Genomic DNA, 72,089 nt, shown 5'->3' with positions numbered 1-72,089 from the left:
CTTGTACTGCTGCTGCAAAAAAAAAATCTAATCTATTCCCTATTGATACCGCTGTTAGCTGCATTTACAATAGGGACAGGTGCAAGATATCATCAGCTGGAGATGAGTATTGTTCATTGTCATCGAATACATCTCTTCCACAGTGCATTACTTGATATTTTCCATGCACTCGTTGACCGATTCATAATTTTTAACGGTGATCTGTATTTAGAAAACGATGAAAGCTGACAGGGTTGCTTGAGTTCCTTCACAGTTTGGTGGTGCAACGTACCAAAATAACCTCTTTGGAGCCAGTTAAATTCTATTTTCTATTGTGCTATATTACCTCTCTTATCTGAGATTTGTGTACGGGTGACCTAAAGCAGTTGGGATAGTGTCTTACAGGCATTATTGTATTATACTCAGTGCTGAAAAAACAAATTCCCTATTGATAACGCTGGACTGATAGTACTATCAACTGGAAATGAGTGTTCATTCTGGTCGCATACATCCGTACAACAATCCATAACTTGATAGATTTTTTCCATGTACTCGTTGACAGATTCATAATTTTTAACGGTGATCTGTATTTAGAAAACGATGAAAACAGACAGGGTTGCTTGAGTTCCTTCACAGTTTGGTGGTGCAACGTACCAAAAAAAACTCTTTGGAGCCAGTTAGAAAATGAAGAAAACAGACAGGGTTGCTTGCGTTCCTTTGCAGGTTGGTGGTGCAACATACCAAAAAGACCTCTTTGGAGCCAGTTAAATTCTATTATCTATTGTACTATATTACCTCTCTTATCTGAGATTAGTGTACGGGTGACCTATAGCAGTTGGGATAGCGTTTTACAGGGATTATTGTATTATACTCCGTGCTGAAAAAAAAATTTCTATTCCCTATTGATAACGCTGTTAGTTGCTTTTAAAATAGGGACAGGTGCTAGATTGTATTATCAGCTGGAAATGAGTGTTCATTCTGGATGTGTCTGATCATGTCTCACACACCACATGGCCAGATAAGATGTAAAATGTTAAAATTACACTTACTGGGGAATGTATTTTTCACCGTTGAAAGAAATGCAAAAGTGCAAAAACACATCAAAAACTCTACGTGTGAACATAGCTCAAGGTGTGGAGGAGCATTTTTGTTTTTGGTTATATATTTTGCCTTATATATAAATCATTACCCTGGAAAGAATCTTTCTTAACATATTTTTCAGGAAAATCCGTTTTTGCATGTTTTTTGTCAGTCCGTAAAAGTGGCATAATACTCTGTCAACATTGTTCACAGCAGTGACCTGGGAGTGGGAGATGCTCCCGGGGGTCTTTCCCATGCTGTTCCCATGTCATTTGAGCACTGTTTCCATTGATTTTAACAATTTTTAGGCCCTCTCCTGACCTCCAGGGTGGGGGGCGGAGGGCCGCCGGAAAAATGCTTGAGTTTCCTATTGACTTACATTGGGCTCGTTACGCGGGTCGAGCACCTGAGCATTACGATTTGCTGGACCCGAGCAACGAACACCCGAGCATTTTAGTGCTCGCTCATCATTAGTAGTTATATTCTTGTACATAGAGGGCAGTATTTTAGTAGTTATATTCTTGTACATAGTGGGCTGTATAATAGTAGATATATTTTTGTACATAGAGGGCAGTATTATAGTAGTTATATTCTTGTACATAGGAGCAGTATTATAGTAGTTATATTCTTGTACACAGGACGCAGTATTATAGTAGTTATATTCTTGTACATAGGAACAGTATTATAGTAGTTATATTCTTGTACAAAGGAGCAGTTTTTAGTAGTTATATTCTTGTATATGGGGTCAGTATTATAGTAATTATATTCTTGTACATAGAGACAGTATTTTAGTAGTTATATTCTCGTAAATGGGGTCAGTATTATAGTAGTTATATTCTTATGCATAGAGACAGTATTATAGTAGTTATATTCTTGTATATAGGAGCAATATTATAGTAGTTATATTCTTGTACATACGGGCCAGTATTATAGTAGTTATATTCTTGTACATAGGAGCAGTATTATAGTAGTTATATTCTTGTATATAAGGGGCAGTATTTTAGTAGTTATATTCTTGTACATAAGGGGCAGTATTTTAATATTTATATTGTTGTCTCTGATGAGAAATATTAGAACAGAAACAAGCATGTTTTGCTGAGGGCACTAGTCTAGTTTCTTATCCCGATCATTGTAAACTAACTTTTGATCCTCCCACTCTTTCTCCCCTCATCACTTATTTAAAACACTAGAGTCTGATCCCACCCCAACACCTCTCTGTACTCAATGTATGTTACAGTACCTCCTCACCGCAGCTCCGCTAGCTTTTCTGTGGCACCCCCATCTCCCAATGTTGCATTTAAAAGCCTTTAGATTGATTAGATTTTTTTTGGCTTAGTAAAAACGCAGCCAGAAGCCAGGCTCTTACATCTGTAGTGAAGCCTGTGCAGTGACCAAGGCTGCAGGGCTGGACACAAGGGTGCTTCCTGATTGCTGTTGCACCCTTTGCTAGCATGGTCGCTAAGCCCCAATGTTGTCATTTCTTTCCATACTACTATATTTGACATTATCCTAGGATGACCAACTCAGTCAAGATTTAGCTTTGTGTTGGACTGTTTTATCGGGAGTGTTCTACAATGTGGATCTAGATTGCTTATTATATTCATATTAGGTGAAGATTGCCACACTGCAGACCCACTCCAGAATGTCCTCGATGTTCACATGTCTTACACCAGTACACCCATATAACACATCACTGCCATACGACTGGCTGCCATGAGGGTGACTGTCACCCATGTTTAGAGATCATGAGGGACGAACACAACCCCCCAGCTATTCTTTGGAGGAGAACATCAAGTGACATGTTGCCTCAAATCTGTTAATCATACCTACAGGGCTAAGAGCCAGAGGAATTTGATAATCTAGATCAGTGATGGTGAACCTTTTAGAGACCGAGTGCCCAAACTGCAACCCAAAAAACACTTATTTATCGCATAATGCCAACACGGCCATTTAACCTGAATACTGAGGTTTTAATTTAGAGAAACAACTCATACAGAGAGCAGGGGGGAACTGATAGCAGCCACAAACAGGAGCAGGGGTATGAGACTGCAGATATAAAGAATATGCTCCCCCTTCCATCCTGGTATATGCTCCCTCCATCCTTGTATAAATGTTGCCCCCAATCCTTATATATGCTCCATCCATCCTTGTATATGCTGCCCCCATCCTTGTATATGTGCTGCCCCCATCCTTGTATATGCTGCCCCCATCCTTGTATATGCTGCCCCCATCCTGGTCCATGCTCGCTCCATCCTTGTATATGCTCCCTCCATCCTTGTATGTGCTCCTTCCATCCTTATATGTTGTGGTGCCCCTGCGGGTTCAGTCGCTACAGAGGTACTGCATCTCACCCAGAGGTGTGGTATCTCACTCTTAGGTAAGGATAGAGTGCTGCCCGGAACCCCAACACCCGCATCCAACACCACACTACTCCAGACCAGCAGGAGTGGCAAGATGCGTCGCTTCCCTGCTGAGCCCTGTCCCTGGCTGGAGTGGGGGGAACCAAAGTAGGGGGAACCATGTAGTGGGTGTGGGTGGAGGAAGTAAATCAGGGGAGCTCAGTAAGAAGTGATATAAAAAGAGGGTGGAACAATCTAGAAGGGTTCTTCAGTGAGAGGAAGAGTTGGGAGCAGGAGCTCTGTAGGAGCTTTGATCAGGAGGAGGGCCTTGCCAGAAAGGCCCAGGACTGAAGAGAGCGAGAGAGGAGCAGGAGAAAGGCTCCAGGAATGTGGAAGGGATCCCAGGGGTACGGGCAGTGCTGGAGGCCACCCGTACGCCCGAATCTGCCAGGCAGTGGAGGGATTGAGCCACAGAGGGGACCGGCCCCTAACTAATGAGAATTACAAAGTTCAACTAGAAACCGGAGGCTTCTGTACTTTCAGGGTGCAGTTGCAACATCCGCACTCAAGTCGCCAAAAAGGTAACCACATAGGATCCAGGGAACTCCAGGTTGCCCAGAAAGATCCGAGGATACCGGCTTGGGACATTGTTTGGCGAGGCGCAGGGCAAGAAGGGTGAGGGCCAGCGCAGGAAGACGGCTGAGAAGGGCATATAGAACGGGGTCCTGTCAGGTACTCTTGAAACACTTGGGAGTTTGCTGAACCCCTGCCTGGTGAAAGCAGTGCGACGTGGAAGGTCGTAATCCGGAAAGTGCAACCTGAGGAACTTAACAACTGTGAGTAAACTCTGAAGACTGCACCCCACTGTCTCTGTCAATTATTACTGCTGCGCCATCACCCCCTGCACTACACGGCACCACGAGTGCTACTTCCATAACAGCAACATCTACACTGCCCTCGAGCTAAGCTCTCTACATTTAAAATTAGACATTCGATTACTTGTACATCCAAAGCGGTAGTATACCATGCCACGTGCCCCTGTTCATTAGTATACATTGGATTGACAACGCGACAACTTAAAGTCCGCATCAGGGAACACGTGAATGGCATTATTGCCGCTAAGGAAGTTGTTGATGTCTCACTGTTGAAAACGATACCTAGACATTTTAGAAATTTTCATAATTGTGATGCTACAAAGCTACAAGTACGAGGGATTGATATGATATTGCCAACCGAACGTGGTGGCAACATCAGTAATCGGTTGGCAAGACTTGAGGCCAAGTGGATTTGGACTCTCGATACTATATGTCCTCGCGGTCTCAATGAAAACCTTAGTTTCGCTCCATTCCTATGATGACTTTGCCAGTTTTATGTTGGGCTAGTTTTTTATTATATATTTTTATTAGTTACACTCTTTGCACTAAGTACATTAATTTCTGTGGAGAGCTAAACAAACTCTGCTGCATTCACACCAGCTCCAGAAGATCTGCACCGCAGCGGTGGCTCCCTTTTGCCGCATACCACAGGTGGCATCATGAACTGTATATAAAAACTATAAATACCCTGTAAATAACTCCTTTTGATTGACCGCCTTGGGTCACGGACTGAGTCACCGCCACTGTGACATCTCCCCTAGCAAAGACCGGCCCGGCACCGAGTACCCCACGGCCCAGGGGGCGCGTCATATGTGATGCCCCCAATCCTTGTATGTGCTGCTCCCAATCCGTGTATATGCTGCCCCCATCATTGTATATGCTCCCCCATCCTTGTATACATGTTGCTCCCCCATCCTTGTATATATGTTGCTCCCCCATCCTTGTACATGTTGCTCCTCCATCCTTGTACATATGTTGCCCCCAATCCTTGTACATATGTTGCCCCCAATGATTGTATATATGTTGCTCCCCATCCTTGTATATATGTTGCCCCCCCGTCCTTGTATATATGTTGCTCCCCCATCCTTGTATATATGTTGCTTCCCCATCCTTGTATATACATTGCTCCCCCGTCCTTGTACTGTATATATGTTGCCCCCATCCTTGTGTTTATGTTGCTCCCCCATCCTTGTATATACATTGCTCCCCCATCCTTGTATATATGTTGCTCCCCAGCCTTGTATACGTATATGTTGTTCCTCCATCCTTGTATATATGTTGCCCCCATCCTTGTATATATGTTGCCCCCATCCTTGTATATGTTGCTCCCCCATCCTTGTATATATGTTGCTCCCCCATCCTTGTGTATATGTTGCTCCCCCATCCTTGTATACATGTTGCCTCAAATCTGTTAATCATAGCTACGGGGCTAAGAGCCAGAGGGATTTGATAATCTAGATCAGTGATGGCGAACCTTTTAGAGACCATGTGCCCAAGCTGCAACCAAAAACCAACTTATTTATCGCATAGTGCCAACACGGCAATTTAACCTGAATACTGAGGTTTTAATTTAGAAAAACAACTCATACAGAGAGCGGGGAGAGGGGGCAGAGAGCAGCCACAAACAGGAGCAGGGGTATGAGACTGCAGATATAAAGAATATGCTCCCCCCCATCCTGGTATATGTTGCCCCCAATCCTTGTACATGCTCCCCCATCCTTGTATATGCTCCCTCCATCCTTGTATATGCTGCCCCCATCCTTGTGTATATGTTGCTCCCCCATCCTTGTATACATGTTGCCTGCCCATCCTTGTATATATGTTGCTCCCCCATCCTTGTATATATGTTGCCCCCCATCCTTATATATGCTGCCCCCATCCTTGTATATATGTTGCTCCCCCATCCTTGTGTATATGTTGCTCCCCATCCTTGTATATATGTTGCCCCCATCCTTGTATATATGTTGCCCCCCATCTTTGTGTATATGTTGCCCCATCCTTGTATATATGTTGCCCCATCCTTGTATATATGTTGCTCCCCCAACCTTGTGTATATGTTGCCCCCCATCCTTGTGTACATGTTGCTCCCCCATCCTTGTATATATGTTGCTCCCCCATCCTTGTATACATGTTGCTCCCCCATCCTTGTATATACTTTGCTCCCCCATCCTTGTATATATGTTGCTCCCCCATCCTTGTATATATGCTGCTCCCCCATCCTGGTATATATGTTGCCCCTCATCCTTGTATATATGTTGCTCCCCCATCCTTGTATATATGTTGCTCCCCCATCCTTGTATACATGTTGCTCCCCCATCCTTGTATACATGTTGTTCCCCCCATCCTTGTATATACGTTGCTCCCCCATCCTTGTATACATGTTGCTCCCCCATCCTTGTGTATATGTTTGCCCCATCCTTGTATATATGTTGCTCCCCCCATCCTTGTATATATGTTGCTCCCCATCCTTGTCTATGCCCTTCATCCTGGTACATGCCCCACCCATGAATATGCCCCCCCCCCAATCCTGGTATATGCTTCCCCATACCAGTATATGTGTCAATGTTCATCGCATAGTAAAAACAAACAAAAATAACGCTCCTTCTCACCTTCCTTCATCTCTCGTAGCTGGCAGCTGATTTCAGTGTCCTAGCGTCAGGGGCCCATGACGTCACTGTCATGTGCCCAGTCGCATGTACTCTGACACCGGCTGCTGGTAGCGTGTATTGCGGTGCACGGGCCTGGCAAGTTCATGCGCTGCAATACACTGTGTGTCCGAGAACACACATCTAGCTGAAGTAGGGGCTGGCGTCGGCGGGCTCCGACTACTCACCCGCCAGGCCCAGTCCAGGTCCAGGAGCGCTAGTGCTGAGGCGATGGCGTGCGTGCCCCTAGGGAGGGCTCTGCGTGCCCTCTGTGGCACGTGTGCCATAGGTTCACCAGCACTGATCTAGATTTACCTTACCAAGTAAATCACCCGCTGGTACAAACTCAGCACAGCAAAGAATCTGCCCAATATATTATTAGATGAAGCTCATCTGCTCTGTTTCCTACATGATAATGCAAGTACAGGAGTAGAAAAGACTTCCTAAGTAGTGATGGGCGAGCACTAAAATGCTCGGGTGCTCGTTGCTCGGATCGAGCACATTGGAATACTCGAGTGCTTGACCCGAGTAACGAGCCCAATGTAAGTCTATGGGAAACTCGAGCATTTTTCAGCTGGCTCTCCCCGGCGGTCTGCAGAGGGCCTAAAATTGCCCAAATCGATTGGGAACAGTGCTCAAATGACATTGGAACAGCATGGGGAAGACCTCTGGAAGCATTTCTGGCTCCCAGGTCACTTCTGTCAACAACGTTGTCAGAGGTATTACACCACTTTTACAGACTCACAATAAAACATACTGAAACAAAACCAAAATGGATTTTCCTGGGAAATATGTTAAGGAATAACAAATGCATTCACCGGAAATTTTAACATTTTACAACCTTATTTAGCCATTTGGTGTGTGAGACATGATCAGACACATCCTGTTTCATTTATGAAGGAGGGCCTCTGAAAGTCACAAAGCCTATTTTTATCAGGCGGCCTTTACTATTCTTAAAGGTCCAGCAGTCGGCCCTCCCTATTCTTAGAGAGCCATCAGCCGGCTAGGCCTTGTTGTTCGCATTACTAAAGAGTGGGTCTCCTATACTGTTATTGCATATGCAGTGAGTGGCAGGGCTACCCAAAATTTGGACGCACCCCAATACCCCTTTGAAAATTTGGACGCACCCCAATACCCCTTTAAAGAGACTTAGAGGAGGGCCTCCTGAAAACAATGTTCCCATTATTAGGAAGTGGGTCTCCCATTTTTTTTGCCTATGCAGTGAATTCAAGGGTTGCCAAAAATTTGTAGGCACGCCAATGCCCCTTGGAAGAAACGTGGAAGTCAGAGGACCTCCTGAAAACAATGTTCCCATTATTAGGAAGTGGGTTTCCCATTGTGTTTGCCTATGCAGTGAATGCAAGGGTTTCCAAAAATTGGCAGGCACTCCAATGCCCCTTGGAAGAGACGTAGAGGGCCTCATGAAAATTTTTTCCCATTATTGGGGGCGTTGCGTCACGGTCCACTGTCACCCTGGTGATATGGCGGTGGAGGATGAGGAGAAGGAGGAGGGCAAGAGCAAATAGCCAAAATCAGGAAGCATATACCCATGTGTGGGTGTGAAAAGGTGCATGGGAATACACCTCCCAAAAAAAGACACTGGATTTAAGTTTGTTACGCTGCAATCATTCCGTGGTGTTGAGAAGTCTGGCCCAATCCAGCCCTTGTTCATTTTTATAAGAGTCAGCCTATCAGCATTTTCAGTTGACAGGCGGATGCGCTTATCAGTTATAATTTCACCAGCGTCACTAAAAACCCGTTCTGATAAAACACTAGCGGCAGGGCAGGCCAGGACCTCCAAAGCGTAGAAAGCCAGTTCATTCCACGTATCAAGCTTGGATACCCAATAATTATAAGGCACAGAGGAATCACAAAGGATGTTGGTATGGTTGACAAGATACTCCCTCAGCATCTTCCCAAACTTTGCACTCTTTGTGAGAGTACCCCGCGCCTCAGGGCCTGTGCACGGGAGGGGCTGAGAAAATTCTCCCAGTGTTTGACAGTGTTCCCCTGCCTCTGCTGGATTGGAGTTGTGTCTCTCTCGCCTGTAGTCCTCGGTTGTCCAACGAACTGTGACCTTTGCCGCCAGCGTTTTCAGATGAGATTTTTTTTAATAGTTCCACAACAAGGGCCTTCTGGTACTGCCCCATTTTTGTAGACCTTCCCACCTCAGGTCTAGAAGTGTCACCAAAAAGTAATGACTGTCACCCAAAATTTTGAGAATGCGAGGGTCATGGGAAAGGCAGCGTAACATAAACTCATGCGTGCAAGACTTCTGTGTCCTCACCAAGACGACGAGTGACCATGCTCTCCTCCACCTCCTCCTCTCTGTCCTCAGGCCATCCACACTGAACAGACGGTATGACAGTTGTGCAGGTAGTACCGTCTATAGCGCATGAAACTAGCTCCTGTTTTTACTCCTCTTCTTCTTCATTGTCACCCAATCCACATTGGGATGAGATGAGGCTGGGCTCTGTTTAATCACCCTGTATGGTTCCTTGCTCCATCTCATCGTGCTCCACCTGCAATGCATCCTCTTTGATTGTGACTAGAGAGCGTTTCAGAAGACAGAGAAGCGGGATGGTGACGCTAATTATGGCGTCATCGCCGCTCACCATCTTGGTGGAGTCCTCAAAGTTTTGGAGGATGGTACATATGTCTGACATCCATGTCCACTCCTGAGGTCTTATATGTGGAGTCTGAACCGAATACCGACGGCCTTGTTGATGCTGGTATTCAACAACTGCCCTCTTCTTCTCACAAATCCTTCCCAACATCTACAGTGTAGAGTTCCAATGCGTGGGGACATCACACACCAGTCTGTGAGCCGGAAGCTGCAAACGCTGCTGAAACACGGCAAGGGCGGCGGAAGCTGTAGGTGACTTTCTAAAATGGGCACACAGGCGGCGTACTTTAACAAGCAGATCCGGCAGCTCCGGGTAGGATTTGAGAAACCACTGAACCACGAGGTTAAGCACATGGGCCAGGCATGGTACGTGTGTGAGCTCACCTCGCCTTAGAGCCACCACCAGGTTCCGGCCATTGTCACATAAGACCATGCCTGGCTGTAGGTGCAGCGGTTTGTCACCTAAGCATATTAGCTTCAGTACAGCCTGTTGCTGCTTGGCCGAGGCAGTGCTGCAGTGCTTCCAGCTTGTGACTGATGTGGTCATTTCGGAGATGGAGGCTGAAGAGGAGGAGGAGGCTGAGGAGGATGAGATGCAGGAGCTGTAGACTGTGGGGGCAACCCTGATGTCCCGGCCTCCACTATGTAAACCCAGTGTGCCATCAGCGAGATGTACCGTCCCTGCCCACAATCACTTGTCCACATGTCCGTGGTTAGGTGCTTTCCCGGTAACTGCGTTGTTGAGGGCTAATGTTTTTGGACACGTGCTTGTGTAATGCGTGGACGGCACATCGGGAGAAATAGTGGCGGCTGGGGACCGAGTACCGAGGGACGGCCGCCGCCATCAGGTTGTGGAATGCTTCCATCTCCACGAGCCTAAAAGGCAACATTTCTAGTGCAAGCAGTCGCGAAATGTGGGAATTTAGTAGTGTGGCCTGTGGGGCGTTGGTTGCGTATTTGCGCTTGTGTTCCAAGGACTGGGGTATGGACACTGAACGCTGCGCTGGGACAAGGACGTGCTTCCTGATGCTGCTACTCGAGAGTGTGCAACGACAGGTGCAGGGCAGGAGACATCTTCGTATGCACCTTGGACAGGGGATTAGCTTGCATGCACAACAGCGTAAGAAGCAGTGGTGCCACCCGCAGACACTGTTCCTGGACCCTGGGGTTTGGCCCACAAAGTCGGGTGCTTTGCTGCCATGTGCCTGATCATGCTGGTGGTGGTCAGGCTGGTAGTTTTGCCACCCCTGCTGATGCTGGCCTGGCAGGTGGTGCAAATGGCCTTTTTGGGGTTATCAGCAGAGTCTTTAAAAAACAACCAGACTCGGGAAGACCTAACGGTTGTACTGGCAACTTCCTTCGTGTTGGTGTTACGGGGAGTGGTTGCCTGCCTTGGCAACTCCCTTCGTGTTGGTGTTACGGGGAACGGTTGCCTGCCTTCTGTCTGGGGCCACCACTGTTAGAACCCTCCTGTTAGTTTTTTCTATTTTGCTGGTCACATGACTTTTTGCCTATTTAATCCAGCTCCGACCTCCTGGCCTTGCTGGACTTCAGTGTTACATTTACTCTTAAGCTAGCCAGGTGCCTTGTTCCTTTCTCTGTAGTTTTCTTGGTCTTTTGACCACTAGTACTTCTGTTTGTTTGTTTGTCTTTGCTCTGCAACAATTTCTGCTAGGAGGTGTCCAACTATATCCCAGTCCTTAGTTCTTGTAGGGACCCCTCCCTTATATCTATAGGTCTGTGTTCAGACTAGCTGAGGACTTAGGCGGGTCTGTTCACAAGGAACAGGTCCCCCGCTGCATCGTAGGGAATCAGCTTAGTCCTATTGTAGGGACAGTTTTCCTATCTTTCCTTAGTGTTTGTAGCAGTTCATAACAGTAAGTCCAGCCAAAAAATAAAACACTCTAAGGAAAGAATTCCTTATTTCAGCATGGTGTCGGTTCAGGAGTTGGCTCAACGCCTGCAGGGACTGTCTTTGGAGGTGGCGAAGCTCCAGCAACACGTGAGTAGCTGTCCTGGAGTGCATTTTGTCGAACCGAAGGTAGGGCTGCCAGATTTTTTTATGGTAAACGGCAAGATTTTTTTTCCTTTAAAAACGCTTGTTTATTATATTTTCGTTTAAGACCCAGATCCTCGGGGAATGAATCACAGCGCATTGGGTTTATAATGTCACTTTTGCGCAAAGAACCACAGGGATGGGCCTTTTCTCTACAACCTAATGATCCGTGTTTTAGATCTGTGGAAGATTTTTTTTCTGCTATGGGGTTGTTGTATGATGATCCTGATCGAGTCTCATCTGCTGAAACTGAATTAAGACGTTTGAAGCAGGGATCAGGTGATGTGGAAAATTATTGTACATACTTCAGAAGATGGTCGGCTGAAGTGGAATGGAATGACTCAGCATTAAAATGTTTGTTTCTTGATGGTCTAGGTGAAAGGGTTAAGGATCTGCTGATTGCCTTCCCAAAACCTGGAACCTTGCAGGAGGCAATGCAATTAGCCATACGTGTGGACAGGAGACTGCGTGCTAGGAGTAATGAAGAAAAATCTACTGCTATGGCAGCTCCTAGTTTTCAGAGGGTCTGTTCGGAGGGTGGAGAACCGATGGAGATTGGGGCGATGTCACCCCACTCTCAGGAAAAAGACCGCAGGTTTGCTAAAGGATTGTGGTTTTATTGCGGTAAATCTGACCACTTTATTAAGAACTGTGTGCTTCATTTGAACAAAGAAAAAAAAAAGAGGTCAGTTACGCCCGCATAGCTTGTTTAAACTCAAAAGGAGTATTTCTTTCTGGAAGCACCTCATTCCAGGAGGAGTTGATTGAATTTCGGGTATTTGTGGATTGTGGTTCTACACTCAATGTGATTGATGAGGGTTTTTTGGAAAAATTTAAATTAGAATTAGTGTTGAGCATTCCGATACTGAAATATCGGGTATCGGCCGATATTCGCGGTATCGGAATTCCGATACTTAATTCCGATACTTTTACAATATCGAATACCGGAATCGGAAGTTCCCATAATGCCTGCGCTCTGCAGTGTCTCTGAAGGATGACAAGCTGGATGGCAGCGCTCAGCTGAGATCCAGCCTGTCATCAGAATGCCATCCCAGCGTGGGAGAATTCTCCTGATTGTTTAAAAGCCGGCGGGCGGTAAAAAGCCGCCGGCTTTTAAACAATCACACAGCCCCATACTGCTTCCCCGCAGCCTCCCACCCCGATCCTCCGCTCCCCTCGCCACCTCCCATCCCGATCGTAAGTTAGGACCGGGCGGGGAGTGCAGCACAAAGGAGCGGGGAGCGAAGGACCCGGGCGGGGAAGCCGGCAGTGAAAAGACTTCACCGCCGGCTTTCCCGTTCTGTGCTGCGCTTTCCCGCTGGTTATTTCAAATGAACAGCTGAGGTATCAGGTGATGCCGATCAGCTGTTCATTTGAAGTCGCCGCGGTGCCCTCAGAGGGTTCATGTGAGTTCATGCTTCACTGCATTGCATGAACTCACATGAACTTTCCCACGGCCGCACAGGTCAGCCTCACCTCCCAGACCGGTCATGATTGGTGTGTGTGGGTGTCTGTGCGGGTGTGCGCGGTGTGTGGGGTGTCTGTGCGGTGTCTGCGGGTGTGTGCGGTGTCTGCGGGTGTGTGCGGTGTCTGTGCGGTGTCTGCGCGATGTCGGCGGGTGTGTGCGGTGTCTGTGCGATGTCTGGGGGTGTGTGCGTGCAGGCAGACATAGGCCGATGTGACACTACTACTCCCATCGGCCTATGTCTGTCCCCCGTCCACTCGTGCCAGCAGGATCAGCTCGATGGGAGCAGTAGTTCCCATCAGCCTGATCCTGCTATTTAAATTGCCCTACTGTGTCCCCAATAAATGTTAAATACATGTCATTGGTGGCCAGTGGTTACCTACAATAAATTAGTTCATACATTACCTGTCCCCGCCGATCGCCACCTAAAATAAAGTAAAAAATAAAAAACTACACCTATACTCACCCAGACACCTAATTCCCCGAAGCCATCGATCTCCTGTAATAAAATATAAAATAATAAACCACAACCTTATCCTTACCCCTCCGTAGTAGTCCACGAGTGTCCCACGATGATCTCCAGTTTAGAGCAGCCACATAGAATGTGACCGCTCTGAACCGCTGCCGTCGCTAGAATGATGGGGCCGTAAAGCAGCCCCGTCATTGCATAAGCGGGTTCGCCGGAGTTCAGGCAGCGCTGCTCCGGTCAGCTCCTTTACGGCCCTGCTGTATCGTGAGAAATTCCCACGGTACAGCAGTGCCGTAAAGGAGGTCTCCGGAGCTGCGCTGCCTGAATGCACTCCGGTGACCTCAGTCAGGGCTCACGCTGCCGGGAGCGGACGTGTTCCCGGCAGTGTGAGCTTACAGCAGCCATGCACAGCTGTCACCATCTCCAGATGTGACAGCTGTGCATGGGAGATCAGCGCAGGAATGTGGATAGGTAACTATTTTTTTTTAGTAAACTAAGAATTAAATAAAATGGTGTGTTTTATTTCAAATAAATTATTTTTTTCTGGGTGTAGTGTGTGTTTTCTTTTTAACACTTTGTAGGTTAGTAATGGGGGTGTCTTATAGACGCCCATCATTACTAACCTGGGCTTCATGGCAGCTGGCGCTGACATGAACCCCAGCCCCATTACCCCCTGCCACCGCACCAGGGCAGCGTGGAAGAGCGAGGCTAAGTGCCAGAATTGGCGCATCCTATGGATGCGCCATTTCTGGGGCGGCTGACGGCTGGTGTTTCTAGCCTGGGAGGGGGCCAATATTCATGGCACCCTTCCTGGGCTATTAATATCAGCCCCCAGCTGTCTGCCTAGCCTTTGCTAGCTATTAAAATAGGGGGGACCCCACGTCATTTTTTTTGGGGGGTCCCGATATTGTTGTGTCCGGCCAGGTACAAATAGGCAGCTGGTGGTTGGGGGCAGCCCGTTCCTGCCTGCTGTACCTGGCTGGACACAAATATAGTGCGAAGCCCAAGGGCAATTTTTTTTTAATTATTTCAGGAAATTCATGACATGGACATGACCTCACCTCATGCACGTCACTGACAGCGTGGGAAAATTCTCCTGCACTCAGCGCTTCAGCGTGAGAATTTTCCCACGCTGTCAGTGACGTGCATGAGGTGAGCTGAGTTCATTGGACATGAACTCGGCTCATCTGGATGACGTCACAGAGAGACACTGAGGAGCGCAAGCATGCCTGCGCTTCTCAGTGTCTGCGGGATGACAGGCTGGATGGCAGCTTTCTCCTGCGGTCCAGCCTGTCATCTCGATGTAGCAGAGCTGGAGCCATCGTGGGAACCATGGAAAGGTAAGGATGAGATTGCTTTATTATTTTTCTTTTATTGCAGGAGATCGTTGGCTTCAGCTGGAATGGGCGTGATGGTAAGTAGAGTTTAATTTAGAACAATAAAGAATTGTGTGTTTATTTCAATTAAAGGACTTTATTCTGGGTGTTTGTGTTTTTTTTTTAACGTTGACTATGGGGTTAGTAATGGGGGTGTCTTATAGACGCCTCTCCATTACTAACCTGGGCTTGATGTCAGCTGGTGTTATAAGCTGACATCAACCCCAGCCCTATTACCCCACTGCCACCGCTACAGGGCAGTGGGAAGAGCGAGGCTAAGTGCCAGAATTGGTGCATCCTATGGATGCGCCATTTCTGGGGCGGCTGACGGCTGGTGTTTCTAGCCTGGGAGGGGGCCAGTATTCATGGCACCCTTCCTGGGCTATTAATATCAGCCCCCAGCTGTCTGCCTAGCCTTTGCTAGCTATTAAATTAGGGGGAACCCCACGTCATTTTTTGGGGGGTCCCCCATTTTAATAGCTAGTAAAGGCTAAGTATTCCGCTGGGGGCTGATATTAGCAGCCTGGGAACCTCCGTGGGTATTACCCCCTTCCCAGGCTTCAAACATCTGCCCCAGCTGTCTGCTTAACCTCCGCTAGAGACTAAAATTAAGGGGAACCCCACGCCAATTTTTTTTTAAATAAATCCTTTATTTTAACACTAAATGACAAGTACAGTAAGCAACACTGTCACTGTACTTCATATATATGTGACTGACATGTTTCTATCTATCTAATCTATGTATGATTCTCTATTCCTTCTATTCTAAATTGTCGGGTACAGATGCTGAATTGCCGGCCGGCTTTCTTAAAGAGACGGTGCATTAAAACACTATTATTTTTTTAAATAAATCCTTTACACTAAATGACAAGTACAGTAAGCAACACTGTCACTGTACTTCATATATATGTGACTGACATGTTTCTATCTATCTAATCTATGTATGATTCTCTATTCCTTCTATTCTAAATTGTCGGGTACAGATGCTGAATTGCCGGCCGGCTTTCTTAAAGAGACGGTGCATGAAAACACTAATATTTTTTTTAATAAATCCTTTGCACTAAATGACAAGTACATTAAGCAACACTGTCACTGTACTTCATATATATGTGACTGACATGTTTCTATCTATCTAATCTATGTGTGATGCTCTATTCTTTCTGTTGTAAATTGTCGGGTACCGGTGTATGCCGCTGATGAATTGCCGGCTTTTCGCATAATACATTCTACATTATTCTTAGTTGTTTTACTTCATGTAGAATTAACCTACAAGGAAAGAAAGGGTTTATTTTCATTCCGATATTTCTGTCCCATTGACTTGCATTGGTTTCCGGTATCGGAATCGGCGATATCCGATACTTTTTGAGTATCGGTCCGATCCAATCCGATACGATATTTCCTGATATCGGAAGGTATCGCTCAACACTAATTAGAATCCAAACTTTTGTCATCTCCTATTTCTTTTTTTGCTGTTGATGGCTCTCCCTTGAAAGGTATTACTCATAAGGTTTTTGAATTTCCCCTCACCAGTAATGGTATCCACCAAGAGAATTTGGATTTGGCGGTATTAAATAATTTGCCTGCTCCAGTGGTTTTGGGGTTACCTTGGTTAAACTTGCACAATCCTGTACTGAACTGGTCTACCAATGAAATTAAGTCTTGGAGTCCTAAGTGTTATGATAGATTTTGCAACGGTCGCATTGCTGCTGTGGAAAGAGGGGAATTACCTGTACCTATTCAGGATTTTTGGAAGGTTTTTTCTGAGGAAGAGTCGCAAGTTTTGCCTCCTCATAGGGACTATGATTGTACTATTGAGTTTGTCCCTGGAGCAACTCTTCTCAAGAGTCACTTATTTAATCTTACTATCCCTGAGAGAAAGGCCTTGGAGGAATACATACAGACAAGCTTGGCCGCCGGTCACATTAGACCTTCTAAGTCACCTGTGGCTGTTGGATTCTTTTTTGTAAAAAAAGGACGGCGGTTTACGTCCATGTCTGGACTTTCGCGAAATTAATAAAATTACAGTACGCAATTCCTACCCACTGCCATTAATTCCTGACTTGTTCAACCAGTTAGTGGGGGCCAAGTGCTTCTCTAAGATTGATCTCCGGGGGGCATACAATTTGTTACGTATGAAGGAAGGTGATGAGTGGAAAACTGCTTTTAACACTCCAGTGGGTCATTTTGAGAATCTGGTTATGCCCTTTGGTCTTACCAACGCACCAGCGTTTTTTCAGAACCTTATTAATGACATCCTAAGACCGTTGATCGGTAAGAATGTGGTGGTGTATTTGGATGACATTTTGATTTTTGCACCGGATCTGGAGTCTCATTGGCAGAGCGTACGTGAGGTATTGCAGTTGTTAAGCGACAATTCACTTTTTGCTAAGCTGGAGAAATGTGAGTTCGCTGTGCAGAGAATTAGTTTTTTGGGCTACATTATCTCCAGCGAGGGCTTTGAGATGGACCCGGTGAAGGTTCAGGTGGTTCAGGAATGGCCTAGGCCTATTGGTTTGAAACCAATACAGAGATTTTTGGGTTTCGCCAATTATTACTGAAAATTCATTAAGAATTTTTCTATAATTGTTAAGCCGCTGACCGATCTCACCAGGAAAGGTGCGAATACGGTCCAGTGGACTACTGAGGCCATTGAAGCTTTTGTGTATCTCAAGGAGAGGTTCAGTTCTGCCCCCATCCTTATGCAGTCTGATGAGACCAAGCCTTTTTTGGTCGAGGTTAATGCTTCTTCGGTGGGGGTCGGTGCTGTTTTGTCTCAGGAAAACAAGGCTGGAGTACATCCCTGTGCTTTTTTTTTCAAAAAAATTTTCTGAGACCGAACTTAACTACGATGTCGGTAATCGGGAATTGCTGGCGATTAAACTCGCATTTGAACATTGGCGTCATCTCTTGGAAGGTGCTAAATTTCCCATTCAGGTTTTTACTGATCATATGAATCTGATCTATCTTGATGCTGCCAAGCGCTTGAATGCCCGTCAAGCTAGGTGGGCACTTTTTTTTTCGCGGTTTAATTTTTCTGTTACTTACATTCCGGGTACCAAGAATGCAAAAGCTGATGCTTTATCTCGCAGTTTTTCTCCCATGGTTGGTACCGAGGAGGAGGAGAGCATTTTACAGGAAGGTGTTGTGATAGCAGCATTGGACTCCGTTTTGGAAGATGGGATTCTGAAGGCCCAGGAGGATGCCCCATCTAACACTCCCCATGGGAGGTTGTTTGTGCCTAGGAACTTTAGGAGAGATTTGTTTGTGGAGTGTCATGAGTCTCGGTTGGCAGGTCATCCAGGAATTTCGGAGACTAAGAGACTTGTAGGTCGAAGTTTTTGGTGGCCTGGGTGGCAGAAGGAAGTCATTAAGTGGGTGCGTCAATGTACTGTGTGTGCTAGATCTAAATCTTCACATGCTCCTGCTGCGGGGTTGCTTTGCCCTCTGGAGGTTCCTAGTGCTCCTTGGACGCATCTTGCTATGGATTTTATTACTGACCTTCCTGCCTCTGAGGGTTTCACTGTTATCTGGGTGGTCGTGGACCGTTTTAGCAAGATGTGCCACTTGGTTCTCTTCATCAAACTGCCCTGCGCCAAGACACTCGCTAAGGCTTTTGTTAAAGAAATTGTCAGGCTCCATGGCGTTCCTACCGACATTGTTTCCGATAGGGGACCTCAGTTCGTGGCTCGTTTTTGGCGTGCCTTTTGTGACAGGTTGGGAGTCCATTTGTCATTTTCATCTGGTTATCATCCTAAGTCTAATGGACAGACAGAAAGAAAGAACCAGGATGTTGAACAGTTTTTGCGTTGTTTTGTGGCTGACAATCAAGAGGGGTGGTCTGAGTTTCTGCCACTGGCTGAATTTGCTCTTAACAACCATACATCCTCTTCTGCTGGGTGTTCTCCTTTTTTTTGTTGTACTAGGAGACATCCGTCGTTTGGGTCATTCTCCAAATTGGTATCGGCTGTGCCGGAGGAGGAGAATTTTTCCGGTGATTTGGAGAGAGTTTGGACTGATGTACGTTGTAACCTTCAAGAGGCTACCAAAAAATCCAAGAGGTACTTTGACAGGAAACGTAAAGAGGTTTTGTTTACGGTTGGTGACATGGTTTGGTTGTCCTCTAGGAATCTGCGGTTGAGGATTCCTTCTAAGAAATTGGGCCCGAAGTTTGTGGGTCCGTTTAAGGTGCTTCAGGTAGTTAACCAATCTGCTGTTAGGTTGGAGGTTCCTACCTCCTGGAAGATTAATCCGGTGTTTCATGTTTCCTTATTGAAAAAAGCTGATGTTTCTGATAGGGACGCCACTGTCTCTGTTCCTCCGGTGGAGGAAGACGGTGAATATGAAATTTCTCGCATTCTTAATTCTAGATGGCATAGAGGGAGATTGCAGTATCTCGTCGCTTGGAAAGGTTTCGGCCCTGAGGATAACTCCTGGGTAAGGGCGGATGATGTCTCTGCTCCTAGACTTGTCGGAGCGTATCACAGGAGGTTTCCTGATAGACCTGGGCCTGGAGGATCCTCATAGAAGAGGGGGTACTGTTAGAACCCTCCTGTTAGTTTTTTCTATTTTGCTGGTCACATGACTTTTTGCCTATTTAATCCAGCTCTGCCCTCCTGGCCTTGCTGGACTTCAGTGTTACATTTACTCTTAAGCTAGTCAGGTGCCTTGTACCTTTCTCTGTAGTTTTCTTGGTCTTTTGACCAATAGTACTTCTGTTTGTTTGTTTGTCTTTGCTCTGTTACAATTTCTGCTAGGAGGTGCCCAACTATATCCCAGTCCTTAGTTCTTGTAGGGACCCCTCCCTTATATCTATAGGTCGGCGTTCAGACTAGCTGAGGACTTAGGCGGGTCTGTTCACAAGGAACAGGTCCCCCGCTGCATCGTAGGGAATCAGCTTAGTCCTATTGTAGGGACAGTTTTCCTATCTTTCCTTAGTGTTTGTAGCAGTTCATAATAACCACACTGCTTCTTCCTGTCTGTTGGGGTGCTCTGCCTCCCTCCCCCTGTTTGCTGCTGTCCTCGCTCTGCATGTCCTCCTGCCAGGTTGGGTCAGTTACTGTATCATCCACCCCCTCGTCTTCCACTTCCGCACCCTGATCCTCCTCCTGACTTTCTGGCAATTGTGTCTCACACCATCCTTATTGAAAAAATGACCAAGTATGCAATGGACCAGGCAACTGTTAGGTGGATTCATAACTGGCTTAGTGATCGGACTCAAAGGGTGGTTGTAAATGGCTTCACATCCAGCTGGATGAATGTCTCAAGTGGGGTACCACAGGGCTCTGTCCTGGGACCTGTATTGTTCAACATCTTTAGCAATGATTTAGATGAAGGAATTGAGGGTAAACTGATTAAATTTGCTGATGACACAAAGCTAGGAGGGATAGCTAATACTAGAGAAGAGAGAGAGAGGATTCAAAAATAAACTGGAGCAGTGGGCAGCAACCAACAGAATGGTTTTTAACAGGGAAAAATGCAAAGTACTACATCTGGGCAATAAAAATGAAAAAAGCATATACAGAATTGGAGGAATAGAGCTAAGCAACAGTACATGTGAAAAAGACTTAGGTATACTAATAGATCATAGACTGAACATGAGTCAACAATGTGATGCAGCAGCAAAAAAGGCAAATACAATTCTGGGATGTATTAACAGAAGCATACAGTCTAGATCACGTGAAGTCATTATCGGTCTTTACTCCTCTTTGGTCAGACCTCATCTGGAATACTGTGTCCAGTTTTGGGCACCACATTTTAAAAAAGACATTGACAAACTGGAGCAAGTTCAGAGAAGAGCGACCAGAATGGTGACTGGTCTGCAAACCATGTCCTATGAGGAACGGTTGCAGGATTTGGGAATGTTTAGCTTGCAAAAAAGAAGACTGAGAGGAGACTTAATAGCTGTCTACAAATATGTCAAGGGCTGTCACATTGTAGATGGATCATCTTTATTCTCATTTGCACAAGGAAAGACTAGAAGCAATGGGATGAAACTAAATGGGAGGAGACACAGATTAGATATTAGAAAAAACTTTTTGACAGTTAGGGTGATCAATGAGTGGAACAGGCTGCCACGAGAGGTGGTGAGTTCCCCTTCAATGGACGTCTTCAAACAGAGGCTGGACAGACATCTGTCTGAGATGATTTAGTGAATCCTGCTTTGAGCATGGGGTTGGACCAGATGACCCAGGAGGTCCCTTCCAACTCTACCATTCTATGATTGTCCACCTCTTGTGACACTTTCCCACGGTCGCCTTCGTGTGACCGTGGCTGCTCAAATATTTAGGCATCGCTACATGCGATCTCCTCTTGCCCCGCTTCAAGTGGACCGGGCGAGAGGCCCGAATCTATAAATGGAAAAGTGAACAGCTCTTTGGAGTGTCCAAGTGTGGGATCAGTTGTCTCTGGGCACTCGGCATGGTGGGAGGAAGGAAGTTCAGGGTGAAGAATATGCGGTCCAGACTCACGACTACTGAAACTTGACCGTGTGGAAGACAGGGTGGTGGTGGTGGTGGCTAAGTGACTGGAAGCATTATCTGCTATCCAACCAATAACCTTTTCACACTGCTCTGTGTTCAATAGTGGTGTTCTGCGGTCCCCTATTAATTGGGACAGGAAGGTCGAGCAAGAAGATGTGGGTGTTTATTGTGGCACAATTTCAGCTTGCCCACAGCCTCGGCCTCTGCATGCACCATCACCATCGCCATCACGTCCAGTTCCCCATCCCTTGCCACGTGCCTTGCCCATTTTAAATGGAGGATAATATCTTCTACGCTCACTACAACTGGCTGAATTTGGAGCGAACTTATATGTGATCCGTGTGACGGACAAACCACAGTTTTAATTAGCTGGCCTGTAGGTAACTATTTTGAATAGCAAACTGGTGTCAAAAACTTCGCTGACACACTGAAACAAATTTTTAATGGAGAACAGAAATTGCAGTATTTTCAGAAAACGTATATGTGAATTCGTGTGACGAAGAAAACACAGTGTTAAAAGCTGGCCTGTAGGTAACTATTTTTAACAGCAAACTGGTTTCAATAGCTTCACTGACACACTGAAACAAAATTTCAATGGAGGCCAGTAATGGCAATATTTTCAGCGCAATAATATGTGATCCATGTGACGGACAAACCACAGTTTTAAATAGCTGGATTTTTAGTAATATGGAAAGGACCTAGGTGTATTCTGCACTGCCAACAAGCAAATGGCGCAGAAAAACGGTGTTCTCTGGATTGCTTTTTAAGAAAATAATGAGGATTAAGATCCCCAAAAAAATTATTCCTGGCCCCTGAGACTTGGGCCTATGTCTAGAAATATCTAGCAGCAGCAGCAGACAACGCGGCAATGGAGCCTCTTGTGCTATGTGCACTACAGTCTGCTATAAACCCTGCCAGCCTGCCTATATACACTGCCTGCCTGATATCTCTGCAGATGGATTAGTCCTTAGAAGGACTGTTTGTTGAGATGGATATGTGTAATATGCTTCTGTTCTACCTACACTACTTAATAAACAAGCGAATCTCTCCCTAGCTCAGCAGCACCTCTCCCTACACGGCCTGATTACGGAGTGACTGTGACGAGTATGGGGGAGCCAGGTCTGATATAGACCTGATGACGCTGTGCGGCCAGCCAATCACTGTAATGTCACAACCAACATGGCTACGGCATTACAGTGAGTGGCAGACAATCCCTGCATGTTCATTGGCTATCTAAAGAGCACACATGTAGGGAGGGGACCCGAGCTCCCGCCAAGCAACCCTGGAAATACTCGGCGAGTGTCGAGCATCACGAGCAGTGAGATGCTTGGGCGAGCACCGAGCAGTAGCAAGCATGCTCGCTCATCACTAGTCCTTAGTAATTGCATCATGTATGCAATGACTAAGGACGTAACCGTCTGAAAAGCGTATGCGATTACTCTGTCTGGAGTTTTTATGGATTTGCAAAAAAGAAACATTTTTTATGAGGACCCAGTGCTGGATGTACCTTCCTTTTCTTTTCATTGTTTCTTGCTATACTACAAGACCGTCCGTGCAGAGGAGATCTTCAGTCCATGGGTGAGCTGAATACCAGGTTCCCACAAGGTTTCCTATGACTTTCATAGTATTATAGTAGTTATATTCTTGTACATAGGGGGCAGTATTATAGTAGTTATATTCTTGTACATAGGGGGCAGTATTATAGTAGTTATATTCTTGTACATAGGAGGCAGTATTATAGTAGTTATATTCTTGTACAAAGGAGCAGTATTATAGTAGTTATATTCTTGTATATAGGGGGCAGTATTCTAGTAGTTATATTCTTGTATATAGGAGCAGTATTATAGTAGTTATATTCTTGTACATAGGGGCAGGATTATAGTAGTTATATTCTTGAATATAGAAGCAGTATTATAGTAGTTATATTCTTGTACATAGGAACAGGATTATAGTAGTTATATTCTTGTATATAAGGGGCAGTATTATAGTAGTTATATTCTTGCATATAGGGGGCAGTATTCTAGTAGTTATATTCTTGTATATAGGAACAGTATTATAGTAGTTATATTCTTGTACATAGGGGCAGGATTATAGTAGTTATATTCTTGAATATAGGAGCAGTATTATAGTAGTTATATTCTTGTACATAGGAACAGGATTATAGTAGTTATATTCTTGTATATAAGGGGCAGTATTATAGTAGTCATATTCTTGTATATAGAAGCAGTATTATAGTAGTTACGTATATTCTTTTACATAGGAGCAGGATTCTAGTAGTTATATTCTTGTACATAGGGGGCAGTATTATAGTAGTTATATTCTTGTACATAGGAGCAGTATTATAGTAGTTATATTCTTGTACATAGGGAGCAGTATTATAGTAGTTATATTCTTGTATATAGAAGCAGTATTATAGTAGTTATATTCTTGTATATAGGAGCAGTATTATAGTAGTTATATTCTTGCATATAAGGGGCAGTATTATAGTAGTTATATTCTTGTATATAGAAGCAGTATTATAGTAGTTATATTCTTGTACATAGGAGCAGGATTATAGTAGTAGCTATATTCTTGTAAATGGGGCAGTATTATAGTAGCTATATTCTTGTACATAGAGGGCAGTATTAGGCTATGTGCCCACAATGCAGAAATGCTCCGGATTTTTCCTGAGCGTTTCTGCATCTCCCTGGCAGAAAAAAAAGCATGCGGATTGTACATGCGGATTGTACATGCGTTTTTCCTGCCAGAGACAAGCGGAAGTGAAGCGTTCTTCACATGCATTTCCGCATGCGGGTTGTCAAGCGCTTTCCAAGTGATTTTAGCATCACTTGGAAAGTGCTTGTCAACTTGGTCACACTATATAAATCCATGCAAACGGCATGGATTTATATAGTGTGACCCAAGAGAATGTCAAAAAATAAAAAATAAATCTATACTTACCTTCCGATGGCCCCCGCAGTCTTGCTTCGCTCGGTGATGACTGCCGGCAGATCGCGGTAAACTGAAGGACCTGCTGACGTCAGCGTCGCGTGACCTGTCACATGACTGTGACGTCAGCGCAGGTCCTCCAGTCCATTGTGATCTGCCGGCATGAGAGGAGGAGCGCACCGCAGGCCGCCAGAAGGTAAGTATTATATTTATTTTTTATTTTATTCTTTTTTTTTTCACAGTTTCTATGGTACCCGGGTCCGGAGGAGAGTCTCCTCTCCTCTAGATCTCAGTACAATCCGCACATTGAACGCATGTATTCCGTACGTGCTTACCTAGTGAAGCGGAATACATGCGTTCTAACGCAAGTCAATGGCGGCGAAAAAGCAGCACTTCCGCAAAATAATTGGTAGTGCTGCGTTTTTTTCCGCAATGATAATCCGCAGCGGAAATTTCCGCAGCATGTGCACAGCACATGCGGATTATCATTGGGGAACATGGCAGGCCTTCTACCAAGCATTTTTTAAGCGTTTCTGCCGCTGCGGAAACGCTTAAAAAATGCATCGTGGGCACACAGCCTTATAGTAGTTATATTCTTGTACATGGGGCAGTATTATAGTCGTTATATTCTTGTATATAAAGGTAGTATTATAGTATATTCTTGTACATAGGGGGCAGTATTATAGTAGTTATATTCTTGTATATAAAGGTAGTATTATAGTAGTTATATTCTTATACATAGGAGGCAGTATTATAGTAGTTATATTCTTATACATAGGGGGCAGTATTATAGTAGTTATATTCTTGTACATAGGGGGCAGTATTATAGTAGTTATATTCTTGTATATAAAGGTAGTATTATAGTAGTTATATTCTTGTACATAGGGGGCAGTATTATAGTCGTTATATTCTTGTATATAAAGGTAGTATTATAGTAGTTATATTCTTATACATAGGAGGCAGTATTATAGTAGCTATATTCTTGTACATGGGGAGCAGTATTATAGTAGTTATATTCTTGTACATAGGGAGCAGTATTATAGTAGTTATATTCTTGTACATAGGGGGCAGTATTGTAGCAGTTATATTCTTGTACATAGTGGACAGTATTATAGTAGTTATATTCTTGTACATAGGAGGCAGTATTATAGTAGCTATATTCTTGTATATAAAGGTAGTATTATAGTAGTTAAATTCTTATACATAGGGGGCAGTATTATAGTAGCTATATTCTTGTGCATGGGGAGCAGTATTATAGTAGTTATATTCTTGTACATAGGGAGCAGTATTATAGTAGCTATATTCTTGTACATAGGGGGCAGTATTATAGTAGCTATATTCTTGTATATAAAGGTAGTATTATAGTAGTTAAATTCTTATACATAGGGGGCAGTATTATAGTAGCTATATTCTTGTACATGGGGAGCAGTATTATAGTAGTTATATTCTTGTATATAAAGGTAGTATTATAGTAGTTATATTCTTGTACATAGGAGGCAGTATTATAGTAGTGGAAAAGTTTGTTTATTTGAGCAAGCTGTGTATGCAATATTTCTTTTACATTTTCAGCCACACTCTGACTTTTTTCTACAATGTGAATTGTCCAACATAAGGCATCAATGAACCATGGAGAAAGTATCTCATAGTCATATAGTTACATAGACAAATGTCCATCAAGTTCTGCGAGGGATAAAATGTGTATTCTGTTTTATGTGACTTTTCTCTTTCCGTATGTTTGCACTGTATATTCAAAGTCAGGGCCAGCGCAAGGCTTATGTGGGGGTTCTGAGGCAAAACAGGCCTAGTGGACCCTCTTCATATTCGATTCTTCCTCCTTGCTTTCCAAGAGCTATCATTTATTTTTCATTTTTGGACAGATAGAGATATATGGGGGCTTATTATTTGCTGTATGAGCTGCAGTTTTTTTATCATTACTATTATGGTGTCCACATGACTTTCTGATCTCTTTTTATTCCATTTTTTGGGAGGTGAAGTAACCATAAAACAGGGATTCTGCGACTTCATTGTTTTTGATTTTGGCATTTACCATATGGGATTAGATTTTATTTACGTTGAAGGGAGGATATTAATTTATACATATTTTTTTCTTTATTTTAAATTTTTTATTGGTCTTCCTAGGGGACATGAACTTGCGATCACTTGGTCGTTTGTACAGCACACCGCTATACTGTAATATTGCAGTGTATTGTAAATTTACCAATCTTCTATACCTTACAGTAGTGCAAGCATGTCAGAAACATGGACCTTCGGTAGGCCTCCGGTTAACATGACAGTGCCATCGGTACCCCGCAATCATATTGCGGTGGGGATGGATGCGTGTTGGAAGGGACAGTTTCCCCCATTTCCAGCCTCTTAAAGGAATCTGTCACCAGGTTTTTCCTACCCTATCTGAGAGCAACATGGTGTAGAGGTAGAGACCCTGATTCCACCAATGTATCACTTAATGGGCTGCTTGCTGCAGTTTTGATTAAAAATAGTTTTATCTGCTGTAGATCTAGCAGTTCTCTGAATGCCGATTAATGTATAACCCCGCCCACACCACCATTGGCAGCTTTCTGTGTACACTGTGCATAGGCAGAAAGCGGCCAATCAGTGGTGGGGGTGGGGTTACACAGAGCTCATGAATATGTAGGCTAACATGGCAGCTGGTTTACTAGTCCTCTAGTGATAATCTCCTGCTAACAAAAACAGTGATTTTATCAAAACTGCAGTAAGCATCCCAGTAAATGATACATCAATGGAATCAGGGTCTCTGCCCTACATTATGCTGCTCTCAGATTAGGTTGGGAAATTCTGGTGACAGATTCCCTTTAAATGCCGCTGTAACGATTGACAGCGGCATCTAAGAGGTTAAACCAATGTGAGTACAACAGTTAGACTTGGGCGCCTGTATGACACAGCCAATAACAGGGCTGGACGGAGTAGACTCAGCTCCTGAGTCCACTCATTATTTGTAGATCGTCATAAATTGTGGAAACCTGAGCAGAATGGGCCCCCAAAGTGTCTATATGCTCCCCAAATTTTCAGTTGCATCCCTTACAGGTGGCTTTATTTGTTTCACTTATATAGTACCATCATATTCTGCAGCACTTCACAGACATCATCATCACTGCCCCATAGGGAATCTACGTTCCCTATCAGTATGTCTTTGGAGTGTGGGAGGAAACCGGAGAACCCGGGGGAACTCATGCAAACACAGGGAGAACATACAAACTCCTTGCAGATGTTGTCCTTGGTGGGATTTTAACCCAGGACCCCAGTGCTGCACTGAGCCACCATGCTGCCATTTTAGGATTGCACAAACCCTGTAAAAATCTCTGGATGACCCATTATGTAGCCTTATATAGGGTCTATCATAAATAGTGAGTGTCCGTGGATTATATTGGAGACCATTAGACATCGGTAGCAATTTTCTAATAATTTTCCTACATGTAGATCTCTTCTCAAAGCTACTAAATGATGGTGCTAGTCGGGTGACCCCTTTCAGTTTTATAATAATGCCTGAACATGATATTATAAAAGAGATCATTTAAAGCTGAAACCCCTTAAGTTCCCCAATTTCCTGCCTCCGCCATGATCAGGCTGCAGTCTGGATTGCTACAATCACAGTCTGAATATGACCACATAAAAGTGCCATATTAAAAGCAATAGCCGCCATTGAAAAGCAAACCAGGGGGTCACATATTTATTATAAATTAACCAGTCTCATCTAATAAAGCAATGAAGACCACACTGATATGTTTCATGATGTTGAACCGGTTTAATTGGTAAAATGAGCACTAGGGGTCACAATGGTGGGGCATGCTTTTCCTCTTAAAGAACTTCCACTGGACCTTAATGGTGAGCATCCAGTCGTTAACGTGTAGGCTTTTACAAGCAGATGGGCTGACGTGCACCTCGGAGGGAAGGGTGTGGAGCCTCTCAGAGGAACAGGGCTTGTACGCCGGGCGCGGGGAGCCTACGATTCATTTGTTAGCTTTCTGGGCTTTCTGTGCAGACTTGGTTACTTTACCAGCACCTCCGCTCTTCTTCTCCACATTCTTAATTACCCCCACAGCCACAGTCTGCCTCATGTCCCGTACAGCAAAACGCCCTGAAATCAGAAATGGAGGAGGAACAAATGAGCATCTGGGCGGCTTCATAGGAGGCAGTATTATAGTAGTTATATTCTTGTACATAGGGGGCAGTATTATAGTCGTTATATTCTTGTACATAGGAGCAGTATTATAGTAGTTATATTCCTGTACATAGGGGGCAGTATTCAAGTAGTTATATTCTTGTACATAGGAGGCAGTATTCAAGTAGTTATATTCTTGTACATAAGGGGCAATATTATAGTAGGTATATTCTTGTACATAGGAGCAGTATTATAGTAGTTATATTCTTGTACATAGGAGCAGTATTATAGTAGGTATATTCTTGTACATAGGAGCAGTATTATAGTAGTTATATTCTTGTACATAGGAGGCAGTATTATAGTAGTTATATTCTTGTACATAGGGAGCAGTATTCAAGTAGTTATATTCTTGTACATAGGGGGCAGTATTCAAGTAGTTATATTCTTGTACATGGGGGCAGTATTATAGTAGTTATATTCTTGTACATAGGGGCAGTATTATAGTAGTTATATTCCTACACATAGGGTGCAATAGTATAGTAGTTATTTTCTTGTACATAGGAGGCAGTATTCAAGTAGTTATATTCTTGTACATAGGGGGCAGTATTATAGTAGTTATATTCTTGTACATAGGAGGCAGTATTCAAGTAGTTATATTCTTGTACATAGGGGGCAGTATTATAGTAGTTATATTCTTGTATATAGGAGGCAGTATTCAAGTAGTTATATTCTTGTACATAGGGGGCAGTATTATAGTAGATATATTCTTGTACATAGGAGGCAGTATTCAAGCAGTTATATTCTTGTACATAGGGGGCAGTATTATAGTAGTTATATTCTTGTACATAGGAGAAGTATTATAGTAGTTATATTCCTGTACATAGAGGCCAGTATTATAGTAGTTATATTCCTGCACATAGGGGCAGTATTATAGTAGTTATATTCTTGTACATAGGAGACAGTATTATAGTAGTTATATTCTTGTACATAGGGGGCAGTATTATAGTAGTTATATTCTTGTACATAGGAGAAGTATTATAGTAGTTATATTCCTGTACATAGAGGCCAGTATTATAGTAGTTATATTCCTGTACATAGGGGCAGTATTATAGTAGTTATATTCTTGTACATAGGAGGCAGTATTATAGTAGTTATATTCTTGTACATAGGAGGCAGTATTATAGTAGTTATATTCTTGTACATAGGAGGCAGTATTATAGTAGTTATTTTCTTGTACATAGGAGGCAGTATTCAAGTAGTTATATTCTTGTACATAGGAGGCAGTATTCAAGTAGTTATATTCTTGTACATAGGGGCAGTATTCAAGTAGTTATATTCTTGTACATAGGAGCAGTATTATAGTAGTTATATTCCTACACATAGGGTGCAATAGTATAGTAGTTATTTTCTTGTACATAGGAGGCAGTATTCAAGTAGTTATATTCTTGTACATAGGGGGCAGTATTATAGTAGTTATATTCTTGTACATAGGAGGCAGTATTCAAGTAGTTATATTCTTGTACATAGGGGGCAGTATTATAGTAGTTATATTCTTGTACATAGGAGGCAGTATTCAAGTAGTTATATTCTTGTACATAGGGGGCAGTATTACAGTAGATATATTCTTGTACATAGGAGGCAGTATTCAAGTAGTTATATTCTTGTACATAGGGGGCAGTATTATAGTAGTTATATTCTTGTACATAGGAGAAGTATTATAGTAGTTATATTCCTGTACATAGAGGCCAGTATTATAGTAGTTATATTCCTGTACATAGGGGCAGTATTATAGTAGTTATATTATTGTACATAGGAGGCAGTATTATAGTAGTTATATTCTTGTACATAGGGGGCAGTATTATAGTAGTTATATTCCTGCACATAGGGGGCAATAGTATAGTAGTTATTTTGTTGTACATAGGAGGCAGCATTATAGTAGTTATATTCTTGTACATAGGGGCAGTGTTAGAGTAGTCATTTTCTTGTACATAGGAGCAGTATTATAGTAGTTATATTCTTGTACATAAAAGGCAGTATTATAGTAGTTATATTCTTGTACATAGGGGAAGTATTATAGTAGTTATGTTCTTGTACATAAGGGCGGTATTATAGTAGTTATATTCTTGTACATAGGGGCAGTATTATAGTAGTTATATTCTTGTACATAGGGGGCAGTATTATAGTACTTATATTCTTGTACATAGGGGACAGTATTAGAGTACTTATTTTCTTGTACATAGGAGGTAGCATTATAGTAGTTATATTCTTGTACGTAGGGGGCAGTTGTATAGTAGTTATATTCTTGTACATAGGGGCAGTATTAGAGTAGTTATATTCTTGTACATAGGGGGCAGTAGTATAGCAGTTGTATTATTGTACATAGGAGGCAGTATTATAGTAGTTATATTCTTGTAAATAAGTGGCAGTATTATAGTAGTTATATTGTACATAGAGGGCAGTATTATAGTAGTTATATTCTTGTACATAGTGAGCAGTATTATAGTAGTTATATTCTTGTACATAAGTGGCAGTATTATAGTAGTTATATTGTACATAGAGGGCAGTATTTTAGTAGTAATATTCTTCTACATAGACACTGTATTATAGTAGCTATAGTCTTGTACATACAGTATGGGGCAGTATTACATTAATTACCTTCTTGTACAGTATATAGTGGTCAGAATTATACAAAATAAAAACTTGAACATAGGAGGCAGTATTATAATAATAAAATCCTTGTACATAAAGGTATAATTATACTAGATATCTTTTTGTCCATAGAGGCAGTATCATACTAATGATATTATTGTAATTAGATAGAAGTATTATAATAGTCATGTTCCTGTACATAGGGAATAGTATATCTGCTATATTCTTGGGCATGCGGTGAAATATTATAGTAGTTATGTTTATGTATATATTATAATTGTTATATTTTTGTGTATAGAGGCAATATTTTACTACAGTAGTTATATATTTGTGTATAGAGGCAGCTATGTACATGGGGTGCTATAATATACCGTAGTTATATTTGTGTATATATGGGACAATATTATAGTAATTATATTCTTGAACACATGTGGAAGCATTATAGTATTTATGTTTTTGTACCCAGGTTCAGTATTATGGCACTTGTATTCTTTTACATAGGTGACAGTATTACAGTAGTTATATTCTTAAACATGGGAAACTATAATGCCTTTTATCTTGTACACAGGGAACAGTATTATAGTAGTTATATTCTTGTACATAGGGGGCAGTATTATAGTAGTTATATTCTTGTACATAGAGGGCAGTATTATAGTAGTTATATTCTTGTACATAGGGGGCAGTATTATAGTAGTTATATTCGTGTACATATGGGGCAGTATTATAGTAGTTATATTCTCGTACATAGGGAACAATATTATAGTAGTTATATTCTTGTACATAGGGGGCAGTATTATAGTAGTTATATTCTTGTACATAGGGGGAAGTATTATTGTAGTTATATTTCTGAACATGGGGGCAGTACTATAGTAGTTATATTTTTAGACATTGGACCAGTATTATAGTAGTTATATTCTTGTACATAGGGCCAGTATTTTAGTAATTACTGTATATTATAGCACATACAGTACAGACCAAAAGTTTGGACACACCTTCTCATTTTAAGATTTTTCTGTATTTTCATGACTATGAAAATTGTACATTCACACTGAAGGCATCAAAACTATGAATTAACACATGTGGAATTATATACTTAACAAAAAAGTGTGAAACAACTGAAAATATGTCTTATATTTTAGGTTCTTCAATGTAGTCACCTTTTGCTTTGCAATCTCTGACAGCGGCATTAATCTCGCTTCCGGGAAGTGCGTCCTAAGCCCCGCCCATCGGTGACCCCGTCACGTGATCGCGGGTCACCAATGGGTGGGCATGACAACCCAGGGTCTGCAGCAGATGCCTGTGGTTGTCATGTCTCAATTGCTGTGACCGCCACCTAGTGGTCAGCGCTCATAGCAAGTGAGCATTTCTCCTGATTACAAGCGATCTGCTCAACGCCTGTATGCAGTAGAAGCAATTAGACAACTGCTGCTTCTAGTCTCCTATGGACTATAGAAGCAAGCAGAAAGTGTAAAAAAAAAGTTTAAAAATATTAAAAAAATTAAAAAAATATAAAAATTTAAATCACCCTCCTTTCGCCCCATTCAACATAAAATATATATATATATATATATATATATATATATATAAAAAAAAAAAAAAAACACATGCACATATTTGGTATTGCCGCATTCAGATTCGCCCGATCTATCAATATAAAAAAAGAATTAATCCGATCAGTAAACGGCGTAACAATAAAAAAATTCTAAACGCCAGAATTATGTTTTTTTGGTTGCTGCAACATTGCAATAAAATGCAATAACGGGCGATCAAAACATCGGATCTACCCCAAAATGGTATCAATAAAAACGTCAGCCCGGCGTGCAAAAAATAAGCCCTCACCCAGCCCCAGATCCCGAAAAATGGAGACGCTACGGGTCTCGGAAAATAATGTCATTTTTTTTTTTTTTTTAGCAAACTTTGGGTTTTTTTTTCACCACTTAAATAAAAACACATGTTTGGTGTCTATGAACTCGTAATGACATAGAGAATAATGGTGGCAGGTCAGTTTTAGCAATCAGTGGACGTGGTAAAAAAAGGACCCAAAAAACAACTGTGGAATTGCATTTTTTTTGCAGTTTCACCGCACTTGGAATTTTTTTCCCGTTTTCCAGCACACGATATGGTAAAACCAGTGATGGCGTTTAAAAGTACAACTCGTCCCGCAAAAAATAATCCCTCACACGGCCATATTGAACGAAAATTAAAAAAGTTCTGGCTCTGGGAAGAAGGGAGCAAAAAATGAAAAGACAAAAACAGAAAGACCCAAGGTCGTTAAGGGGTTAAACAGTGCAGGTTTTTTCCTTGCTGCCAGTGCAAAGGTAAATCAGTTCAGTTATTCTCCTGGAGCTCTCCATCCTGGATTGTCTCAGCTGTTCAGCGTTGGCCACTCTCCTCTGGTATATATGCTCGCCACTGACACTTGGGAATTGCCAGTGATAGTTCTTACTGCCTGGTTAGGAGTTGGAAGTAAAGTTCAATGTTTGGACCTGGCGGTTGGAGAGTTGTTCTGGAAATTTTTCAGTGGAGTTCATTTGTGTGCTCATCCTCTTCCTCTCCTATTTGGTTTATCCTTTCTATACCGCCCCTGTGTTCCACTCTGTTGTTTGTTGAGTGTATTTTATATGATTGTAGTTTTCATTTATCCCTGTCTATCTTCACTCGTCTGTCAGGTTAGTGTTATCCTATACACTTAGGCCTCACACCTCCCTGGGTGGGGGAGGGAACATATAAGGGTTAAGATAGGAGCATAGCAAGGTATGTAACCCCGACATCTCCACCATCCGGGGTAATCCAGGGGACAGGGATAGACTAGGACGCCCCAAGTTCAAGGGATTGGGTAGGTGCCCATAGTCCCTAGTTAATACGTGACAGATATATTATTATACATAGGGGCAGTATTATAGTATATACTTATACATACAGGGCAGTATTATAGTAGCTTTATTCTTGAACATACTTTGCATTATTATAGTAGTTATATTCTTGTACTTAAGAGGCAGTATTATATGAGTCCTTAAATTCTATAATGAAAGTTTATGAAAAAAAAACAGATATTAAATGATGTTCTCACCAAGAGGTGGGTACTGGGAGAAGCTCTCCACACACATGGGCTTTCCAGGAATCATCTCTACGATTGCAGCATCTCCAGATTTCAGGGATTTTGGGTTGTCTTCAAGTTTCTTGCCGGAGCGACGATCAATCTTCTCTTTCAGCTCTGCAAACTTGCAGGCAATATGTGCAGTGTGGCAATCAATGACTGGAGAGTAGCCAGCACTGATTTGACCTGGATGGTTTAGTATGATCACCTACCAAGTAAAGCGAGCCACAATCATACATGTACTAAGATAAAAGTGCCAAGATATCTACGTAAATATTACCATTTATACAGGTCCTCTTTAAATGGTCACTGTCATTTCAACAATCTTTGCATGAATCAATAGTACAACTGAAAATTAAGAGATAGAACCTGCAGAGGGGAAAAGTGGTGAAAATACAGGATACAAATCATATAATAACCTGGGTGCCAAGAATGATGAGCAGGACTATAACTGATCACAATAACAGTAATTATGACTAAGGGGTGCCCAAACGTTTACATGCCACTGTATATATAGTTTTTTTTATTGCCTTATTCCAGTATGGCGCTTCCATCAAAAGAAAATGCACAGGTCTGAAAATACTGCCATGTTGATGCACTGCTACGTATCGCACAAGCCATTTGACGATCGCAGCTTCAAGTTCCCGAAAAGGACTAGTAAATGCAGTAAAAAGTGAAAGTTTTTAAAAATATTTAAAAAATTAAAAAAATCTAAAAGTTCAAATAAACCCCCTTTTTCCCCATTAAAAATAAAGCAATTAAAAAAAATATGCATATTTGATATTGCTGTGTTCGTAAAAAAAAGGCAGATTTTTGGCAATATAAAATAAATTAATCCAATCTGTAAATGGCGTAAAGAGAAAAAGGATAAAACCGCCAAAACTGCATTATTCAGCCGTCATAACAACACAAAAAAAATTTAATAACAGGCGATGAAAATATTGTATCTACAATGGCAACACAAGCAAAATTGTATTTATTTATTTAAAAAATATATATACATGTTTGGTATATGTGTAATTGTACTGACCTGGAGAATCTTATCACATGATAAAATGAATGGTGTCATTCAAAACTACAACTCGTCTCACAAAAGACAAGCCATCGTATGGCTATGTGGACGGAAGAGTAAAAACATTATGGCTCTTGGAAGGGGAGTAAAGAACGAAGATGAAAAAAGGGAAATTGGTGAAGGGGTTAAAATGCAGTAAGGAATGCGACTAACAAATCAATATGACATGTATTTAGTGGAACTTTTATAATTTTGGAAAATTGTAATATTCCAAGGTGGCCATTAGGTGGCACTGTTGAATATAATTTTTTTTAGATATGATTATATGTTAAAATTGTAACAATCTCTATTTTGAAGTCCAGGAAAGTGGAGGAAATACATCTGCGGGAACTAATGGTCCCATTGTGGATATAACCCAACTTTCCCACAGACAGATATAACTTAGAATGTGTGTTGTGACTGACCTGAGAGGTGAATTGCGCAGCTTCCTGGGGTGGGTCCGCTTTGCTGTCACCACACACATTCCCGCGGCGAATGTCTTTGACGGACACGTTCTTGACGTTAAAGCCAACATTATCTCCAGGAAGAGCCTCGCTCAGGGCTTCATGGTGCATCTCCACAGACTTCACCTCAGTGGTGATATTTACAGGAGCAAAGGTCACTACCATGCCGGGTTTTAAGATCCCAGTTTCTACACGGCCTACTGGGACTGTGCCGATTCCTGCAGGCGATAAGGAAAAGGACGATTTAAAGGTCACCTGTCACAATGGAGGCACAATGAAGCCTAAAACTGCATACTGATATTAGATCATTCTTGAAAGGTTCACAATCTAATATCTAAGGCGGCTCTCTGACATAAAAGCACAAAAATATAACAATAAGATCAGCAGCAATTAGCCTACTTGCTGATGGTTTCTCTACGGAAGCAGAAAACAAAAAAAATAACAGCACATATATACAGTGATGTGAAAAAGTGTTTGCCACCTTCCTGATTTTTTATTCTTTTGCATGTTTCTCACACTTAAATGTTTCAGATCACAAAAAAATTAAATATTAGACAAAGATAACACAAGTAAACACAAAATGCAGTTTTTAAATGAAAATCTTTATTATTAAGGGAAAAAGAAATCCAAACCTACAGGGCCCTGTGTGAAAAGATGATTGCCTACACCACCTCCTTAAAATAAATTAACTGTGGTTGATCACATCTTTGGGAAGCTGAGTTCAATTTCCCTAGCACACATTGGTCTGATTACAGCCACACCTGTTCTCGATGAAGACACTTAAATAGGACCTGCTTGACAAAGTGAGGTAGACCAAAAGATCCCCAAAAGCTAGACATCATGCTGAGATCCAAAGAAATTCAGGAACAAATGAGAAACAAAGTCACTGAGATCTATAAGTCTGGAAAAGGTTATAAAACCATTTCTAAAGCTTTGGGACTCCAGCAAACCACAGTGAGAGTCATTATCCACAAATGGTGAAAACATGGAACAGTGGTGAACCTTCTCAGGAGTGGCCGGCTGACCAAAATTACCCCAAGAGAACAGCGATGACTCATCCAAGAGGTCACAAAAGACCCCACAACAACAACCAAAGAACTGCAGGCCTCACTTGCCTCAGTTAAGGTCAGTGTTCATGACTCCACCATAAGAAAGAGACTGGGCAAAAATGGCATGCATGGCAGAGTACCAAGACGAAAACCACTGCTGAGCAAAAAGAACATAAAGGATTGTCTCAGTTTTGCCAGAAAACATCTTGATGATAGCCAAGACTTTTGGGAGAATACTCTGTGGACTGACGAGACAAAAGTTGAACTTTTTGGAAGGTGTATGTCCCATTACATCTGGTGTAGAAATAACACAGCATTTCAGAAAAGGAACATCATACCAACAGTAAAATATAGTGGTGGTAGTGTGATGGTCTGGGGCTGTTTTACTGCTTCAGGACCTGGAAGACTTGCTGTGGTAAACGGAACCATGAATTCTGCGGTCTACCAAAAAATCCTGAAGGAGAATGTCCAGCAATCTCTTTGTGACCTCAAGCTGAAGCACACTTGGGTTATGCAGCAGGACAATGATCCAAAACACACCAGTAAGTCCACCTCTGAATGGCTGAAGAAAAACAAAATTAAGACATTGGAGTGGCCTTGTCAAAGTCCTGACCTTAATCCGATTGAGATGCTGTGACATGACCTTAAAAAGACGGTTCATGCTTTGAAACCCTCCAATGTGGCAGAATTACAACAATCTTGCAAAGATGAGTGGGCCAAAATTCCTCCAGAGAATTGTAAAAAACTCATTGCCAGTTATCGCAAACGCTTGATTGCAGTAGTTGCTGCTAAGGGGGGCCCAACCAGTTATTAGGTTTAGGGGGCTTTTTCACACAGGGCACTGTAGGTTTGGATTTTTTTTCCCCTTAATAATAAAGACCTTCATTTAAAAACTGCATTTTGTGTTTACCTGTGTTACTTTTGTCTAATATTTAAATTTGTTTTGTGATCTGTAACGTGTCAAGTGTGATAAACATGCAAAAGAATAAGAAATCAGGAAGGGGACAAACACTTTTTCACACCACTGTATGTGCTAGAGGATATCTTAAAGACAGGCGTAACGAAAGCGACCATGCCCATGCGAGTGGGAGCCCATGCAGGTGAGCGGTCCATGACAGGGGGTGCATGGCAGTGACATCACGCACTCCCGGAGCTTGCTCGCTGAAGTCAGCTGCCGGCCTCAGAAGAGGACACCGCGCAGTGGGGGAACAGATGGGAGGTGAGTATAATTGTTTATTTTTTTTCTGTGCATTAAAGAACAGCGGCAGAACGGGGGACATATAGCAGGATGGGGCCCAGGATAAGGGACATATATACCAGGATCGGGGATAATATATACCAGGATGGGGCCCAGTCTAAGGACCCTATACCAGGATGGGAGATATATATACCAGGATGGCACACAGGATAAGAGACATATACCAGAATGGGGGATATATATACCAAAAAAATAAAGGGAACACTCAAATAGCACATCCTAGATCTGAATGAATGAAATATTTTCATTGAATACTTTGTTCTGTACAAAGTTGAATGTGCTGACAACAAAATCACACAAAAATCATCGATGGAAATCAAATTTATTAACCAATGGAGGCCTGGATTTGGAGTCACCCCCAAATTTAAAGTGGAAAAACACACTAAAGGCTGATCCAATTTGATGTAATGTCCTTAAAGGAAGAACAGGAAGAACAGGAGGAGCACTGCCAGAGCCCTGCAAAATGACCTCCAGCAGGCCACAAATGTGTATGTGTCTGCACAAACGGTTAGAAACCGACTCCATGAGGCTGGTATGAGGGCCCGACATCCACAGATGGGGGTTGTGCTCACAGCCCAACACCGTGCAGGACACTTGGCATTTGCCACAGAACACCAGGATTGGCAAAGTCGCCACTGGCGCCCTGTGCTCTTCACAGATGAAGGCAGGGTCACACTGAGCACATGTTACAGACGTGACAGAGTCAGGAGACGCCGTGGAGAGTGATCTGCTGCCTGCAACATCCTTCAGCATGACCGGTTTGGCAGTGGGTCAGTTATGGTGTGGGGTGGCATTTCTTTGGAGGGCCGCACAGCCCTCTATGGGCTCGCCAGAGGTAGCCTGCCTGCCATTAGGTACCAAGATGAGATCCTCAGACCCCTTGTGAGACCATATGCTGGTGTGGTTGGCCCTGGGTTCCTCCTAATGCAGGACAATGCCAGACCTTATGTGGCTGGAGTGTGTCAGCAGTTCTTGCAAGATGAAGGCATTGAAGCTATGGACTGGCCCGCCCATTCCCCAGACCTGAATTCGATTGAGCACATCTGGGACATCATGTCTTGCTCCATCCACCAACGCCACGTTGCACCACAGACTGTCCAGGAGTTGGCGGATGCTTTAGTCCAGGTCTGGGAGGAGATCCCACAGGAGACCATCCGCAACCTCATCAGGAGCATGCCCAGGTGTTGTAGAGAGGTCATACAGGCCCGTGGAGGTCACACACAATACTAAGCCTCATTTTGACTTGTTTTAAGGACATTACATCAAAGTTGGATCAGCCTGTAGTGTGTTTATCCACTTTAATTTTGGGGGTGACTCCAAATCCAGGCCTCCATTGGTTAATAAATTTGATTTCCATTGATGATTTTTGTGTGATTTTGTTGTCAGCACATTCAACTTTGTACAGAACAAAGTATTCAATGAGAATATTTCATTCATTCAGATCTAGGATGTGTTATTTGAGTGTTCCCTTTATTTTTTTGAGCGGTGTATATATATATATATATATATATATATATATATATATCAGGATAGGACTCGGGATAAGGGACATACACCAGTATGAGGGATATACACTGCGTTCCAAATTATTATGCAAATAATATTTTCTCAGATTTTCCCAAATTACCTATATGAATTGCAGTCATTGTAATTTTCCAGTCAAATAACTATTAGAGTACAATTGAAAGGTTTTTGTACAAACTGCCTATGATAACAGTATATTTTTAAAAAAATAAAAAACTCAAACTGCACTCAAAATGCATGTTCCAAATTATTATGCACAGCAGAGTTTTCAACCTTTTCATTTGAATAAAGAACAAAAAAATGGTCATTTTTGAAATTATAAGCATTAGCAGGTTATTACAAACTGAAATCAAACAGTTTTCAACTCAAAACTTTATTCTAGGTGATGTTACATTTGCACACAGGACCCCTTGTTCGAAAGGAGCTTCTGAACTCTCTCGTCCATTGAATTTGTCAGGTTTTGGATGGTTTCTGCTTTAATTGTTTTGCATGAGGACAGAATACCCCCCCAGAGCTGTTGCTTAGATGTGAACTGCCTCCCGCCATCATAGACACTCCTTTTGATGATGCTCCAGAGGTTCTCAATGGGGTTGAGGTCAGGGGAGCATGGGTGCCACACCATAAGTTTGTCCCCTTTTATGCCCATAGCAGCCAGAGATGCAGATGTGTTATGTGCAGCATGAGACGGGGCATTATCATGCATGAAATGATGTCGATGGTCCAGATGGATGGAGTTGAGGAAGGCTGTTTGATGGACACCCCATGGAAACAAGGCTACGGCGCTAACAAGGAGGAGGTGGAGTAATATTTTGGGCTGGAATCATGGGGAGAGAGATTGTCGGCCCTTTTAGGATCCCTGAAGGGGTAAAGATGAACTCCATAATGTATGTTGAGTTTCTCAAACAGCACTTCCTTCTATGGTTCAAGAAGAAGAACCGTGCATTCCGCAGCAAGATCATTTTCATGCATAATGCCCCGTCTCATGCTGCACATAACACATCTGCATCTCTGGCTGCTATGGGCATAAAAGGGGACAAACTTATGGTGTGGCACCCATGCTCCCCTGACCTCAACCCCATTGAGAATGTAATGCACACGCCCGGGCTGAGCGGCGTGTGCGTGTGATTGTAGTGATTCCACTGTAACGTACCGGAGAGTGCCTGGAGGGGCGTAACTAAGTGTCTGCCCGATCCGACCAAGATCGCACGACGGCATACGACGCCAGTGCACCAGGGAGGAACCGAGCAGAGGGACCAGGGTCTACTCCAGGTCAGACTTCGGACACGGCTGTTGGCCCACACGGGGGAATACAGGAACTGGAAGGTTTAGGCTGGCACACTGGTATGCAGACGGGGAGGTACTGGCAGGTACAACAGGTTGGAGCACAGAGAGGATAGGACCCAGTACAGACTAGGACTTCTGGAACAGAACCGCAGAAGAGGTATACAAACACAGCAGGCTGAGACCGCCTGGAGCGGCGGGCAAGAGCAGAGCAAGACGAGGCCGCCAGGAGCGGAGCAAAGAGTCAGAGGCTGCCGGAGCAGCGAGCAAAGGGTAAGAGCAGAGTAGGACTGCCGGAGCAGCGAGCAAAGGGTAAGAGCAGAGTAGGACTGCCGGAGCAGCGAGCAAAGGGTAAGAGCAGAGTAGGACTGCCGGAGCAGCGAGCAAAGGGTCTGAGCAGAGTAGGACTGCCGGAGCAGCGAGCAAAGGGTAAGAGCAGGGTAGGACTGCCGGAGCAGTGAGCAAGAGGAAACAGAGCGAGACTGCCGGAGCAGCGAGCAAAGGGTCAGAGCAAACTACCGGAGCAGCAATCTAGAGGGAGCAGGGCGAGACTGCCGGAGCAGCGAGCAAGAGGGAGCAGGGCGAGACTGCCGGAGCAGCGAGCAAAGGGTCAGAGCAGAGTAGGACTGCCGGAGCAGCGAGCAAAGGGTCAGAGCAGAGTAGGACTGCCGGAGCAGCGAGCAAAGGGTCAGAGCAGAGCGAGACTGCCGGAGCAGCGAGCAAAGGGTCAGAGCAGAGCGAGACTGCCGGAGCAGCGAGCAAAGGGTAAGAGCAGACTGCCGGAGCAGCGAGCAAGAGGGGGAGCAGAGCGAGACTGCCAGAGCAGCGAGCAAAGGGGAGAGAGCAGAATGAGACTGCCGGAGCAGTGAGAAAGAAGGAGCAGAGCGAGACTGCTGGAGCAGTGAGAAAGAAGGAGAGAGCAGAACGAGACTGCCGGAGCAGTGAGAAAGAGGGAGCTGAGCGAGACTGCCGGAGCAGTGAGGTAAAGGAAGAGAGCAGAATGAGACTGCGGGAGCAGTGAGAAAGAGGGAGCAGAGCGAGACTGCCGGAGCAGCAAGCAAAGGGTCAGAGCTGGGCAGAGGAGACAGGACACTGTTCACACAGGACAGGCAGGAAGGGAAAGGCGGAACCAGAAACAAACTAGATACTTACAAAGAAGTAACGAGAGAGCACAAAACTCACAAGTGAAGTACAGCGACAACAAGAGGGAGTTAGGTACAGGTTCAGACAATGCAGGAAAAGGGAAGGGACGGACATAGAGGCAAAACAGGTAAAAGATAGGAGAGAGTTCAGACTGGAACTGAGTGTACGGAGGAGACCGACACTGCAGCGGGATACAGGAGCAGGTCTGGGAATACGGCCCCCAGAGAGGCGGGACAAACAGGCAAGGAGCGTGTTCAGACTGGCCTGGAAATACAGCCTCCAGGAAGGCAGAACAAACAGGCAAGGAACGTGTACACACTGCAGGTTAGGGTACACAGATAGGACACAGTACAGACATGGGAACAGATACTGCAAGACAGGTAACATAGACAGGACCTGGCATGTCAGAGACAAAAGCCAACTGACAGGGCAAGATGCTCAGGCAGGGATTGATTGGAGCAGCTGGGTTAAATACCAGGTGACAGACAGCAATAGGCTGAGGACGCACAAGGGGTGTGTCCCACAGCAGGTACAAAAAGCAGGAAGTGATCGGGCGCCGCCCTTAAGCAGCAGAAACAGACACAAACAGACAGCATGGAGGGAAGCCAGAGAGACATTCTCAAGTGCGCGCTCTTGCACAGTGGGAGATGGACCACTATGCAAAGACGCCGCCAGGTATGTTACAGAGAACCTCTGGAGCATCATCAAAAGGAGTGTCTATGATGGCGGGAGGCAGTTCACATCTAAGCAACAGCTCTGGGAGGGTATTCTGTCCTCATGCAAAACAATTGAAGCAGAAACCATCCAAAACCTGACAAATTCAATGGACGAGAGAGTTCAGAAGCTCCTTTCGAACAAGGGGTCCTATGTGCAAATGTAACATCACCTAGAATAAAGTTTTGAGTTGAAAACTGTTTGATTTCAGTTTGTAATAACCTGCTAATGCTTATAGTTTCAAAAATGACCATTTTTTTGTTCGTAATTAAAATGAAAATGTTGAAAACTCTGCTGTGCATAATAATTTGGAACATGCATTTTGAGTGCAGTTTGAGTTTTTTATTTTTTTAAAAATATACTGTTATCATAGGCAGTTTGTACAAAAACCTTTCAATTGTAGTCTAATAGTTATTTGACTGGAAAATTACAATGACTGCAATTCATATAGGTAATTTGGGAAAATCTGAGAAAATATTATTTGCATAATAATTTGGAACACAGTGTATATATACCAGGATGGGAGACATATATACAAGAATGGGGCCCAGTATAAGGGACCTATACCAGGATGGGAGATATATATACCAGGATAAGGGACATATATACCAATATGGGGAACATATATACCAGGATGGGGCCAAGGATAAGGGATATATACCAGGATAGGGGATATATTGTATTTTTCGCTTTATAAGACGCACGTTTTTCCCCCAGATTTAGGAGGAAAACAGGGGTGCGTCTTACAAAGCGAAATCACCTTACCGGCTGAGGTGGAGTGGGGTCCCGGAGATGCTACGGAGGCAGGACAGGGTGTTCGGAGGCAGATGCGGGCCCCATGCTGTCTGCTGGAGGTGTTCGGTGGTGTGGGGGCTCCTCCGACATTTTCTGGAAGCCGGAGCCCGGCACCTTCCATACTGTACACGCATAGGATAGCATCTCCTGCCTCCGCAGCATCTCTGGGACCCTGCAGCATCTCCTGCCTCCGCAGCATCTCTGGGACCCCGCAGTATCTCCTGCCTTCACAGCATCTCCTGCCTCATCCAGCAGCAACCCTCAGACCCCGCTCTACCAATGCCAACCCCACTGGTAAGCAGATTATAATACGCACCGGTTTATTAAAAAACATTTTTTTCCTATTTTCCTCCCCAAAATTTGTGGTGCGTCTTATAAACCAGTGCATCTTATAATCCGCAAAATACGGTATATACCAAGATGGGGCTCAGGATAAGGGACATATATAACAGGATGGGGGATATATATCAGGATAAGGGACATATGTACCAAGATGGGGGATATATATACCACGATGGAGCCCAGGATAAGGGACATATATAACAGGATAGGGGATATATCAGGATAAGAGACATATGTACCAGGATGGGGGATATATATACCAGGATGGGGCCCAGGATAAGGGACATATACCAGGATACTGGATATATATACCAAGATGGGGCTCAGGATAAGGGACATATACCAAGATGGGATATACAGTTAGGTCCATATATATTTGGACAGAGACAACATTTTTCTAATTTTGGTTCTAGACATTACCACAAAAAACAGGGTGGCACATGTTAAGGAGCTGAAACTCCTAAACCCTTCATCCAATTTTAATGTGGATACCCTCAAATGAAAGCTGAAAGCCTGAACTTCAACTGCATCTGAATTGTTTTGTTTAAAATTCATTGTGGTAATGTCTAGAACCAAAATTAGAAAAATGTCTCTGTCCAAATATATATGAACCTAACTGTATATATCCCAGGATGGGGCCCAAGATAAGGGACATATGTACCAGGTTGGGGTATATATATAAATATATATATATATATATATATATATATATATATATATATCAGGATAGAACTCAGGATAAGGGACATATAGCAGGATGGGGAATATATATACCAGGATGGGGGACATATATACCAGGATGGGGAACATATATACCAGGATGGGGCCCAGGAGAAGGTACATATATACCATGATGGGATATATATATACCAGGATGTGGGGACATATATACCAGTATGGGGAACATATATACCAGGATTGGGCCCAGAATAAGGGACATATACCAGGATGGGGGATATATATACCAAGATGGGGCTCAGGATAAGGGACATATACCAGGATGGGATATATATACCAGGATGGGGGACATATATACCAGTATGGGGAACATATATACCAGGATGGGGCCCAGGATAAGGGACATATATACCAGTATGGGATATACAGTGGTGGTCAAAAGTATTGGCACCCCTGCAATTCTGTCAGATAATACTCAGTTTCTTCCTGAAAATGATTGCAATCACAAATTCTTTGGTATTATTATCTTCATTTAATTTGTCTTCAATGAAAAAACACAAAAAGAATTGTCCTAAAGCCAAATTGAATATAATTCCACACCAAACCTAAAAAAGGGGGTGGACAAAAGTATTGGCACTGTTTGAAAAATCATGTGATGCTTCTCTAATTCACATGTTGGCAATAACTAAATCACACTTGCAGCCAGTTAACATGGATTAAAGTTGACTCAACCTCTGTCCTGTGTCCTTGTGTGTACCCCATTGAGCATGGAGAAAAGAAAGAAGACCAAAGAACTGTCGGAGGACTTGAGAAACCAAATTGTGAGGAAGCATGAGCAATCTCAAGGCTACAAGTCCATCTCCAAAGACCTGAATGTTCCTGTGTCTTCCGTGCGCAGTGTCATCAAGAAGTTTAAAGCCCATGGCACTGTGGCTAACCTCCCTAGATGTGGACGGAAAAGAAAAATTGACAAGAGATTTCAACGCAAGATTGTGCGGATGGTGGATAAAGAATCTCGACTAACATCCCAACAAGTTCAAGCTGCCCTACAGTCCGAGGGTACAACAGTGTCAACCCGTACTATCCGTCGGCGTCTGAATGAAAAGGGAATGTATGGTAGGATACCCAGGAAGACCCCACTTCTTACCCCGAGACATAAAAAAGCCAGGCTGGAGTTTGCCAAAACTTACCTGAGAAAGCCTAAAACGTTTTGGAAGAATGTTCTCTGGTCAGATGAGACAAAAGTAGAGCTTTTTGGGAAAAAAGCATCAACATAGAGTGTACAGGAAAAAAAAGAGGCATTCAAAGAAAAGAACACGGTCCCTACAGTCAAACATGGCGGAAGTTCCCTGATGTTTTGGGGTTGCTTTGCTGCCTCTTGACCGTGTGCATGGCATTATGAAGTCTGAAGACTACCAACAAATTTTGCAGCATAATGTAGGGCCCAGTGTGAGAAAACTGGGTCTCCCTCAGAGATCATGGGTCTTCCAGCAGTACAATGACCCAAAACACACTTCCAAAAGCACTATAAAATGGTTTTAGAGAAAGCACTGGAGACTTCTAAGGTGGCCAGCAATGAGTCCAGACCTGAATCCCATAGAACACCTATGGAGAGATCTCAAAATGGCAGTTTTGAGAAGGCACCCTTCAAATATCAGGGACCTGGAGCAGTTTGCCAAAGAAGAATGGTCTACAATTCCAGCAGAGCATTGTAAGAAACTCATTGATGGTTACCGGAAGCAGTTTTTCGCAGTTCTTTTGGCTAAAGGTTGTGCAACCAAGTATTAGGCTGAGGGTGCCAATACTTTTGTCTGGCCCATTTTTGGAGTTTTGTGTGAAATGATCAATGATTTGATTTTTGCTTCATTCTCTTTTGTGTTTTTTCCTTGCAAGCAAATTAAATGAAGATAATAAGACCAAAGAATTTGTGATTGCAATCATTTTCAGGAAGAAACTGAGTATTATCTGACAGAATTGCAGGGGTGCCAATACTTTTGGCCAGCACTGTATATATATATATACCAGGAAGGGGGACATATATACCAATGGGATATGTATATATACCAGTATGGGGAACATATATACCAGGATTGGGTCCAGGATAAGGGACATATACCAGGATGGGGGATCTATATACCAAGATGGGGCTCAGGATAAAGGACATATACTAGGATGGGATATACAGTACAGACCAAAAGTTTGGACACACCTTCTCATTTAAAGATTTTTCTGTATTTTCATGACTATGAAAATTGTAATTCACACTGAAGGCATCAAAACTATGAATTAACACATGTGGAATTATATACTTAACAAAAAAGTGTGAAACAACTGAAAATATGTCTTATATTCTAGGTTCTTCAAAGTAGCCACCTTTTGCTTTGATGACTGCTTTGCACACTCTTGGCATTCTCTTGATGAGCTTCAAGAGGTAGTCACCGGAAATGGTTTTCACTTCACTGGTGTGCCCTGTCAGGTTTAATAAGTGGGATTTCTTGCCTTATAAATGGGGTTGGGACCATCAGTTGTGTTGTGCAGAAGTCTGGTGGATACACAGCTGATAGTCCTACTGAATAGACTGTTAGAATTTGTATTATGGCAAGAAAAAAGCAGCTAAGTAAAGAAAAACGAGTGGCCATCATTACTTTAAGAAATGAAGGTCAGTCAGTCCGAAAAATTGGGAAAACTTTGAAAGTGTCCCCAAGTGCAGTTGCAAAATCCATCAAGCGCTGCAAAGAAACTGGCTCACATGAGGACAGCCCCAGGAAAGGAAGACCAAGAGTCACCTCTGCTTCTGAGGATAAGTTTATCTGAGTTACCAGCCTCAGAAATCGCAGGTTAACAGCAGCTCAGATTAGAGACCAGGTCAATGTCACACAGAGTTCTAGCAGCAGACACATCTCTTCAACAACTGTTAAGAGGAGACTTTGTGCAGCAGGCCTTCATGGTAAAATAGCTGCTAGGAAACCACTGCTAAAGACAGGCAACAAGCAGAAGAGACTTGTTTGGGCTAAAGAACACAAGGAATGGACATTAGACCAGTGAAAATCTGTGCTTTGGTCTGATGAGTCCAAATTTGAGATCTTTGGTTCCAACCACCGTGTCTTTGTGTGACGCAGAAAAGGTGAACGGATGGACTCTACATGCCTGGTTCCCACCGTGAAGCATGGAGGAGGAGGTGTGATGGTGTGGGGGTGCTTTGCTGGTGACACTGTTGGGGATTTATTCAAAATTGAAGGCATACTGAACCAGCATGGCTACCACAGCATCTTGCAGCGGCATGCTATTCCATTCGGTTTGCGTTTAGTTGGACCATCATTTATTTTTCAACAGGACAATGACCCCAAACACACCTCCAGGCTGTGTGAGGGCTATTTGACCAAGAAGGAGAGTGATGGGGTGCTACGCCAGATGACCTGGCCTCCACAGTCACCAGACCTGAACCCAATCGAGATGGTTTGGGGTGAGCTGGACCGCAGAGTGAAGGCAAAAGGGCCAACAAGTGCTAAGCATCTCTGGGAACTCCTTCAAGATTGTTGAAAGACCATTTCCGGTGACTACCTCTTGAAGATCATCAAGAGAATGCCAAGAGTGTGCAAAGCAGTCATCAAAGCAAAAGGTGGCTACTTTGAAGAACCTAGAATATAAGACATATTTTCAGTTGTTTCACACTTTTTTGTTAAGTATATAATTCCACATGTGTTAATTCATAGTTTTGATGCCTTCAGTGTGAATGTACAATTTTCATAGTTAAGAAAATACAGAAAAATCTTTAAATGAGAGGGTGTGTCCAAACTTTTGGTCTGTACTGTATATACCAGGATGGGGCCCAAGATAAGGGACATATATATCAGGATGGGGGATATATATACCAGGATGGAGGACATATATATGTATATATATATATATATATATATATATACATATATATATTCATATAAATAAATATATATATATATATATATATATATATATATATATATATATATATATATATATATATATATACCAGGAGGGGGGGCAGTTTTCAAATCTTGCACCGGAAGGAAAATAGAGTATTCAGACATTACAGCATGGGATTATTTTTTTTGAGATAAAACATATGTGGGTATAAATACGTAAAGTATTGTGCAAAAGCTTTAGGCAGGTGATGAGAAAATGCTGCAAAGTAAAAATACCTAAAAAATAGAAGTGTTAATAGTTTATTTTTATCAATTGACAAAATGCAAAGTGAATGAACAAAATCTAAATCACATCAATATTTGGTATGACCATCCTTTATCTTCAAAAACAGCATCAATTCTTCGAGGTACGCTTGTACATAGTCAGGGATTCTATAGGATTATAGTCAAGGGAAATAAGATACCAAACAGGTGATAATGATCGTCATTTTCATATGTAAGTTGAAACATAGTCATTAACTGATACAGAAACAGCTGTGTAGGGGGTTCACAACTGACTGAGGAATAACAAAACACTGCTACAAAGGTGAGGTTGTGGTAGATTGTTTCATGACACAGGTCATATACCATGGCAAGACTGAGCACAACAGGACACAAGGTAGTTATGCTACATCAGCAAGGTCTCCGCCAGGCAAAGATTTTGTAGCAGACTTGGGTTTGAAGATGTGCCTTTCAAGCTCTTTTGAAGAAGCACCAAAAAACGGGCAACATTGAAGACCGTATTCGCTGTGGTCGGACAAGAAAACTTAGTGCAGCAGATGAAAGACACATCATGCTTACTTCCCTTTGAAATTGGAAAATATCCAGCAGTGGTATCAGCTCAGAACTAGCAGCAACCAGTGGGACCCTGCTATACACATCTACTGTTCAGAGAAGTCTGGCCAGAAGTTTTCTTCATCGAAGATGTAACGGGTTTATTTACTGCGACAGACCGGAGTCAGACGTCTGCAGCGTCTGAGTTCACATACTGCTGCATTGAATAGAAGCACATCTCCCTCATATTAAATGGTGCTAGTTTCTTTCAGCAGTGCAGGAGTTAATTTGCTCAGCTTTGAGTCTCTGTAGCTTCTATTTGGAATTTCTCAGCTGAGCAGCATCAGCCACTCACCTCTCCTATATAGTCTCTGCTCTGGCAATCTGGGATTGCCAGTTTTATGTCTTATACAGCCTAGTGAGGAGTGGAGTGGAGGTGTTTGGTGTTCGGTAGAGATGTTTAAGGAGAGTTGTTCTGTGACTGCTGCTTGGTGTTTTGGTTGTGTGCATAGTCCCATCCTCTTCTATTTTTGTTTACCTTCCTTATCCCTTCGGTGTTTCCCACCGTTGTCTGTGAGTGCATATTTTGTGTGTTTGATATTTACATTTGTCCCTGTATGGCCTTCCTTGTTTGTCTGGTTTGTGTATATACATATTCTATTCCTCCCAACTTCCTTGGGTGGTGGAGGGGACAGATAAGGGCTGATTCAGGACAACAGCAAGGTACGTGGCCCCAGCATCTTTTCCATCTGAAGTAACCTGGGGAACAGGGATAAATAGGCGCCTCTAGTGTTAGGGACAGGGTAGGAGCCCCTGGCCCCGGGATGTCAGACAACAGCAACGGGACAGAAGAATTGTGGCTAAAACCATACCTTCGACATGTAAACAAGGGCAACAATATACTAAAACACAGGGACCGGAGGGCAGAAAAATGGCAGCAGGTGCTCTGGGCTGATGAGTCAAAATGTGAAATATTTGGCTCAAACAGAAGGAAGTTTGTTAGCTGAAAGGGCTGCAGAGCGGTACAATAATGAGTGTCTGCCAGAACAGTGAAGCATGGTGGGGGCTCCTTGTAAGTTTTAGGCTGCATTTCAGGAAATGGTGTCCTCAGTCCTGAGAAATGCAGGTAGATACTTATCCATGATGTAATACCATCAGGGAGGTGTCTGATTGGCTCCAAATTTATTCTGCAGCTGAACAACTACCCCAAATATACAGCCAATGTCATTAAGAACTATCTTCAGTGTAAAGAAGAACAATGAGTCCTGGAAATGGTGATAAAGTCCCACAGAGCCATAATCTCAACATCATCAGTCTGTCTGGGATTACATGAAGAGACTGAAGGTTTTGTGCAAGTGACATCCACAGAAGATCTGTGGTTACCTCTCCTCCTTTCTGAGTTAGCTCAAAAACTATGTGTAAGTGTACCTAGAAGACATGATGCTGTTTTGAAGGCAAAGGGCGGTCACATGAAATTTTGATTTAGATTTCTCTTTTGTCTATACACTTTTTAATTTTGTCAATTGATAAAAAAAAACTATTAAAGGGAACTTGTCATGTTAAAAATGCTTTTTCCCTTTAGATAACCCAACTGCCCCTCCTCCCCCAACTGAAAGCGAGCAGCTACAGGGAAGACATTCATTTTCTCCTAGTGGCCATTCTTTCAGTTAGGCAGCAATTTGATGATATGTATATATATATATATACACATACATACACACACACAGTGTATACATGAAGTCCAGATACCACAATTAAAATGCCTGCCAGGTGTGTATCATGTAAAAAAATTATACCAAGAAGAATCATTTCAGAACATTTCCCACCTTTAGGGCAGGTGCAGATGAGTGTATTTTTCGTCATCCGAAAAAATCGGATCAATTATGCTAATCACATTCTGATTAGACTCATGGTGAGCATAGTGTGATCCGATTTTCTCGAATATGGACAATTTCTCTATTTTGTCAGTCCGTGGAAATGGGACTGCACTCAGATGTCATCTGCGTGCAGTCTGATGGTTTCCACGCACACATTGACTTGCATGGCCGACTGCGATCTAAATATTGGATCAAACTCGGCACACATTTTTTCCTCGGACCAGCTCACTTCAAGGAAAAAATCTGACATGTGCACGGCCCCATAGAATAACATTGGTCTGAGTGAGATTCGATGTTTTGTCGGATCGCACTTGGACCGAAAATATGGTTGTCTGTACCTGCCCTTAATGTCGCCCATAATCTCGACAATACAATTGAATAATAAACTGAAATCTTTTTTGGGTGGAAAAAGAAAAATTAAAAACTAAAATAATATGGTTGCATAAATATGTACACCCTTAAATTAATACTTTGAATTTACCACATTTTTCAGTGTTTTTGGGTAGGAGTCTATCAGCATGGCACATCTAGAATTGTCAGTCTTTGCCTACTCTTTCCTGCAGTAGCGCTCCAAATCTGTGAGATTGCGCGGACATTTCCTGTATACAGCGCCCTCTTCGAGTCAACCCACACATTATCAATTGAATTCAGGCCTCAGCTCTGGCTGGGCCATTCAAAAACTTTGATTCTTCTGGCAAAGTCATTCTTTTGTTGATTTGTAAGTTGTGAAGACCCGGGGTCTTCCGTGGGCGTAACGCTACTGAGACAACACAGGGCGAGGGTAAAACAGTGTGGCAATAGTTTATTGAACCACAAAACGGACAACAAACACACAGAACAGTCCCGGCAAATACTCAAGATGGTACATTACACAGGCTCACCCTTCCGCTCCGCCCGCCTGGGATAGAACAGCTGTGACTTTGGGACTTCCAGGGCCAACAATCTCAACCAGTGGCCCCCCGCTTCTGGTGGGCCCCCACAGAGGGAAGGTAGTGGCAAGCTTAGGAAGCTAGCAGTCCATCGAGTTACAAGGCCAGGAGACCTGAGGGTCCCACCCTTGCCTCTCCGAGAATATCCATGGTGCGAGATGACCGGCTGGCTTCTCCGAATGTCTCCATGGGTTCCAGTTGACCAGACGGTCACTCCTGGCAACCCCAAACAACATATCCATGGGGCCAGGTGACTTCATCGTCCCAACCTGGTCTCCCCAAATGTATCCATGGGCTCTCTGATGGTTAATGGAGCAGATCCGTATCTTTCCAGCCAGGGCTATATACCCTAATCATGTAGAATCCAAATCTGTGTCTCTTTGGGTAAAGTCATCCTTCCAAGCTGATGGTCTCAGAGAGTCTTTTGTTAATTTCTGTCCCAAGTCTCTTTTCATCAGGATAGATAAACCCTTTTTCTATTTACATATAAAGGTCATCAGTCACAGGTTGGGGTTAGAGGTAAAGGTGCAGGGCTCACCAGGTCTCATTGTTTGAGCTAATCAATTTACATAGCTGGTATAGCAGGGGCTCTTTAAATCAACATTCAGCTGACTTAGATAGCATAGTAGCAAACATCATTGTTTCCAAACCCAAGAGGAGACATCAATCAGGGTTATACAAATAATCGTATGTCCTTCTTGAAATACAATACAACAGAAATGCAAAGATAATAGTGTATTTCTATTGACTTAACAAATCTAATCATCTGGCTTATTAAGATTATAGGCTGTATCGTCACAGAAGTATACTTAAGAGTTTTGTTGTGCTGCAAGGTGAAATTCATCTTTATTTTTTTAGCAGAATCCTGAAAGTTTTGATGCAAAATTGACTAATATTTAGAGCTGTTCATAATTTCATCCACCTTGATTAAAGCCCCAGTTCCAGCTGCTGAAAAATAGCCCCAAAGCACCATGCTTCACAATGGGTATGGTGTTCTTTTGGTGATATGCAATGTTTGCTTTGCACCAAACAAGCCTTTTGGAATTATTGCCAAAAAAGTCAACCTTGGTTATATAATAAACAGTGGGGAAAATAAGTATTTGATACACTGACGATTTTGCAAGTTTTGCCACTTACAACGAATAGAGAGGTCTGTAATTTTTATCGTAGGTACACTTCAACTGTGAGAGACAGAATCTTAAATAAAATCCAGAAAATCACATTGTAAGATTTTTATATAATTCATTTGCATTTTATTGCATAAAATAAATATTTGATACAATAGAGAAACAGAACGTAATATTTGGTACAGAAACCTTTGTTTGCAATTACAGAGGTCAGACGTTTCCTGTAGTTTTTGACTATTTTTGTAGTTAACACACACTGCAGCAGGGATTTTATCCCACTCCTCCATACAGATCTTCTCCAGATCTTTCAGGTTTCGGGGCTGTCGCTGGGAAATATTGAGTTTCAGCTCCCTCCAAAGATGTTCTATTGGGTTCAGGTCTGGAGACTGGCTAGGCCACTCCAGGACCTTGAAATGTTTCTTACGGAGCAACTCATTAGTTGCCCTAGCTGTGTGTTTCGGGTCATTGTCATGCTGGAAGACCCAGCCACGACCCATCTTCAATGCTCTTACTGAGGGAAGGAGGTTGTTGGCCAAAATCATGACATACACGACCCATCCATCTTCCCTTCAATATGCAGTCGTCCTGTCCCCTTTGCAGAAAAGCACACCCAAAGAATGATGTTTCCCCCACAATGCTTCATGGTTGGGATGGTGTTCTTGGGTTGTACTCACTCTTCTTCTTCCTCCAAACATGACGAGTGGAGTTGATACCAAAAAGTTCTATTTTGGTCTCATCTGATCACATGACCTTCTCCCATACCTCCTCTGGATCATCCAGATGGTCATTGTGAACTTCACACGGACCTGAACATGTGCTGTCGTGAGCAGGGGGACTTTGCGTGCCCTACAGGATTTTAATCCATGACGGCGTAGCGTGTTACTTACGGTAATGTTTGAGACTGTGGTCCCAGCTCTCTTCAAGTCATTGACCAGGTCCTCCTGTGTAGTTCTGGGCTGATTCCTGACCTTTCGCAGAATCATCCTTCCCCCACGAGGTGAGATCTTGCATGAAGCCCCAGATGAAGTAAGATTGAAAGTCATTTTCTTCCATTTTCTAATAATTGTGCCAACAGTTGTTGCCTTCTCACCAAGCTGCTTGCATATTATACTGTAGCCCATCCCAGCGTTGTACAGGTCTACAATTTTGTCCCTGGTGTCCTTAGACAGCTCTTTGGTCTTGGACATGGTGGAGAGGTTGGAGTGTAATTGATTTTGTGGACAGGTGTCTTTTATACAGGTAACGAGTTCAAACAGGTGCAATTAATACAGGTAATGAGTGCAGAGTAGGAGGGCTCCTTAAAACAAAACTAACAGGTCTGTGAGAGCCAGAATTCTTGCTGTTTGGTAGGTGATCAAATACTTATTTCATGGAATAAAATGCAATTTAATTATTTAAAAATCATGCAATGTGATTTTCTGGTTTTAATTTTTACATTCTGTCTTTCACAGTATGAGTATACCTACGATAAAAATTACAGACCTCTCCATTCTTTGTAGGTGGGAAAACTTGCAAAATTAGCAGTGTATCAATATTTTTCGGACTATAAGACGCACCTTGGTTTTAGAGGAGGACAATAGAAAAAAAAAATTAAGCAAAAAATGTGGTCATGATGCCCTGTTAAGGGGGTGGGCCTCTGCTGCTTACACTGTTATAGGGGTAATGTCCCCCAATTCTGTTAATATCCCCCATCCTGGTATATATGGCCCCCTCCTTCCTGTTATACGTGGCCCTCATCCCCATCCTGATATGCATGGCACCCCAATCCACCATCCTGGCATGCATGGCACCCAAATCCCACATCCTGGTATGCACGGCCCCCTCATCTCTCTTCCTGATATGTATGGCACCCTTCATCCTGTTATGTATGGCCCCCCTCACACCCATTCTGGTATGTATGGCACCTTCATCCCTCTTCCTGGTATGTATGGTACCTTCATTCCTTTTCCTGGTATGTATGGCACTCTTCATCCCGGTATGTATGGTCCCCCTCATCCTGGTATGTATTGCCCCCTTCATCCCTGTATGTATAGCCCCCCTTATCCTTCATCCCTGTATGTATGCCCCCCCTCATCCTGGTATGTATGGCCCCCTTCATGCCTGTATGTATGGACCCCCTCATGCCTCATCCCTGTATGTATGGCCCCCCTCATGCCTCATCCCTGTATGTATGGCCCCCCTCATCCTTGCATGCATGGCTCCTCTCATCCCGGTATGTATGGCTCCCCTCATCATTGTATGCATGGCCCCCTTCATCGCTGTATGTATGGCCCCCTCATCCTGGTATGCTTGCCATCCCCTGATCCCCATCACGCTGCACAGAAAAAAAAAAAAAAACAATCATACTCACCTCCTCTCTCCTCCAGCACTGTGTTGCATGGGCGTGGGGAGCAGTGAATATTCATTTTCTTTAGTAGCTGGCACAGTGTAGGCATCCCCCACCACCCACAGCAACAGTATTTATGTATATCGGACTATAAGATGCACCCCCCACTTTCCTCCATTTTGGAGGAAAAAAGTGCGTCTTATAGTCCAAAAAGTACGGTACTTATTTCCCTACTGTATAACATAATTTATGACATGCTTTTGGCAGACTTGGTGTAGGTTTTAGAAAAACATAGTTGGCTTGTATGTTTTTCTTTGTAAGAAAAAGCTTCCTTCTTGCCACCCTACAAAATACGGAGATTGTAGTCACATGTTGTACACAACCAGTACTTAGCAGAAATTCCTGCAGCTCCTTTTATGTTGCAGTAGACCTCTTGGCAGCCTCACAGACCACTTTTTTTTTCAACTATTGAAGGGCACCCAGTTCTAGGTAATATCAATGTTGTGCCAAATTTAAGTCACTTCTTGATGATCATATTCACAGTGTTTCATGGTATATCTAATGCCTTGGAATTTTTTAATACTTTTCTCCTGACTGATAACTTGCAACAACGAGATTCCTTTGCTGTGTTGTAAGCTGTTTATTGACCATATTGACTATGGCTTTCACAGTAAAATGCAACTAAGAAAACGTCAGGAAAATCCTACTAGAAACAGCTAAACTTTATATGGGGTTAATCACTATAACTAATAGCAGCTGTGCACTGACTACTATCTAACACGAGTTTCAATGTGATTGGTTAAATCTGAACACAACCACATTGCCAATGTTAAGAGGTGTTCACACTTATGCAACCACATTATTTTAGCTTTGTTATTTTCCCTGTCAAAATGATTTCAGTTTATTTCTCAATGGATTTGTACAAATCATGGGTGGAAAAAGGTCTGAAATGATCCTTCTTGATAGGATTTTCTTACATGACAAAAACTTTGCATTTTAAAAATGGCGTGTAGACTTTTTATATTCACTGTATCTATCACATGAACAGCTTACCTCCAATTTTGTACACATCTTGAAGTGGGAGGCGCAGAGGTTTATCTGTTGGACGAGTTGGTGGAAGAATTGTGTCCAAAGCTTCAAGAAGTGAAACACCACTTGCATTTCCTTCTTTTCTCTCTACCTTCCATCCCTTAAACCAAGGCATCTATAGGACAGAAGACCAGACAGCAGAGGGCACAGTAGAGTAGGGAAGGTCAGGGACAAGAAACAAATAGAGATCATGGTGTATTGGATGTTTTAAGCAGTGAAAGTGAGCATTCATTCATTCAGATTAGGAATTCACTGGGAGTCTGTGATGTCAATGCTCAAAGACTTTGCAAAGTGAATCACAGCTGCAAGTTCCTTATCACTCTATGCAATGTGATCACCCACCTGACCCTCCTTCCTTCACCTGAATATTGTCTCCTAGGGATTTAAATACCAAACATGGTGGTGCTGTCAGGCATCCAGCTGAAAACAACCTTTGGTAGGAGCATTGTGAGCTGCTGGCGGTCTGCTGCTTGCTTTCAGCCAATCAGCATTTTGGGGCACGTTCTGAGTAGTGTTATTGGCTAAGAGCTTCTGACTGGTACAGATTTACTCATATGTCCTTCTAAAGGTCTTTTTCAGATGGATGCCAAGCTCAATTTGTAGACCCAAAAGCCCTAGACCACTTATTGTGAAAACTGTATAGAGGCTGAACTTATGCCTGGAGTGTATTATTAAAGAGGTTTTACAGCAAAAAAATCAATTAATTTGTTTTTTTTTATTTTATTCAGAAAGGTTCTCCAATCAAAACATGATCAGAGTTGGGTTACGGCAGCTCTGCTTCTAGTTTGAGTCTGACACAGGATAGTTTTTGTTGGAACATTGATAGTTATGTATATTAAAGAGGCAGTCTCCTTTATCTAACCCAAACCAGAAGTGGAGTTGTCGGGACCAGCACTGATATCTTGAAATTAAGGCACCTTTGTTGATTCATATTTTTTTCCAGCTGGTCCACCCCTTTAAGCCTTTTTTTTTAATATTTCTGAGTCAAGAAAAAACACTTGAAACTAAATCTCCAATAAGATGGAAAACAAAATGCTAATGATGGATTTTTAGTTGTATATGTTGGGTATGATTGTCAAGGACTATTGTCCAAAGTACCTTGACCCCACAGGAACAATATGACTAGTTCCTATAGGTGACAATATTATTTTCTAACTTCCTATTTGTTCTGGACATATTTGTGATATGGGGGTGAAGTAAAACAGGGGTCTAATAAGCAATTACAGCCACACCATGTTATGGTCGTGCCACCCAACACATGAGCTAGAATTTTACATCAGGGCATATTACCCTAACTTATATGGTGAGTTTCGCATTTGCCCATGCGTTACATCTCAGTTGCATCCATCCCACAGTTATCCATCTCAAGAAGTGACCAGGCTACGTCCAACCAGTTTTAGTAACATATTAAAAATCTATTAAAGCCCTCCACATTGGAGTATGAGCTGAAGACCTTGTTTGGGTTATACAAGTTCTGTGTCATCTCTACTGGCATTAAGCACCTGTCTTTTTATAACTGGGTTTATCGGATCTGATGACCGAGGGAATGTTCTGGACCTGCCAGATCCAACGTGATGATGAGTCAGGAACATATTTGAAAATGGAGATAACGATGGAGGATGGGAGCTTTTGAGAGGCAATGTGGCTCCTATTAGAAACCCAAAATAGCTAAAATAATCATCTGACCACAAATAAAGACATTATTATTGAATCAACTGTTAACATTTTGCCACATGCATCCAACCAGCTTAGCTCATTGGTCAAATTTGGGGTAATTCAACTATTTTACTCTGCTTTGACTGTATATACAAGATTTAAGCACCAACCCTACATAGAAATAGACCAGGGATACAACGTTTCCTCACTTACATTAGGAGATGGCTCCAGCATATTGTCCCCATGCCAGCCGGAGATGGGCACAAAAGGTACAGTGGATGGATTGTACCCAATCTTCTTGATGTAAGCGCTGACCTCTTTTACAATCTCATCGTAACGTTTCTCACTGTACTGTGGCTCAGTGGAGTCCATTTTGTTGATGCCTACAATGAGTTGTTTTACTCCAAGTGTGTAAGCTAGCAGGGCGTGCTCTCTCGTTTGGCCATTCTTTGAGATTCCAGCTTCAAATTCACCAACACCGGCTGCCACTATCAAGACCGCACAGTCTGCCTGGTAAGAGAACATTTACTGCCATTATAGAAGGTGAACAAGGCAATTGTGTACAGCACTGTAAGGTGGGTTTTCTACAGAAGTGGACAAAATGATCTACGAGAACGCAATGTTATGGCTTGAAAACATTCATGAGTCAGGTAAAATGTCTGGGGGTAAAGTTGTACCTGTGGTGCCCTAGAACACATGCATGAAAGGTCAGTGATCCATGAGATTTCTCATGGACCGTGAAATGTAGAGGTCATGTTTTAGTAGGATTAGATGTTCCCTAAAGGTGGAGAACATTTCCATATGGGTTGACATCTTCTAATATATAACATAGAGGACATCTTTTAATAAGTTGAGATATTTGATGAAGGACATTTTCAAATAGGGTATATTTTCTCAGAAGGTGGAAGACATCTTTAAGTAGTATAAGATGTTCTCTCTTAGGGATGTAGGACATCTTCAAATAAGGTAGGGTGTTCTTCAAAAGTGGTACATCTCTTCAAATAAAGTACGAGGGAAGATGTCTTCTGAAAGTGGGAGGACATCTTCAAATAATGTAATATATTCTCTGAAGGTGGAGAACATTTTCAGGTGAAATCTATCAGGTGATAGTTTAGAAGTCTCCATGAGTTTGAAGACCTTGTTTTGGATAAGTGTGTGATATCCACGGTTTCTTGTTTGTTATCTGGTATAATATGATGTCAGCAGTCTATTGGAATTTGCAATAACAGTGTGGAACAACTTATTGAGAGGTCTTATCTATGGTAAAAGTACTTGTAGTACAAATATAGCATAAAGATCAATGATTGTATAGCCCTAAGACTTTATTTTATATTGATCGTGGGGATATATTGGGGGAAATTTTCAAGCTAAATTCACAAAAATAATGATGCAATTTGCAATAAAAAACTTTCATTTATTACTTGTCCCATATTTATTGAGTGTTTTAGATAATTTCTGTGCATTGTCTCAAGATGGCTTTGTGAAAAATGTAGACTAGACAATTTAAAGGAAACCTGTCAGGTGATTCATGCAGCCCAATTCAGAGACAAGACTAGTCCAGTGCCGCCCGTGGTCAACTTTTCCAAGCATCTCTGATGGTGATTGACAGGTCTCTCCCTTGTGTGTACATAGGGTGAGACCTGTCAATCACCTTTTGAAGCGCTGGGAAGAGTTGGCCAGTGGCATCTTGGCTAAGCTTTAAAGTTTTTCTTTCTCTGACATGCTGGAGCATTTTAGAGAAAAATATACCTGGCTACAATTTATGCTGCCCACGGTTTGGGCAGCATTAATCACTTGACAAGTTCCCTTTATAGAGTGGCATATTTATCAAACAGTACAAATCATTATAATAAATGTAGCACATTTTAAGACTTTCTTGTCTAAGTTTGAATTAAGAGTTACATAGTATTGTAAATATGCCCCATGGTCTATGAAGACTTTTACATTCATATGGGACCCTAAGGGAAAAAGGCTAGTGTGACGGACTAGCCCTAGGCTTGACCCACTGGTCATGGAAGAGGACATAGTCTCAATTTGCATATACTAATTTCTTTCTGAGGACCATGAGGGATATATTCTTTAATGAACACAAAGCTCTGGGAAAACAGTCTGCAAGAGTAGAGAACATATGGCCCACATAAGGTCCTTGTTCGGGAGCCCTGTGTTGTCTATGTCTGTGCCTAATCCTGGACAATCGAGGTCTCCACTCACCTGGGATGTTCCAGTGATCATGTTCTTGATGAAATCACGATGTCCAGGGGCATCAATAATAGTGATGTAATACTTGGTGGTCTCAAACTTCCACAAGGAGATGTCAATGGTGATACCTCGCTCCCTTTCTGCCTTCAGTTTATCTAGAACCCAAGCATACTTGAAGGAGCCTTTACCCATCTAGGAAAAGTACAGATGTGAAGATACGTTACAGTGACATTACTGTGCTGTATACGAGGGATGCTGTGAAGTTCACTAAGTAGTGAAGCAGTGAGACAAGTCCTTGGGTCACACTGACTGTCATTTTACATTTTGTGAAGTAGAATACCTTACAAATCTTTAACAGTTTGATAGAAGAAAGGACTCCAAGTCTCACATCTACTGATGATTTTTGTTTTTTTGAGTGATATAGGAAAACCTGTAGACATGTTTTTGGAACAACACTAAGTTGTGACTCCACTATCCCCTAAAATCAGTGACTTATATACAAACAGCTTCTAACATGAGCCACATAGTAGCAGGTTAAGGCTGTCAGCACTGGATATATGTGACATAAAGTAGTTATGGTGGTAGCAAGTCGCTGTCAGATATCCCACTGAACTACACTACAGACAGCTCTGCCTTAAATAACTGCTAACAGAGAACAACAGACTGAAATCAAATGGAGATACGATAGCATTTATCATTGTCACTTTAAAATTGAATAGCCATTTAATAGTTAAATAGCCTGAGGGTTGTGGAGAGGGAAGGATGGATAAAATCCAGGTCTGGTGGTTACAGTGAGGGCATGATAAATACAATAAGGACATCATGGTTACAGTGAGAGCATCGTGGCTACAATGAGGGCAGGATGGCTACAGTAAGGGGATCATGGCTACAATGAGGGCATCATGGCTACAGTGAGAGCATCATGTCTACAGTGAGAGCATCATGTCTACAGTGAGGGTATGATGACTACAGTGAGGGTATGATGACTACAGTGAGGGCATGATAAATACAGTCAAGACAAGATAAATACAAGAGGGCATAGTGATTACAGACAGGGTATAATAGGTAGTGAGGACATCATGGCTACAGTGAGGGCACGATAGCTACAGTGAGGGCATCACAGCTACAGTGAAGGCATCATGGCTACAGTGAGGACATCATGGTTACAGTGAGAGCATCGTGGCTACAATGAGGGCATGATGGCTACAGGGAGGGCATGATGGCTACAGTAAGGGGATCATGGCTACAATGAGGGCATCATGGCTACAATTAAGGCATCTTGACTACAGCAGTGAGGGCATCATGTCTACAGTGAGGGTATGATGACTACAGTGAGGGTATGATGACTATAGTGAGGGCATGATAAATACAGTCAAGACAAGATAAATACAAGAGGGCATAGTGATTACAGACAGGGTATAATAGGTAGTGAGGACATCATGGCTACAGTGAGGGCATGATAGCTACAGTGAGGGCATCACGGCTACAGTGAAGGCATCATGGCTACAGTGAGGACATCATGGCTACAATGAGGAAATCATGGGTATGATTACTACAGTGAGGGCACCATGTCTACAGTGAGGGTATGATGACTACAGTGAGGGCATGATAAATATAGTCAAGACTCAAGACATGATAAATACAAGAGGGCATGGTGATTAAAGACAGGGTATAATAGGTAGTGAGGGCATCATGGCTACAGTGAGGGTATGATGACTACAGTGAGGGCATCATGTCTACAGTGAGGGTATGATGACTACAGTGAGGGCATGATAAATATAGTCAAGACTCAAGACATGATAAATACAAGAGGGCATGGTGATTAAAGACAGGGTATAATAGGTAGTGAGGGCATCATGGCTACAGTGAGGGTATGATGACTACAGTGAGGGCATCATGTCTACAGTGAGGGTATGATGACTACAGTGAGGGTATGATGACTACAGTGAGGGTATGATGACTACAGTGAGGGCATGATAAATACAGTCAAGACAAGATAAATACAAGAGGGCATAGCGATTACAGACAGGGTATAATAGGTAGTGAGGACATCATGGCTACAGTGAGGGCACGATAGCTACAGTGAGGGCATCACAGCTACAGTGAAGGCATCATGGCTACAGTGAGGACATCATGGTTACAGTGAGAGCATCGTGGCTACAATGAGGGCATGATGGCTACAGGGAGGGCATGATGGCTACAGTAAGGGGATCATGGCTACAATGAGGGCATCATGGCTACAATTAAGGCATCTTGACTACAGCAGTGAGGGCATCATGTCTACAGTGAGGGTATGATGACTACAGTGAGGGTATGATGACTATAGTGAGGGCATGATAAATACAGTCAAAACAAGATAAATACAAGAAGGCATAGTGATTACAGACAGGGTATAATAGGTAGTGAGGACATCATGGCTACAGTGAGGGCATGATAGTTACAGTGAGGGCATCACGGCTACAGTGAAGGCATCATGGCTACAGTGAGGACATCATGGCTACAATGAGGAAATCATGGGTATGATTACTACAGTGAGGGCACCATGTCTACAGTGAGGGTATGATGACTACAGTGAGGGCATGATAAATATAGTCAAGACTCAAGACATGATAAATACAAGAGGGCATGGTGATTAAAGACAGGGTATAATAGGTAGTGAGGGCATCATGGCTACAGTGAGGGTATGATGAGGGACGTAACTATAATAGGTGCAAGGGTTGCAGTTGCACCCAGGCCTTGAAGCCTAAGGGGTCCAAATGGTCCCTCTGACCCATATTAAAAGAACAATACTAATACAGACCCATGATAGTTGAGGCCCTGTTGAAGATTTTACATTGAGGCCCATGAGCTTCCAGTTACACCACAGGGTAACCAGTGAGGGCAATATGGTTAAAGTGAAAACATGAGGGTTACATAGAAAGTATGATGTTATAGTCAGAGCATCATGTACTGTGGGGGCATTATGGTTACAGTGATGATATGATGGTTACAGTGAGGGCATGGGGATTAAAGACAGGGAATAATTGATACAGTGAGGGCACCATGGCTAAAGTGGAGGTATGACAGTTACTATGAAAGAAAGGTAGTTCCAGTCAGGCACGACAGAGTGATGTCACAGTCTGGGCATGATAGTTACAATTATAGTATGATGGATACTGAGGTCATGATGGTTACAGTCAGGGCACGATGGTTACATTCACAACACAATGTTACAGTCAGAGCATCATAGTTACAGTGAGGGCCTGGTGATGGCAACAGTCAAGACCTGATGTTACAGTCAGGGTACGATCACTACAATCAGAGCATGACGGCAATAGTGATGGTGTGATTATTACAGTCTGACTTGGCTGGCTACAATTAGGGATAATGGTTACAGTAGGACATGATGGTGACAGTCACAGCACAGAGGACAGTGGAGACAATTTGAAGACATGATAGATACAGTAAGTCTTTATTGGTTACAGTTAGACCTTGATGTTACCATCAGCTCATGGACAGGGAGGTTATAGTGAGGGCATGATGGACATAGAGAATAATGAGATTATAGTGAGGGCATGATGGACAGTGAGGACAGGGAGGTTATAATGAGGGCGTGAGGACAGAGGGTTATAGTGAGGGCATCATGGACATTGAGAACAGGGAGGTTATAGTGAGGGCATGATGGACAGTGAGGACAGAGAGGTTATAGTGAGCGCATGATGGACAGTGAGGACAGGGAGGTTATAGTGAGCGCATGATGGACAGTGAGGACAGGGAGGTTATAATGAGGGCGTGAGGACAGGGGGTTATAGTGAGGGCATCATGGACATTGAGAACAGGGAGGTTATAGTGAGGGCATGATGGACAGTGAGGACAGGGAGGTTATAGTGAGCGCATGATGGACAGTGAGGGCAGGGAGGTTATAGTGAGGGCATGATGGACAGGGGGGTTATAGTGAGGGCATGATGGACAGTGAGGACAGGGAGATTATAGTGAGGGCATGATGGACAGTGAGGGCAGGGAGGTTATAGTGAGGGCATGATGGACATTGAGAACAGGGAGGTTATAGTGAGGGCATGATGGACAGTGAGGTTATAGTGAGGGCATGATGGACAGTGAGGACAGGGAGGTGATAGTGAGGGCATGATGGACAGGGAGGCTATAATGAGGGCACGATGAACAGTGAGGACAGGGAGGTTATAGTGAGGGCATGATGGACAGTGAGATTATAGTGAGGGCATGATGGACATTGAGAACCGGGAGGTTATAGTGAGGGCATGATGGACAGTGAGGACAGGGAGGTGATAGTGAGGGCATGATGGACAGGGAGGTTATAATGAGGGCATGAGGGACAGTGAGGACAGGGAGGTTATAGTGAGGGCATGATGGACAGTGAGATTATAGTGAGGGCATGAGGGACAGTGAGGACAGGGAGGTTATAGTGAGGGCATGATGGACATTGAGCACAGGGAGGTTATAGTGAGGGCATGATGGACATTGAGAACAGGGAGGTTATAGTGAGCGCATGATGGACAGGGAGGTTATAATGAGGGCACGATGAACAGTGAGAACAGGGAGGTTATAGTGAGGGCATGATGGACAGTGAGATTATAGTGAGGGCATGATGGACAGTGAGGACAGGGAGGTTATAGTGAGGGCATAATGGACAGTGAGGACAGGGAGGTTATAGTGAGGGCATGATGGACAGTGAGATTATAGTGAGGGCATGATGGACAGTGAGGACAGGGAGGTTATAGTGAGGGCATAATGGACAGTGAGGTTATAGTGAGGGCATGACGGACAGTGAGATTATAGTGAGGGCATGATGGACAGTGAGGACAGGGAGGTTATAGTGAGGGCATGATGGACAGTGAGGACAGGGAGGTTACAGTGAGGGCATGATGGACAGTGAGGACAGGGAGGTGATAGTGAGGGCATGGACAGTGAGGACAGGGAGGTTATAGTGAGGGCATGATGGACAGTGAGATTATAGTGAGGGCATGATGGACAGTGAGGACAGGGAGGTTATAGTGAGGGCATGATGGATAGTGAAGACATGTATGTTCTAGTGAGGGCATTATGGACAACGAGGAAAGGGAGATTATAGTGAGGGCATGATGAACAGTGAGGACAAGGAGGTTATAATGAGGGCATGGTGGATAGTAAGGACATGGAGGTTATAGTGAAGGCATGATGGTTACAGTGAGGGCATTACGGCCTTGCCATTAGGTTTAGTTTTCCTGTAAACTTTCCGCAGAATGTCCGGGAATACGATGCTTAATTAAGCTGACCCCGGATCTGATGAGACTCTTTCTACTGACTGTTCATTGTCCATGGGTGGCAGCGAGTTAAGGTCAGCGATGGCCCCATGCCTGCTCTGATAGAGCGTCTCCATTTCCCAGCTGTGTGTTGCTGATAGGACAGCATGCCCTCTGCATGAACACAGAAAATGGAGCCTGCCAGCTCAGATCAGCTATAATTAAACTCTGGCAGAGGTGGCGTTCTCTGCGGCCTCCACTCCTCAGCTGCTCCTGATCATCATCTCGGGGCTCCATCTCTACCGCACAATGCTCCCAACGAGCTGTCACCATCTGCGTCTCAATGGAGACTCCCGAAGGGCCGATGGCTGAGTCAGCTCCATACAAAACGGAGAATGAGAACATTTTGCCTCCTCTGGATGCCCGCTGCTGCTCTGAGCCGGATTATAATGCCCCCTATTGCAATCTTGCGTCTTTCTCTGCTGGCAGAGTGATATGGGGAGAGAATAGAAATCACTGAGTCATCCTCTTCTCTTACTTCTGTCTACTAGATGCTGACGCCTGATCCACAAATTAGTCTAATGGTGCAGTGAAATGGGTGTGGGGTCCGACCCAATGCTTATCCAGGCACATCTTGAATGGTCTCCTTAAAGGGACTTGTAGATAAAGGCCTCTATTTCATCTCAACTATGAAATCACAGGCTGATATAAGTATCAGCTGGGAGCCCCTTACCAGATACCCTCCAGCCTCTGTCTGATGGCCTTAATGGCCTTCATAGATAATTCAATCACTACATGACATCGTTCAAAAAAACTTTTCTGCCCTTAAAGAAGTTGTCTCATAAACAACATTTATCACCTATCCTCAAGATAGATGATAAATTCAGACTTACCATTGGTGCAACAGGGGCCCGAGATGTAAGAGGCCCACTATCACCCCCAAATCAGGTGTAATTGTGCATAATGATAAGCTATTGAACTGCAAAGTATCCATATACTATTCTTGTGTAGGAGCCCTCATCTGACTGCGTCCACCCCTGGATAAATGAATGATTACTGAGGCTCCGGCTGTTAGCACCCCCAGAAATCCTGTGAATTGAGGGCTCAATGTCCCCTATGTGAATGGACTGGTAGTGAGTATGTGCGACCACCACAGTTAACGGAGCAGCGGTCGCACATACTCACTACCGCTCTATTCACACAGGGCACTTTGGGTCCCTCATTCTCGTGCTTTGTGGGGCTTTCAGTGGTAAGACCCCCAATGATAATACATATATCATCTATCCTATAGGTGACAGCCCTTTCAATAGTTTAACAGGATGCCATATAAATGAGGAGAATTATGTCTCGTGTAGGATACCAGAGACAATGGTTCCATGTTTTCCATAATTTCGGTTCTTCACCATGAGGACCCAGACCAGATATAATGTCATCACTGTGAACTACACAACATAATATCCACTCTTGAACACCCTCTATCTTCCAGAGAAACCCACCTACTTCCCTCTTACAACCCTTCCTGGGACCATGGTCAATGTCTAAGTAGCCAAGGGCCAGCATCATAGAGGATCAATGACAATCTCTAAACCCAGTTTATCATTTTCACTCACCTCAGCTGCCTCCTTCTCGAACTTCTCAATTGTCCTCTTGTCAATGCCGCCACATTTATAAATCAGGTGGCCAGTGGTGGTGGATTTGCCGGAATCCACATGGCCAATGACCACGATATTGATGTGAGTCTTCTCCTTCCCCATCCTCTTGGGGGTTATGCTCAGTAGCGGGTGAGGGTGTCTGAAGGAAACATAGACTTTACGTTATCATACCTCCGATTCATACCGCACCAGCCATACCAGCTGTGGAGTGACCGAGGCATGAGGCACAACTTCCACATAACTGAGACATGTACCTAGAAATCCTCCTCTATGAAAAATCTACACAGCTCTAAAAATAAAAAATACATTTTTATTTAAAGACCCCTCACTAGGACAAAAGTGGCCGGGCCACGTGTTACTGATATTTTATTCCCGCTGTTCATGATTATTTTTTTTAAACTCGTGATTTGGTTCCAGAGATATGGGCGCTTTTTTTTTAGGGTCTTTACCAAGCGGGAGTGGCTCACAGGGTAATTATGAGGAGCCTCAATACATGCACCAGAGAATCCTGTGAGCCACGCCCCCTTGGTAAAGACCATAATATTTAGCACTATAGAAAATGGCCCACATCTCTCAAACTGTATGGCAGGTTTATTACAAAAAAACAAATATAAAAAAACAGAATACTCAGAGGAGCGGCAAGAATAAAACAAGAGCAATAACTTAGACTTAGGGGCGACAGTACAGAGATCTGTATAACGATATTTTTACACCTGGACCAGCGATGGAGACAAGGGGGCATCCTCTACGTCCAGAGGAGAGAAGGTTTCACCATAATCACAGATGCAGATTCTTTCCTGTAAGTTCAGTGAGGCTATAGATTCCTCTCTGTAAGAGCAGTGAGGCTATAGATTCTTCTCTGTAAGAGCAGTGAGACTATAGATTCCTCTCTGTAAGAGCAGTGAGGCTATAGATTCCTCTCTGTAAGAGCAGTGAGACTATAGATTCCTCACTGTAAGAGCAGTGAGACTATAGATTCTTCTCTGTAAGAGCAGTGAGACTATAGATTCCTCTCTGTAAGAGCAGTGAGACTATGGATTCCTCACTGTAAGAGCAGTGAGACTATGGATTCCTCTCTGTAAGAGCAGTGAGACTATAGATTCCTCACTGTAAGAGCAGTGAGACTATAGATTCTTCTCTGTAAGAGCAGTGAGACTATAGATTCCTCACTGTAAGAGCAGTGAGACTATGGATTCCTCTCTGTTAGAGCAGTGAGACTATGGATTCCGCTCTGTTAGAGCAGTGAGACTATGGAACTCTCTGCCACATGATGTTGTAATGAGTAATTCACTACTAAAATTCAAGGAGGGCCTGGATGCTTGTCTTGAAAAATATAATATTACAAGTTATGGGCACTAGATTCTGTGATGGGGCGTTGATCCAGGGAACTAGTCTGATCGCCATATGTGGAGTCAGGAAGGAGTTTTTCCCCTAACATGGAGCTTTAGCGTCTGCCCTATGGGGTTTTTGCCTTCCTCTGGATCAACATGTTAGACTATAGGTTGAACTTGATGGACGTAAAGTGGTATTCCCATCTCCAACATCCTATCCCAAATTGTACTAGGTGTACTAATAATAATATTAGCAAATACCTCCAATTAGAAATGTAGTAGAGTTCTTCTGATTCGCTGTCGCTTACCTCATGTGAAGGGCATTGCATTAGCTTAGGTATCCATAGTTACAACCACTCATGTAGTGACAGTTAGTTGTTAGTAGTTGTAACCATGGATATCTAAGTTACTGCAATGCCCTGCATATGGGGTAAGCAACGTAGCTTATCAGAAGAACTATACATTTCTAATTGGAGGTTTTTGCCAATTTTATTACTATTACCCATACTACATGTTGGGATAGGCTCTAGGACATGGGAATGCCCCTTTATGTCAACTTTAAAAACTATGACACTATAAACTGGCTGCCACTTTTGGCCTGGTGACAGGCTCTCTGGGAATGTTTCTGGGAAAGCTGTGACAATAATGAGCCCTAAACAATTCCCATAATTGGTGGCCATCACTCAGCTTTCCCAGACTCAGATAAGTAATAATTAAATCAAAAACGTAAGAGAAGTGGATGACCGGAGAGCAGAGAATTACTGGGATTTTTGTCCTTAAGGGAACTAGTATTTAGATATTTACTGGCATCATCATTGCCTCTCCGCTGTGCCCTGGCATCTAATGGGGCATCAATTGATTCCTGTCTTCCGGACCATTCACTCCATAACTGTCAGTGCCCTCACCCAGATCCAAAACACAATACCAAGGACAGCCTGGAAGCAGATGGGTGCCAGGTAGGAGGAGGCGGAGGAGGAGGAGAGGGGATAGGTTACATCAGAGAGGATCATCAGGGGACGGTAGTGAAGGACTTTTATATCCAAAGGGAGACAAGACGTGTATTTAATCTGCCCTCCTGCGCCTGTGCATAGCCGAGCCTGGTTTGTCATGCAAAACAATAAAGTTCTAGAAGTTCTGCCGACAAACTCAGCACTACTACACCTCTAATTTGTAATAAGCTGAAACACGTATATGTGCTCAGATTCAGTTTATCGAACATCCGCTCAGCAATTTAATGGTTAATATAACACTGACCTTAATCATTTTTTTGCATTGTGGTATCTCCCTGGGATAAGAGACAATGCAGTAGAATGACCTGCAGTCCTATGTAAATCCATAGATATTGATCTGACCATGCTTTGTGCTACACGACAAGCTCAGCTCTGCTGCATCTGCTGTGCATTAAACTGATATCATACACTCAATGTCCCGGTGATGGCTCAGCTGTACAGATGCCGATTTAATAATATGGATATAGCGGAGCTGAGTTTGTCATCGGGCAGTTATGACAAAACATCTGATACGCTCCATGCAATTTTCCGCGGCACTCAGGTCTGCTCCATCTGTGTGTGCAGATGCTGTAGCCCTCTGTCCTGCATTCGCTGGCGCCCCCTCCCTCTTCTCTTCCAGCCTCTGATGGATTTTACATTACGCCACAGATAAAATGTCTCTTTCTCAGAAATCCCACATCCTCCATCCAGGTAGAAAACATCTACTGCCCCCATAGAAATCTGCCCCCACCTCTCCCATATACCCACAAATTAAAGGGGGGCTCCAAAGTAAAAAAAAACAACAAAGCAGATGGGGGTGGCACTGAGAATAGGGGACGTTGTGATAAGGTGTGGGCAATAGAAGGGGGCTACAGGAACTTGTGATGGGGCTGATAAGTGTGTGTGTGTGGAGGGGGGGGGGGTCACAGAATGGGTGGACTTAAAGTTATTAAAGCCTTAATGAGTGGGGGGCTTCTAGGTAAGAGACAGAACTTACAAGCAGGGAGGCAATAAAGGGGGCTCCTAACTTATATGAGGTGGCAAATGAGGGGTACAGCATAGGATAAGGGGCAGCACACAGGAAGGAGTGATGGGGGGCTGCAGGTGGGGAGCTCTTACCTGTGGCTGAGCTCTCAGACAGCAGGGGCTGCCGGCTCCAGATCAGCCAGTTTTATTTCTCCGGGAGGGGGTCCACCTATTGACGGCCCCAGCGCAATGCAGTTACCCCTGCACCACAGCAATGCGGTACCGGGGATGATGGGGAGAGGAGGAGTGAGGGTTTGGAGAGGGAGGGGGGAAGGAGTGATCAGGAGAGGAGAGGGCACAGCGAGAAGCCTGGGAGGAGGGGAGCACAGGAGGAGGATGACATAATGGGGGACATGACAGGGTGGATGGGGGTCCTCCTTAATGTTATGTTAGTGAATGAAGGGGACAGAGTGCGGCTGCGGATGCCCAGTGTGACCAGCCTCTTGGTTGGCTGCTCTGCTGTTTCTAGGGCAGCTGCAATCATATGACATTGCTGCCTCTGTGTTATAAACAGCATCGACACTGGCTGCAATGCCAGCTGCTGCCAGTCTGGGGCATCCCACGGGCTGAGTCACATGCAGACATAATGTATAGTGAAGAGGGATGGCAGGGAACAGACTGAGGTCAGGAGGATGGCACCAGGATCTGGGAGATACAGGAGATCAGTATACAGGGGATCAGTATACAGGGCACCAGTATACAGGGGGTCAGTATACAGGGGATCAGTATACAGGAGATCAGTATACAGAAGACCAATATACAGGAGATCAGTATACAGGAAAGCAGTATACAGGGGGTCATTATACAGGAGGTCAGTATACAGGGGATCAGTATACAGGAGATCAGTATACAGGGGGTCAGTATACAGGAGGTCAGTATACAGAGATCAGTATACAGGGGATCAGTTTACAGGAGATCAGTATACAGGGGGTCAGTATACAGGAGGTCAGTATACAGGGGGTCATTATACAGGAGGTCAGTATACAGGGGATAGGTATACAGGAGATCAATATACAGGGGGTCAGTATACAGGAGGTCAGTATACAGAGATCAGTATACAGGGGATCAGTATACAGGGCACCAGTATACAGGGGGTCAGTATACAGGGGATCAGTATACAGGAGACCAATATACAGGAGATCAGTATACAGAAAGCAGTATACAGGGGGTCATTATACAGGAGGTCAGTATACAGAGATCAGTATACAGGGGATCAGTATACAGGAGATCAGTATACAGGGGGTCAGTATACAGGGGATCAGTATACAGGGGCTCAGTATACTGAGATCAGTATACAGGGGATCAGTATACAGGAGATCAGTATACAGGGGGACATTATACAGGAGGTCAGTATACAGGAGATCAGTATACAGGGGGTCATTATACAGGAGGTCAGTATACAGAAGATCAGTATACAGGGCATCAGTATACAGGGC

At 43.3% G+C, this 72,089-nt stretch overlaps 1 protein-coding gene across 1 annotated transcript; it reads right to left on the bottom strand.

Annotated features, from left to right (window-relative positions):
* Window positions 1-28,074: 28,074 nt before the first annotated feature.
* EEF1A2 (eukaryotic translation elongation factor 1 alpha 2) lies at window positions 28,075-70,930 on the bottom strand. Its single transcript, XM_073682919.1, has 8 exons — window positions 70,747-70,930; window positions 67,266-67,446; window positions 60,431-60,610; window positions 58,433-58,729; window positions 56,528-56,678; window positions 35,678-35,934; window positions 34,175-34,409; window positions 28,075-28,431 (listed from the first exon to the last, which is right to left on the bottom strand). Exons 2-8 carry the CDS (start codon window positions 67,407-67,409, stop codon window positions 28,304-28,306), a joined length of 1,392 nt encoding a protein of 463 aa, XP_073539020.1. The 5' UTR covers window positions 67,410-67,446; window positions 70,747-70,930; the 3' UTR covers window positions 28,075-28,303.
* Window positions 70,931-72,089: the final 1,159 nt, after the last annotated feature.

The sequence above is a fragment of the Phyllobates terribilis genome, unplaced genomic scaffold, assembly GCF_046119375.1.
Source record: "Phyllobates terribilis strain yellow unplaced genomic scaffold, ASM4611937v1 Scaffold_5__5_contigs__length_657084704, whole genome shotgun sequence".
Lineage (NCBI taxonomy): Eukaryota > Metazoa > Chordata > Amphibia > Anura > Dendrobatidae > Phyllobates > Phyllobates terribilis.
This window is presented reverse-complemented; position numbering and strand designations above follow the sequence as displayed.

Excerpts from the sequence above, each read along its gene's own strand:
- EEF1A2 (XM_073682919.1), bottom strand. The coding sequence starts at position 67,409 with ATGGGGAAGGAGAAGACTCACATCAATATCGTGGTCATTGGCCATGTG. Across the intron at positions 58,730-60,430 it reads TGATCACTGGAACATCCCAG|GCAGACTGTGCGGTCTTGAT; the intron begins GTGAGTGGAGAC and ends TTCTCTTACCAG. Across the intron at positions 35,935-56,527 it reads AGATGTGTACAAAATTGGAG|GAATCGGCACAGTCCCAGTA; the intron begins GTAAGCTGTTCA and ends TATCGCCTGCAG.